Source organism: Emys orbicularis, chromosome 22 (assembly GCF_028017835.1).
Source record: "Emys orbicularis isolate rEmyOrb1 chromosome 22, rEmyOrb1.hap1, whole genome shotgun sequence".
Taxonomy (NCBI): domain Eukaryota; kingdom Metazoa; phylum Chordata; order Testudines; family Emydidae; genus Emys; species Emys orbicularis.
Genome location: NC_088704.1, coordinates 6,327,204 through 6,393,191, shown reverse-complemented (window position 1 = coordinate 6,393,191; position 65,988 = coordinate 6,327,204). Strand labels below are relative to the sequence as shown.

The 65,988-nt window shown below is 61.9% G+C and overlaps 2 protein-coding genes across 2 annotated transcripts in view; both read left to right on the top strand.

The window, feature by feature from the left end:
- Positions 1–6,086: 6,086 nt before the first annotated feature.
- On the top strand, positions 6,087–34,453 carry LOC135893490 (anoctamin-7-like). The gene is made up of 23 exons (XM_065421320.1): positions 6,087–6,218; positions 8,661–8,760; positions 9,724–9,908; positions 10,989–11,096; positions 11,364–11,500; positions 13,685–13,742; positions 14,370–14,480; positions 15,151–15,316; positions 15,977–16,067; positions 17,207–17,303; positions 17,667–17,810; positions 19,044–19,181; positions 20,201–20,299; positions 21,215–21,317; positions 22,409–22,520; positions 24,699–24,753; positions 25,359–25,456; positions 25,919–26,055; positions 26,460–26,665; positions 28,778–28,923; positions 29,459–29,549; positions 30,752–30,911; positions 34,422–34,453. The coding sequence occupies exons 1-23, from the start codon at positions 6,087–6,089 to the stop codon at positions 34,451–34,453; spliced, it is 2,706 nt and encodes a 901-aa protein (XP_065277392.1).
- Positions 34,454–54,860: 20,407 nt separating this feature from the next.
- Positions 54,861–65,988, top strand: part of ARHGEF19 (Rho guanine nucleotide exchange factor 19) — a 19,526-nt gene continuing 8,398 nt past the window's right edge. The window contains exons 1-7 of the mRNA XM_065421386.1: positions 54,861–55,506; positions 59,896–60,288; positions 60,960–61,056; positions 61,935–62,011; positions 62,520–62,770; positions 65,133–65,293; positions 65,757–65,909. Coding sequence (XP_065277458.1) covers positions 54,882–55,506; positions 59,896–60,288; positions 60,960–61,056; positions 61,935–62,011; positions 62,520–62,770; positions 65,133–65,293; positions 65,757–65,909 — 1,757 coding nt within the window. The 5' untranslated portion in view covers positions 54,861–54,881. The remainder of the gene's footprint in view (positions 55,507–59,895; positions 60,289–60,959; positions 61,057–61,934; positions 62,012–62,519; positions 62,771–65,132; positions 65,294–65,756; positions 65,910–65,988) is intronic.

Below are 65,988 nucleotides of genomic sequence, written 5' to 3'. Positions count from 1 at the left end.
GCCTGTGAGGGAGGAGAGGTGACGTTAAGGGGGCAGAGTTAAGGTGACATCTGCTGCTCTTGCAACAACGCTGTTTGGCTGCAGAGTTCACCAACACCATGAGTGCTTGGGCAAAGGTGGTAAAGTCCCCCAGGCTCTGAGCGAGGGCTCGGAAATAGCAGATAAGGCTGGGGGAAGCATTTGGAAGTTACCGGAAATTGTTCAAAGCCCTAGACCTCACCTGAGGCTAGGGAATAAAACAGACTCTGCCTCTACCCCAAGCTGCTTTAGAGAGACGGCTTCCCAGCTGAAGAGAGGTGGCTTTTCAGAGAGGGAAATGCACACTGGTTTCCAGTCCCAAATCTTAGAAACCTCATGTGATTAACCTCAAAATATTCACCCACCCCACCCCTCCGGCTAAGGATCATGCGTGTGGCACTCCAGAGAAGAATGATTGTGGGGGAGGGGGGCCACAAAAATCTGGCTTGGAATGGAAAGCAAGTTACAACTTTAACTGTGGAATTGTGTGTGTGTGTGTGTGTGTGTGTGTGTGTGTGTGTGTCTCAGACGCCTGTGGGGGAGGGAATGAGAGTGGTGTGGAATTGGGTTTAAATGCTCCCTTGAATCGGACCCAGAGTTCCCTTCCAGGATTGCTCCAAATACAGACACCAGATGGCCCGAGAAGCGGGGGCGGCTTTCGCGGAATACGTTGGGGATCACGATCTGCCGACTGTCACCCAAACTCGCAGATACGAGGCTGGCTCGTGCCAGGAAACATGCACTGTTCATTTCAGCTCCTGGCATCGGCGATGTCCAGGGGAACTGGAACAGTGTGTGTGTGTTTGGGGGGGGGGGGGTGAGAGCCACTGAACCAAACTGTAAACCCTGCATGTGATGGAGACCACTTCACGCCGGGGGGTGCGGCAGCTCCCCCAGTTCCAGTACCTATGGCGGTGTCTCATGTGCGCCTGCCCCTGCCTCGCCCCTCTGATCACGTCCCTCTCCCGGGCGCAGACTTTCTAGCTCCCGGCGGTGGGGTCCAACAGCCGGGGGCACTTCCAGGGGCGCTTTATTCAGCAAAGAGGATTTTAGGAGGTGAAGTGAGCTTGACAACCAACCCATCGGAGTCATGTCTAGACGGTCTCGTCTACAGGGAGTGAGGGGAAAAGCCACTTAGCTTAGATCTACTGAATCCACTGCATGGCTCCCCGGGGTTTTTATTTTAATATCCCTTGGAGGGCCCCATTGAACCCAGGTCTCCCGTGTGCAGGGCGCTGCACCGACACATGGTGAGACAGTCCCTGCCCCAAGGAGCTTACAGGCTAAATAGACAAGACAGACAAAGAGTGGGAGGGGAAACTGAGGCATGGAGCAGTGAAGTGATGTGGCCAAGCATTCAATGCCCTGCTCTGTAGGACTTCAGGCAAATCACTTCGGCCCTGACCCTCAAAGGTATTTAGGTGCCTAACTCCCTTTGGAATCCCTTTGTGGCTCTGCCCTTAGCTTCCCTGGGCCTCAGCTCCCCATCTGTATAGTGGGGATAACAGCCCTGCCCTGCCGCATGGGGGTGTGTGTGATATCCAATTAAGGTTGTGGGGGCTCAGATGCTCCGGTGCTGGGGGGCTGCTGAGGACCTACAGAATGGTCCTAATTGTACGGATGGGCCCAGAGAGATTGTCTCACAGGAAACTGAGCACTAACCACTAGGCCATCTTCCCTCTCCTTGGACTAGGGGGTTTGATTCCCCCTCTTGTTCCTTCAGCTTGGCTGTGGGGGGAAGGGGGCGCTCCACCCAGGGGGGATGAGGCAGAGCAGAGGAGTGGGGAGGCAGGTCGAACAGGCCAGTTTGAGGGGATGGGGAAAGCCCCAGAATGACCTTGCTGGGGAGTTTTTGCTCTGACGTCTGCCCCTCAGCCCCACCTCTGTACTCTGGGGTCACAGCCGCAGCCCCTTGGCGTGCAGCACTGCGCTAGGATCCACAGAGACAGATGCACCCTATGGAAACTGCACAGGCAGTAACGCCCCCTGCCCCTCCACCCTCCCCGCCAGCCCTCCACTCCCCACAGCAGCTGGCAGGAGAGAATCAGTGCAGGCCCAGGGCCTCTATCTAAGAGAGAAACATGAGCATCTTTCTCTGCGTGTCTCCACCGGCCTGGAGATCTACGCCGTCCTGTACCGGAGACGGGCTGGGGCCTGTCACAGCATGGAGAGCGGAGAATGGAGGCCGAGACCTTCATTGTGTCCTGGTTTTCTGGGACCATGATGAGAGGCAGACAAGGAAGATCCCTCGACCCAGGAGTCTTTGCTGGGAGTTGGAGCCAAGCTCAAGCCAACCTCTCTCTAAAGGTTGGGAGCACTCAAATCAGTGGCCGCCATCAAGCAGGTCTTTGATCTAAAGCCCATCACAAGCCTGGTTAAAGCCAATGTGTGCACTAAATACCCTTCTCTCAGGCAAAATAGGAGGAGCAATTAAATGCCCTGTTATGGAGTGATAGTTAGAAGTAATAGGAGGCTACTGTCCAAGGCACTGGTCTGCGTGGCAAAGCCTGAGCAGGGTTAAGCCATGTGATCTGAGGGGCTTCCCTGAGCCTGGTAAGAACGCAGTTGCTGGGGTATTGCTTGGCAAGCTGTTTGCGCGAGTAAGGTGAGAAATCTGGCAGACAGTAAGGGAAGCAGTCCTGAGTGTGGCCTGGAGAAGGAGCAGAGAAACAGCACTCCTTGAGCACAGAACCGATTGAGGGCTCAGACTTGGGGCTTTCCGAGCAAAGGTCCTGCCTGTGTCCAAGGGAGCAGGACTGTGTAAATAAACAGGATTTCACCAAAGCAATACCTGACCCGTATCGTCCATTTCTCCTGCTAACAGAAACAGCAAGGCCCTGGATGTTCGCTACCGTCCCCAGACTCCTGTTTTCTCAGACCCCTCTGTCCTGCCAGGTTCTGGCCAGCGCTGGTCGTAGCAGCCCCCTGGGCCCCCATTCCTCAAGAGAGACTCACGGAGCACACTGGAGAGATTTGGACGAGACACGTGGGGCCAGGCTGGCTTTGTAGTGAGACAGGGAGCCGGGGGCTCCTGGTTCTGTTCCCAGCTCTGCCACTGACTTGCTGTCTGAACGTGGGCGAGCCACTTCCCCTCTCCGTGCCTCAGTTTCCCCATATGTGAACAGGGGCTGATGCTCTGTGCTTCCCAGGGGGGCGGGCGGCTCTGGCCAATCGTGTGTAAAGGGCTTTCTCTGAGCACTGGAGGGGCTGATCCGTGGGCAGCAGGATCCGAACTGAACCCACGCTCCGGATCCGCCACGCTCCGGATCCATCCCTCCCCATTACTCTGTCCCTCCCTAGTCAGGCCTGGCTCTGCAGCGCTTTCCCTTGCAGCCACGCTTCCTCTGCCCCCAGTCTCAATAGAGGGGAAGCTGGACTGGCACAGGGCCACCCTCCCTCCAGCCCAGGGGCCTTTCCTCCAGCCTTGGTGGCCTCTGCCAGGCTGGGACGCTCCGGAGCTGAATTTGGATCCTGCCCATGTGCTGGCACCTGCCTGCCAGCTTGGCCCACCCACCACTCCTGCGGATCCTTCCCAGGTGTTGGGGCACCCCAGGGATCATTCCCAGGGGGAGGAGCTGGGCGTGCATCACAGGTGCTTTGCCCGCTGCGTGGCATCAGTGGGGAGCAGAGTAGCAGGAGGTGGCAGCTCGGGGGGTAGGTTGTTCACTGGTCCCGTATCTCGGCAGCCAGGGAAGCAGCAGTGATGAATACGGGTGACAGATCTGTCGGGTGTTGGACAGAGACGCAGGATGTGTCCCCAGTTAGCCGGCTGTGTGCGATCCCACCGAGGCCTGCAGCCCTGGAAACGCGACGTGCGCAGGAACAGCTGGCTCAGAGCTGCCATGGCTTTGACTGGGACCTTTGTGCTCTGGCTGTGATCACAGCGATCAAAATCAGAGCCCTGCCCCTCGCCTTTGGCTGATGGAGCCCAGACACTGCCAATGCACCCAACCTGCAGCCACCCCCACTGCCGTGCCAGTCCTGACCCCCCCCTGCTCTTCCAGTCCTGGACCCCTCGCCAGCTGTGCCAATGCACCTGAATCACAACCCAGAGCCCCACCTGCTGGTCCAGCCCGGGATCCCCACGCACAGCTCTGCCGATGCACCTCAATCTCGGCCTGCTCCTGAGGCCAAGCCAGACCAGGTGGAGGAGCCTTTTATCCAGACACTGCGGGATGTGGCCCGAGCGCGGCCACCTCATTCTTCAGTTGGGCCCAAAGCCAGCTCAACCTGGCCACCAAACTGAGATCGTCAGCCTGGGTCGCTCGCAGCCAGCGGGTCGCTGCAGATCTCTGTGTCTCCCGGCCGTGTGCCGCCCCGGAGCCTTCCATTGCCTCCCTGTCACGTGGGCACGTCAGCTCGTTTGCTGTCGAGCAGAGCCCGGGCCGGGTGCAAAGACTTGTGCGTGGTGCCAGGGCCCAGAAGCGAACCCTGGTTCATGTCTTCTCCTCAAGGTGCAGGGGAGCGTCGGCACAGGGGACCGAGAGCGCGGGAAGGGGAATAGATTCATTCATCCACTGTTGGGAGGCTAAAATTCCTCTGCTTCTCCCTCCCTGGGTTTAGAAGCAGCTGCTTCTGCTCTTGGTTTCAGAGGCTTCTCTCTCTCTCTCTCTCTGTTTTTCATGGAGGCGTCTTTAATATTTAATGTCTCTTTCCACTGGGGACTAGGACTTTGCGCAGTCTTGAGAGGCCAGAGATGCTCGCAAGAACGGTAACTGACGTCATTCCACTAATAGCATCCTCTGCAGAGAGCCCCATTCCACGCTGCTGTCTGACCGGGCTGGGCCCAAGCTTTGTAAGGGCCTGAGGATTACGGCCGCTGAGCCCCAAGGCGCAGGGGCCGGGATTCCGATGGAGGCTGCGTTTCTAAAACACCGGCTCACAGACGGCAGCTCTGACCTGCCGCAGGAGAGCCTGGAAGCACCAGTGACGTGGCTACGGCCGAAACCGAATCCGACGCGTCTCTTTTCCTTGCACAAAATGGCCAAAACCGTCAAGAAAGGGCAGAAACGCAGCAAAGTGAACTGGGGGGTTAAAATTCATTCCCTTGCTGCGGGGGAGGGGGGAATCTTATTTTTGGCTTCCCCTGGGCTTGTAGCTTAGTGGCTCTTCGGGCTAGTAACCAGCCCCCGGCTAGAGCGAGAGACACATAGCCGTGCAATTAGAGCACTGGCCTGGGAATCAGGAGGTCAGAGTTCAATTCCTGCCATGAATGTGGGTGCCCGCTCTGTGCCTCGGTTTCCCCATCTGTGAAGCGGGGAGGATTCTGCCTCCCGGGGAGAGGGGTTGTGCGGCTTGATTCATCAAGCGTGTGCAGCGCTTTGGGATCCTGTGCGGACGGGGGGACGACGCTGTTCCAAGCTGGTGCTGTTGTAGCACCAAGTAGTTGCGCGCAGCTCTAACCACGAGGTGCTGCTGCCTCCCACACGTAAAAGGGGGACAAGCCCTTAATCCTTTGGCTGTGTAATTCTCTCTTACATCAGCCCTTCCCGCCCTGCCGTGCAATTCACTGCCATTGACCCGCTGTGTCATGTGGGGCCCAGAGACACCTCAGCCCCACACCGGAGCAGGTCTGCATCCGCTGCTCTCTGCCTGGCATGGAAAAGCTGCATCCATCTACGCTCTCTCCTGCACGCATCTCCCAGGACTCCAGTCTCCTCCTCCAGCAGCAGCGCCTACATCCTGCACTGATTGGAGCTCTATAATTACCAGCTACTGCCAGGCGGCGGCTGCTGCTGCTGGACCCAGTTCCCCTGGCAGCTCCGTCGCGGGGGCGTGCACAGAGGGCGGGGGGGGGGGGGGATCCCATCGCAGCTGCTGGTTCACTAGGAATTACGATGCTGCCATCACCTCTCACCCACCTCCAGGCGCAGGGATGCTTTGAACAGGGGCTCCTGAAGTAGAGTCCGCACGGCCCCCCCACGCTGCTCAGTGCAGCCCTGGGGCTGGAGCCCAGGCCCCCGATGGCTCCCCTTTAGGGGTAGCAATCGCTGCTGGGTCCTATCGCTCTGGTCCCCCGGGGGGCCATGGCAGCAGGGTCCTGAGGTTGGCATCGCAGACTCAGCACCATGATCTGGAAGAAGGGGTCGGAGGCAGGCGCTCAGGACACCAGCCTGCTCATCGCCCTGGACAAGAGCCGCTCCCGCCTGTCCAGCGGCTCCTCCGGCACGGTCTACAACGGGGTGCCCTACGCTGGCTTCGTGAGTACGAGGGGGCACACGGGGGGAGCGGCTACCAGGGGCCGGCCGGGCTGCTGCAGAGAGAGGGGTCTGGGGTCTGCTCTTCCTGAGGCCCAGCGAATGCCGCAGACGTCAAGGGTGGGAGAGCAGAATCGGGCCCGGGCGTTCCTGGAGCTCAGCCACCCCGGCCTTGCCCTGGCAGCGTGGCTCGTGGTGGCGATTGGGGGTGTTTGCCAGGCTAGGGGGCTGGTTGTGATTGGGGGAGGGGTATTCTCAGGTGTTCCACGGCAGGGAGAGGTGGGCAGTGCAGTTGGTTTCGTCCGTGTTTTAAAAAATCTTGCCTGCGCTCGTGAGAAAAACACCTGGTATCCGATGCCCACGCAGCCCAGCCCCCACGCCCCCCGGCGGAACACGGTCAGGTGTGGAGAAAACCGGGTGGATTTGCTTTGTGAAAATCCCCTGCTACTCCGGCTCTGTGCCCCCAACCCACCGCTCTGCCAACATCCCGCCGTCCCAGTCTGCAGCCCCGCCCCACCCCACCCACCCCAAGCTCTCCCAGTGCCAGGCGCCACTGGCCAAAGCGTGTATCGTTTCCTGGCCGGAGCCCAACGCTGGCGAAAGACTAAGCTGAGACCGACAAACCCCAAGGAGCCTCTGCTCCAGCTAAAGACTGGGAGCTCCAACAGAATCAGCTCGCGCCCCGCAGTGCCCATCTGGAGGGCAGCGAAACGGCCCCGCCCGTTTTCCAGCCTCGCCTGGCCGGGACTCCCACGCCGCCGGCCTCCCCCCCCACTGCAGTGCAGCAGCTGAGTCAGCTGTGGGGGCAGCCCCCAGGCTACCAGACGGGCTTCCCCGGGGCATCTGCCACCCTGGCATCAGTCCCATCCTCCCTGCTTTGCCACAGCTGGAAATGCTGCTTTTCCAGCGGGTTCTATTCCAGCCCTCCCGTCGTCCCCCCAAGTCCCCCTTTCCAGGGGCGACGCCCTTGGTGGTGCTGAGTTCTAGGGGGTGGGGTGGAGGGAGTTCGTCCATTTCACAAACTGCGGCTCTTCCCATGTCCCCGACCTCTGGGACCCGCCTTCATGAGAGAATCCCGTCAGGAGTGCGGGGGGCAGAGGGGAGCTGCCCAACCCCCCGTAATCCAACCCTCCCCTTCCCCTCCGTCATTCCAGACGCAGAGGCCCAGCCCGGCCGCTGGCCTGGTGCAGGTGGGTTTCTAGTCCCAGCTCGGGCCCCTCTCTAGGCCAGCGGTTCTCAGCCCCATCAGCACCAGCTGCAGCCCGGGTCCCATCCTCAGGGCGTACAGGTCGTGTCTGTGTTGGGTGGCTGCAGCCCACAATGGTTAATAGGCCAAGAACCGCGGCTCTGAGTCTAGGCCGAGTCTGCTGCTGCTCTGGGCGAGGCCTGTGCAAAGCTCCCACGGTCAGTTACTGGGGCCGTTTCAGCCACTGGCCTGGCTTAACGGGCAGGAGTGGGGGTTAGAGGAGGAGAGAGCTGGGGGGGTCCTTGCAGCTCGTTCTGGGTCTGGTTTCTCCTGGAGCTAATGGAGTCGGGGGGGGCTCAGAACAGGCCCAGAGCGGTAAGTGAGGCGAAGGTTTGGCCTTCAGGATAGCTGGTGTTCTGTAGCGCATCTGCAGAACCGTGGCCGCGGGGAGTCGGGGGCTGGGATAGCTGGGGGCTGCAGGTCAGGACTGAGGGGCACCAGCAGGGCTGTGGGGGGGGGGTGAGCCCAGGGCTGGGATAGCAGGGGGCTGCGGGTCGGGGCTGTGGGGGGGGGGTGAGGGGTGAGCCCAGGGCTGGGATAGTGGGGGGCTGCAGGTCAGGGCTGTGGGGGGGGGGCTGAGGGGTGAGCCCAGGGCTGGGATAGCTGGGGGCTGCGGGTCGGGACTGAGGGGCACCGGCAGGGCTGTGGGGGAGCCTAGGGCTGGGATAGCTGGGGGCTGCGGGTCGGGACTGAGGGGCACCGGCAGGGCTGTGGGGGAGCCCAGGGCTGGGATAGCTGGGGGCTGCGGGTCGGGACTGAGGACCACCGGCAGGGCTATGGGTGGGGGGGAGAGGGGTGAGCCCAGGGCTGGGATAGTGGGGGTCTGCGGGTCAGGACTGAGGGGCACTGGCAGGGCTGTGGGGGAGCCCAGGGCTGGAATAGCGGGGGGCTGCAGGTCAGGATTGAGGGGCACTTGCAGGGCTGTGTGTGTGTGAGCCCAGGGCTGGGATAGTGGGGGGCTGCGGGTTGGGACTGAGGGGCACCGGCAGGGCTGTGGGGTGAAGCAGCCCATCTGGCTCTAGGTTCCTCTTCTCAGTTTCCTGAGCACTGAAACGTTCCCCAGCTCCCCCACACGGACAAAACGAATCTGAGCTTGGGCACGGGGCCGAAGCTGGCCCGGGGCGCGGGAGCCGCATGGTTCTTCTCTGATCCCATCACTCCTCCCCTGCCCCTCTGTCTCGTTTGTTTCCTGGCCGCAGGATGAAGAGGAAGAGGACGATCCCGTCGACGTGCACGGTGACGAAGGCTACAGCCCCAACCTCAGGGGCAACTACTTCCGAGATGGGCAAACCAAGATCGGTGAGCGCCCCCTTGCCCTGGCCTGTACCTCGGCAGCTCCCCGGGCCCCCTGTCTGGGAGGAGCGCTCGCTGCCAGCCCAGGCTCTCCGAATAGCCCCGCAGGCATGGACCCACGCAGGGCCCTCTCTGGCTGTGTGAGCCGGGCCCGGTGCAGCCCAGGACGGGGACCCGGGTGTCTCTAAGCCATCCTACGTCATTGCCCTCTGCAGTCTGCCCTAGAGCAGCCTTGGAGCTCTTTTGCATTGTGCCAACTGCCAATGGGCCTCCCGGGCTGTTCTGGGGGCTGGGCACAGAGATGCTCGTTGCCCCAGACAGAGGCACAAAGAGCAAGTGACTCTCCCAAGGACACCCAGGGGGTCAGTAGCGGAGCCAAGAAGTGACCCTCCATCTCCTGCATCCCAGCCCCATGACCCTCCTTGCTCTGCGAACATATGCTCCCTAAATCTCTTTTCCTCGGCAGCATCATGTGGCAGAGGGTTCCATTGGCTAACGGACATTGTCTAGAGCAGTCATGAAATGACCCAAAGCCCCTTGCTCGGCTCTGTTAATGATGCTCCCTCCCTCCCCAGTGCCCTGCTCACACCTGTGGGCTGCGGCTGCAGGGGCTTCCTGTTCGCCAGCTTACACAGCCTGCGGGCGTCCTGCTGCAGTGCCCGAGGCCACGCCCGCTGCAGTGCCCGGGGAATCTCCGCTGAGGCTAGCGGTGAGGCGCCCCAGCTGGTGGGCTGCATGTGCCAGAGCGGGGCTGATGTTCCCTCCAGCAGGGGGCGGTGGTGGCGTGTGTGGCCCCCCACCCACACTCTAGGGGCCCTAGGACTGCTGTCCCCCCCGTCTCCCTGTGCGTGGTCTGGGTGCTTTATTATCCCGGTGAGTTTCTCTGCTGCTCCCTGGCCCTGCGAGAGGCTCCCAGCCCCTGGACCGCTGCAGGGCCGGACCGCAGCCCCCTCCCCTTTGCCCCCGCAGACTTTGTGCTGGTCTGGGAGGAGAAGAGGCGCCCCCCGAAGAAGAGGAGGGGGAAGCTGGCTTCCCACGAGGGCAGCAGGGAGGCAGCCCCTGAGGCCAGAGACGACCGGCCACGCGGGCACCACGAGCACTGGAAGAGGAAGTTCCTCAACAACCTGAGAAATGCCGGGCTGCTGATGGAGAAGGTGAGAGGAGAGACTTATACCGTGGGCCCCTGCCATGTGCCTCCCCCCTCTGGTCCCGCCGCATCCCTCCTCCCTCCTGGGCCCCGGGCCCCAGGTCCCCGCCATGTCCCTCCCCCCAGGCCCCTGCCACGTCGGGTTGCCAACTTTCTAATCACACAAAACCCAACATCCTTGCCCCTTCTCCGAGGCCCCACCCATGCCCCACCCCTTCTCCAAGGCCCCGCCCCCTCTCGCCATCCCCCCTCCCTCCATCGCTTGCTCTCTCCCATCGTCATTCACTTTCACCGGGCTGGGGCAGGGGGTTGGGGTGCGGGGGGGGGAGTTGAGGACTCTGGCTGGGGGTGCAGGCTTTGGGCTGGGGATGAGGGGTTTGGGGTGCAGGAGGGGGCTCTGGGCTGGGGCAGGGGGTTGGGGTGCAGGCTGTGGGAGGGAGTTTGGGTGCGGGAGGGGGCTGCAGGGTTCATCGTGGTTCCCAGCCAATGGGAGCTGCAGAGCCAGCACTAGGGGCGGGGACAGCACGCGGAGCCTCCCTGGCCGCCCATGTGCCTAGGAGCCGCAGGGACCTGGGAGCCTGCCTTAGCCCCGGGCCCCTGCTGCGCCGCTGACTGGAGTCACCAGGGTCCCTTTGTGGCTGGGCGTTCCGCCTGGCAACTCAAGGCCCCTGGCATGTCCCTCCACCTACGGGCCCCAGGCCCCCGCCATGGCCCTCCCCTCTCCAGGCCTGATCCCCCGCAGTGTCCCCCCCTCCGAGCCCCAGCCCCCCACTCCATCCCTCCCCCACTGGGTCCAGGCCCCTGCTGCATCCCATCCCCCCCAGGCCCTCCACCACGTCCCTCCCGGCTCCAGCCAGGCCTGGCTGCGGCTGATTGGGGTGACGGTGCATTGGGAGGATCTCGAGGCCTTGCTGGCCCCAGGACGCAGCAGTCAGGGAGAAGGCGGCTGTCCCCTGCCTGACCCCAGGGCTGTGTGTCCCATCCCTGCCCTATAGGCCCTGGCCTGGAGCTGCCCCTGGACGCTGGCACATGGCAGCTCTGCCCCCCTGGGGGCTCCGTGTTCAGCCCCCTCCTGCTTCCCCCCCAGGAGGAGACACTGAGCGAGCGGAAGACCATCCACTACCTGAAGCTGAGCGCCCCGTGGGACGTGCTGGTGTACTACGCCGAGGAGCTGTGCATGCGAGCACCCCTGCAGGTCTGTGTGCCCCGGTGGGGCGGGGTCTCTCCCTCCAGGCCCCCCATTGCCCTTTGCTGGGGGAGGGTGCCTCCCACCCAGCTCTGCCAGCCCCCCTCAACCCCGACCCGCCAGCCCCCTGCTAGCCCAGCCCCCCCAGCTCTGCTAGGCCCCCCTGTGTGTAGGAAGTAGTGGGGGGACTGACCCCATCTCCGCCCGGAGGCAACTGTCGGTCTGGGAGGTTCCCCTGACCGCCCCCTGCCCTGACGCTCTCTCTGCCGACCGCAGGCCCAGCCCAACCCGGACCGGAACAGCTCCGCCGAGGTCCTGCAGTGGCTCTGCATCCCCAACGCCCTGCAGCAGCACGTCCCCAACAAGCCCGCCGACTATTACACCTGCGCCTTCCGCAGGTCCAAGCTGGACAAGTGAGTCTGGGCGGGGGAGGGGAGGGGGCAGCCGGAACCCCCCCTGATGCCCGCGAGTTCCTGTCCAGCAATGCGGTGCGGGTAACTCGCCAGGCACCTGCTGGTGGGTGAATGTGGTGTTCATACAATCGATAGCTTCCCCCACAACTGCTCTGCCGGTGCCCCTCAATCCCGACCCGCAGCCCCCCTGCGCCAGACTGATACCATTGTATAGTTATGTGCCGAGCCACATGGGCTCTTTCCTGCCCATCGGCCCCACCCCCGGTGCTGCCCCCCAGCTATGCTGATGCACCTGAGCCCTGACCCCCAGGCCTGCTCTGAGCGCTGACTGTCTGTCGTGCCGCAGTGGGATGGCGAGAACAATCCATCTCTGGTGCCCATCTCAGTGGAAGAGATTTTCCAGCCCTTGATGCAGCTGGGTTTGGAGTCAAGTAACCCAGGGGGTGGGCAGATCCCAGCCTGAATTTCAATGGGGGGGGGGGGCACGGGGGAAGGGGAAAGAGGGTGGAAGCATTGCCAGGAAATTAACTCCAGCTCTCCCCTCCTGGGCTGGTTGTGCAGGGAAGCCGCCAGAGAGGCTTTTAACCAGCTGACGATGCCACTCGGGCAGGCGACTGGAAGGGCTTTCAGAGGCAGCGGCTGCCCCGTGCAGCCGTTGCCCACCACTCAGCACGTGCTGGCCTGGTCCTGCCGTCTCATGCCCAGCTGCTCCCCTTGAGGCTCCTTTCCCTGCTGTGTGTCACCCTTCGGGCTACCTGGGAGGGTCAGGAGTGGACCGTCCCGTCGGGGGCTGGGTGACTCACAGGTTCTTGGCCCCGGGCCCATTACCACAGTATCTGAGCAGTTCCCTGTCTTGACTGGGTTCAGCCTCGTCCCCTGGGAGCCTGGCCGGAGTTGGCAGCCCTGTCAGGCCAGGAGCCCAGAGACACTGAGGGACATGCCCAGGATCACACAGGGAGTCTGTGGCAGAGCAGGGATTTGAACCCAGGCCTCCCGAGTCCCAGGCTGCCGCCCTGACCCCTGGGCCACCCTTCCTGCTACTCATGGCACCTCCCGCCCTCGGGAACGTGCTCAGATACCCGGTGACGGGCCTGGAATAAACCCCTGCACGGATGAGACCGGGCGTTGCCGCGTGACCCTCTCGAGGGCACTGGAGCAAGGCCAACACCTCGCAGGGCCCCCTGAGTTCATGGCTCCCAGCTCAGCCCTGGCGCTGCTGGAGGCGTTGCTAATTTCTAATCTCTGAAAACCGAACACCCCTGCCCCGCCCCTTCCCCGAGGCCCTGCCCCTGCCCCACCTCTTCCTTTGAGCCCCCCCCATAGTGTGCCCCCCCGTCACTCGCTCTCCACCCCTGCCCCCATTGCTCGCTCCCCCTCCCCTGGGACTCAACTGCTGTCTGCAGAGCCGGGCTGGGAGGAGCTGAGGCGGAGCCTGCCCAATCGGGGCACAGCGGAGCAGGGAGGGGGGTCCCTGGAGTGAGGGGCTGGGGAAATGGGGGCACAGGGGGGCACAGCAGGGGTCAGTCCCCAGGGCAAGGGGCTGGAGTAGGGAAATGGGGGCACAGCAGGGTGGGGAGGGGGTCCCTGGAGTGAGGGGCTGCGGAAATGGGGGCACAGCGGGGCGGGGAGAGGGGGTCCCTGGAGTGAGGGGCTGGGGAAATCGGGGCACGGCGGGATGGGGAGGGGGGTCCCTGGAGTGAGGGGCTGGGGAAATCGGGGCACGGCAGGGGTCAGTCCCCAGGGCAAGGGGCTGGAGTAGGGAAATCGGGGCACAGCGGGGTGGGGTGGGGGGTCCCTGGAGTGAAGGGCTGCGGAAATGGGGGCACAGCGGGGTGTGTGGGGCAGAGAGGTTAACACCCCCCCACCCCGGACGGTGCTGGTACCTGCTTTGAAGCCAGTTCTTGCTCCTCCAGGCTCCAGCAGCAGCTGCTGCTCTTCCCACCCCCCAGTGGCAGAGGCTGGTTACTGCAGGTAACTGGACTTTGAGTGCCCAGTCAGCTGTGCTGACCGGACGCTGCCAGTTTCCCTTTTCAACTGGACGTTCCCGTCGAAAACCGGACGCCTGGCAGGCCTAGGCGGCGGGGACCCCAGGCCCAGGGACCAAGCCCGCCAGGCAGCACCGTCCTTGCTCTCCCCTCCCCTGGCCCGACCGCAGCGGGGCTGTTTGTTGTTTATCCCCCACAGGTTCCTGGGCAGCGACTCCCGGGACTCCTACTTCAGCAACACGCAGAGACATCGCATCGTAAGTAGGGTGGGGGGAGCCTGGGGACCTCAGGGGCCTGGCCCCCTCCCAGCACTGCTCTGCCCCAGCCGTGCTCTGCCCGGGTCCGTAATTAACCCCGTTGCCCTAGAGGCAGCTCCACGGACCCATCACGTGGCGGGAGGCCAGATCGAAATCCCCCAGCTCTCTAATGGGCTGATTTAACCCCCCAGATCCAGCCTCCCTGTGTGGAAACCCCAACTCAGATTCCCCCTTCATGGCTTCGGGCCCAGCTCTGTGCTTCAGCCTCCGCGGGCCCCACAGCTGGTGGGAAACGCTAGAACCAGCGATGTGTGTTCAAATCCAATCTCAGGCTCCAGGGCACGGCTGATTGCCTGGGGAAGGGTCAGGAAGGCTCCCTCTGCCCTGCAACTAGCACGGGCCAAGGGGAATGTGGGGGCATCAGAGCCACGGGCAGCTCCTGCCCTGGGGGCTGGGCCAGATAGGTCAATGAAAAGGCTCCCGTTAGTGTCCCAAGGCTCTGGTGCAAGGTCCAGGGGTGTGAGCTCCACAGGGCTGCGCCCAGCTGGGGCTTGCTGGGTTCCTGCTCCGCGCGAATCCCGGCGAGGATGGACTTTGCTGACGGCGCCGCACCCCTCGGGTCGGCAGGTCTATGAGATCCTGGCTCGCACCGTCTACGGGAAGCGGAAACGCGCCGAGATCGGGATCAACTGGCTGTTGAACGAGCGGGTGTACGCCGCTGCCTTCCCGCTGCATGAGGTAGGGTTCGTCCGGTGGGCTGCTGTCCCTCCGGAGCTGGGATGGGGTGGGGGGGCCTGGGAGAGAGATGTCCTTCCGGAGCTGGGATGGGGGGAGGGCCTGGGAGAGAGACATCTCTCCGGAGCTGGGATATGGGGGGGCCTGGGAGAGAGACGTTCCTCTGGAGCTGGGATGGGGGGGGGGCCTGGGAGAGAGACGTTCCTCTGGAGCTGGGATGGGGTGGGGGGGCCTGGGAGAGAGATGTCCTTCCGGAGCTGGGATGGGGGGAGGGCCTGGGAGAGAGACATCTCTCCGGAGCTGGGATATGGGGGGGCCTGGGAGAGAGACGTTCCTCTGGAGCTGGGATGGGGGGGGGGCCTGGGAGAGAGACGTTCCTCTGGAGCTGGGATGGGGGGGGGCCTGGGAGAGAGACATCTCTCCGGAACTGGGATATGGGGGGCCTGGGAGAGAAAAGTCCCTCCGGAGCTGGGATATGGGGGGTACTGGGGGGCAGCTGCTGGTTCTGCAGGTCCTGGTTGGTCACAGCAGCCATTCAGCTGGCACTAGGCGGGGGTCCCAGACAGCCGTTGGCAGCCCTGCCCCTGGGCACCGCAGAGACCCTGCCCCATCCGCGGTCGCCCCTTGCTGTGCAGGTGGCCGACCCGTCTCCCTCTCTGTTGCCTTGACCCAGGGCCCCTTCGAGACGCCTGAGTCTGAGGTCCCCGATGAAGCCCTGAACCCTCGCCAAGTCCTCTACCGCTTCTGGGCCCAGTGGGGCTGCTGGTACCGGTACCAGCCACTGGATCACATCCGCCAGTACTTCGGGGAGAAGATTGCCATCTACTTCGCCTGGCTGGGTGAGAGCCCACCTCCTCCCTTCTGTCCGCCTCTGCCCAACCGTCCCCTGGCGCCCCCGGTGCAGTGTCCCGGGGGCCAGCTTGGGGCTGGGATGGGGATCCAGGGGATTCTTCCTGGAGCCTGCTGGACACACAGAGCCCCAGGGGCTCACCCAGCCTGTGCTGCCTGGTGGCACCGCCCAGGGCTCTCCGTGTCCTGGCCGGCAGAGGCAGACTCCCAGCACCCTGACTGGTACGGAAAGGGCCGTGGGGCAGGACCATGTGGGCAGGTCTCCTGGTTCTTTCCCTTGGTGCTGCCGCTAAGTGCCAGCAGTGCCATGTGGATGCTGCCCTGGTGCCCTGTGCTCCTGCTTCACAGGGGCGTGGGTGGGCGTGGCGTGGAAGAGGGCGAGTGAGGTGCCATGGGAAGGTCTGCGAGTGCCTTAGTCCTGCCCCCAGCCTGCCAGGTGGGGCGGGATCATTGTCCGCATTTTACAGCTGAGGAAACTGAGGCATGGACGAGGGAGGGACTTGCCCCAAGTCACACGGGGCATCAGCCCCAGGGGTAGAACCCAGGAGTCTTGGTGCCCCACCCTTGATGGAGAGGGGAGGGAGGGGGTCTCCTGTGCCTGGTGTCGCCCTCCTCCAGGGGCTGGTCTCACGTGCCCGTCCCCTCTGCAGGCTTCTACACAGCCTGGCTGCTCCCTGCTGCGGCCGTGGGCACTGTGGTCTTCCTCGCAGGCCTGGTTGCCATGGGAACCAACACGCCAGCGTGAGTCTGTGGGGCTGGGGTTGGGAGCATGTGTGGGGGGGACACGTGGTGTGTGTGAGGAAGACAGCTGCCATCCTGCCCTTCCCTCCCCCCCCAGAGGCCCCCCCCCCCACTGACATCCAGCCCTCAGACGCAGGAATTCACAGGCTACCTCCAGCCGCCCTTACTGCAGTGTGCGGCCTGGAAGCTGCGAAGGCCCCGTGCTGCCTTCTTGCAGGGCCTGTGCGGGGAGGGGGGGCTATAGGGGCTACTCCAGCAGCTCCCATCACTCTCCGCTCCCAGGCCTAGCAAAAGCCCCAGGGTCACCGCTGCCAGAAGAAAGGAGGGAGGGGGCGACACAGGGAGGTGCTTTGATATGTGGTGACTAGATAGAAGGGTGGGTGGGAGAGGGGATTATAGGTTGTTGGATGGCGGGTGGGGAGATGATAGGTAGTTGAGCAGATGGATGACTGGATGGGTGGGTGTGTGGAGGGATGGACAGGTGGGTGGATGGAGGGATGGACGGCTGGGTGGATGGAGGGTTGGACGGGTGTGGGTGTGTGAATGGCTGGAGGGGTGGGTGGATAGATGGGTGGGTGGGCTGAGGGATGGATGGGTAGAGGGATGGATGGGTGGATGGACGAGTGTGTGTGTGAATGGCTGGCTGGATAGATAGACGGATGGATGGACAGATGGATGGACGGGTGTGGGTGTGTGAATGGCTGGAGGGGTGGGTGGGTGGATAGATAGATGGATGGAGGGATGGATGGGTGGATGGATGATGGACGGGTGGATGGACGGGTGTGTGTGTGTGAATGGCTGGCTGGATAGATAGATGGGTGGGTGGGTGGATGGATGATGGACGGGTGGATGGACGGGTGTGTGTGTGAATGGCTGGATGGATAGATGGATGGGTGGGTGGATGATGGATGGGTGGGTGGATGGATGGACAGATGGATGGACGGGTGGCTCTCTGGGATGAAGCAGACACATGCATGTGCTGGTATGTGTACATGTGTGTGCACATGTGGCGGTGCGTGTGAGGACCTGTGCATGTGTGTGCGTGTATGCAGTGGGTGTGGGGTTGGTGAAGTGCTAGCCCTGTGTTTCTCCTGAGGAGCCGTGCCCCGCTAACCCAGCCCTGTGCTCGCTCCCCCCAGGCAGGAGATCTGCGAGAGCGGAGGCCAGTTCCTCATGTGTCCGCTCTGCGACACGTGTGAGACCTGGAACATCTCGGAGATCTGCCCCATGGCTAAGGTAAGGGAAGGCTGCTTGGGGGCCGATGCAGGCAGGGCCCAGACCCTGCTGCCCACGGGGGCCCGGCTCGATGCAGTGAGAAATCCCCACGTTTGGGGTTTTCCCTGCACAGACGCCCACAAAGCCTTGGAGCTCCCCCTGCTGGTGCTGCTCAGAGCTGTGCTGGGGGGGAGTGGGGGAGCTCTGACTGTAGGGGAGCCCCTGGCTACTCCAGTCCCAGCATCTCCCAGTAGGGGGCGCTGTAGGGAGCAATGCTAGAGGTGTGAGATGGAGGCGGTGAAGATGTAAATGCCTGTGCAGGGGAAAAGGGCTTCTGTGTCTGGTGAAGAGGCCGTGTGGCCCCTCTGCTCTGTGCCCCTGCAGGTCGGGTACCTGTTTGATCACCCCGGGACCGTTTTCTTCAGCGTCTTCATGTCCTTCTGGGCCGTGACCTTCCTGGAGTACTGGAAGAGGAAAAGCGCCACGCTGGCTCACCACTGGGACTGCATGGACTTCCAAGAGGAGGAGGTGGGTTCCCATGACCGTCCATCCACCGCGGCTGGCTCTGCCCATCTGCCGTAGGCCACCTCGCTGGCCAGGATGGGTGCAGGTGTGCGTGTCGGGGATCCTTCCCTCTCCTCCCTGAGGCCAGAGGGGGCTGTGGCCAGATACATGCCTCCCCCTGCAGGGAACGAGACCTCCTGCCCCAAAGCACAGGCACAGACAAGAGGAGTTTAAGGAGACTCTCTCTTCAGGCCTCCAACCATTAACTGGTGCCAATCCCGGACACGGGAGCAGGGCCGAGCGCAGCGATGCACCGACTCCCCCAGCGGTGGCACTGGGTTGGCAGGTGGCACCATTCGTGGCGCCTGAACCTGTATCCCCCTCAATAGCCCACCAAGGGCCCCCACCCTTCTCCTCCCCAGCTGTCCCCTCTCTTGGGTGGAGACCCGCGTCTCTCTCCCTGCTGCCCGGGGTATTTCCAGGCTGTGAAGCCCCCCGCTTATGCTGTGCTATTGCCCAGAAAAGCAGGCTGGCGGGTGGCCAGTGTTGGCACTTTGCTTTCTCTCCAGAGGCTGCAAACGGCGCATTGCCGGCAGTTATACGGCGCCACCCAGCTCTCCCTCAGGAAGCACATGGATTCGTACGGCAAAAGCATTGCTGAGAAAATGTATTAACCAATAAAGGAACCTGCACACGTGCTAAACAGCTGAGCAGAGCTCACCCCACTCGAACCAGGGCTCTGGCTGGTGATCAGGCCTTCAGCCCCACCCAGGGGGTTCTCCTGGGCTCCCAATTTCCACGCCGCTTGTGCTCAGATCTAGCATCCCCCGAGTGTGAGTCCCCCCTTTAGCCTCTCTGGGTCTCTGCGATGCGCAGGGCGATGCGCCGAAAGGAGAGCTTGCAGAGTAGGTGCCGCCCCCTAGAGATTTCCTGGGGAAACGACTTCAGCGTGTCTGGCCCCTTGTTTTTACAGTGTTCTCTGAAGCACGTGAGCTTCCCAGCCTTTGCATCAGCCCCGTTTCCCCCGAAAAGCAGTCACTTGCCCTCCCACAATAGGACACGAACACCGGCGGTCGTAACGCTGGGAACTCCCACGATACTTACACTTAACTCAGCAAGGTTTGTCCAGGGGGTTGCAGGGTCTGGGCACGCCCGCGGATGCCCAGCTGTCCAGCAGAGCCTGTAGGGGGAACCACACCAGTCATGCCAGGCGACCGGGGGCTAAACCCCCCTCTGGCTCCGTTTCCCCTCCTGCAGGAGCGGCCCAGGCCCGAGTTCGCTGCCATGGCCCCGCGGATGGAGCAGAACCCCATCACGGGGCTGAAGGAGCCATACTTCCCCAAGCGGGACCGCCTCTCTCGCGTCCTGACGGGCTCCATGGCCATTGTCATCATGGTAAGGAGGAGGGCGTGGCCTGGGCTGACATCCCCTGCCCGGGAGAGGTGGAGACATGCCCGGGCGGGACACTGCCCTGTTCTTTGAACCATCTGGCTGGGGATCAAACTCGTAGGCCCCGGAGCAGGGCGAGGAAAGTGCCGATGGCAATTCCCGTCCCCAGTCTTTTTCCCTCCTCTCCTGCTAGCAGGAGCTCAGACTTCTGGCTCTGAACGTGCTCTGCTGCCTCCTAGCCGGGCCTTGTCCCAGGCCAGCCTTCCTCTCTGGCTGGGACTGAGACCCAGCAAACTCATCTCATGCCAGCCAGCGCAATGGCCACCACGTGGTGGTAGTGAATTTAATCCCCACTGGCCTGGGGCAGCTTAGGCACGCAGAGCTCCCTATCCCGCCCCGATCCCCCCCAGCGTAGCGTGCAGTGACCCCGGCGGAGCTGGGAAGCATGGGCGCGTTGCGAGGGAGGCCCCACAGTTTGGGCTTTGATCGTTAACAGGTGTGGCAAAGAGAATGGCGGTGATTAGAATGGACAGCGCCTGGGTCTGGTGTCACTTCCAGCTTCCCCCAGCAGGGGTCACTCTCCAGATGCCCTGCATTAAAGGAGCCCCTGGCGCAGGTGGGAAGGATGGACTGCCCGTCTCCACGGGACGTCTGTCCTCCTTCAGCTGCCTCGGATGGGCTCCTTCCGCCAGGAGTGTGGCAAAGGGGCCTGGCGGAGTGTCAGGGTGTCCCCCAAAGCTGGGCCGAGACCCACATGGGGGTGCTAACACCTCCCCCGTGTTTGACACCAGCCCCGGGCCCCCGAAACCCCACACTTCTCCCAGCCTCACGACAGAATCGAGCCCAGGGCAGGCCGGGGCTGGGCGTTGGCAGTTCGGGAGGCTCAGAGCCTGCACCTCGCTGGCACGGTGGAGCAGTCCAGCTGGGGGCGCTCCCTGCTCCGCCTGCCGTCCGCTCCCCAAGTTCAGCGCCAGGCCACCCACCTCCCGCTGCTTATGCCTGGGCTTCCCCTTGCCCCCTTCCAGCTGTGCGTGGTGATGATCTTCCTGGTCTCCGTGATCATGTACCGGGGCATCGTCAGCGTGGTGATGTATCACACGGGCAACGCCATTCTCATGACCCAGGTGAGTCCTGTGCCCTGCGGGGACTCAGAGCTCCCCCCTCCCGGACAGCCCTGGGGTCCGGCTGTGCTTGGGGTGACGGACCCTGCTTGGACCCCGCGCTGTCAGTCAGCTGCTGGGCACCTGGCTAGGGAGGGCATGTTGGCTGACGGCAGCTCCTACGGCTGTGAATGGTGGGGCTCTGGCCAGCTCTGTGCAGCCGCTGGAGAGGAGCCCACCCAGAAGGTCTACGCCAGGGCTCAGCTGGGCTATGGGGCTGGTGCACTGCACTGGGACTCAGGAGACCCGGTTCTATTCCCGGCTCTGCCTTGGGGCAGGTGACTGCCCCGCTCTTTGCCTCAGTTTCCCCATCTATAAAATGGGACTTGTGACCCTGACCTGCTTTGGGAGCTGGCGCTGGCTAGGAGCCAGGGGTGAGACTCAGGAAGCTCCCAGCGGAAGGGAAGCCCGTTGTGACAAACTGGGACTGTTCTTACTGTGGTCTATGAATGCTGACAGGGGAGGTTGGCTAGGACGGTCTGCATTGGGGGATGGGAGACTGGCCGAGGGAGAATACCTGAGCATGTAACATGAGAACCCAGGGAGGGGTTAGCGGCCAGGTGACACCTTTGCCCGGGGAAACTGAACAAAGGCTGGGGAGAGAGTTCAGAGCTGGCTGGTGACATGGCTGGGAGGCAGACGGGGCTCTGACCTCCCAAGGGGGCTGTGGTGCCCTGGGACCCCAAGATGGACCTAACTGAGGGGGTCCTGTTGTCTGTGCCTGCAAGACCTGTCTTGGACTGCATTCCTGTCGTCTAAATAAACCTTCTGCTTTACTGGCTGGCTGAGAGTCATGGTGAATCGCAGGAAGCCGGGGGTGCAGGGCCTTGTGTCCCCCCACACTCCGTGACACCTGTTACTTGCCTCGCTGTTTTACAGGCTGGGAACATAGCGAACATCAGCAGCAGCCTGGTGAACCTGGCGCTGATCCTCCTCATGAGCCAGGTCTACACCTCCCTGGCGGAGAAGCTCACCAGGTGGGGTGAGTAGGAGAAGCCATTGGCAGTGCCGCCCGGCTGGAACTCCCCCCGGGCTGCTCCCACTGTCCTGCAGAGACCTCAGCCTAGGCCCAGCCCCGGAGGCGTGTGCGGGGGAGCGTGGCTACTCTGGTTTCTGGGGCTGGATGGTGCCACCTCAAGCGAGCTCTGGGGGGCACCCTACACCTCTGCAAAGGTCTGGCACATCCTGGCCTTGGCCACCTTCTGGGTGGTGGGGGCAGCGGCGGGGCTCAGGGAAGGGCTGTATCACAGATCCGAGCTCTGCTGAAATAAATATGGTTTCTCCATCCCAGGCCGATTCAGCTACAGAGACCTCGGCCCGTCCCCTGTGTGGGAGGAGGGGGCTGGCTCTGCGGGACCCAGGTGGGCACTCCCACCGGGATAAGCCCCGCACCGAGGTCACTAGTGGGCATATGCAATTTGTGATTGGCTGATGCGCTTTCCACTGGTCTGTGCAGGGCTTTGCTTGGGACCGAACGTTCCTGCGACTGCCTGTACAGCCAGGCCAGCTGAGAGCCCCTGTCATTACGGGCCCTGCTGGAGAGAGAACCTCATGCAATAGGCCTTCGAGTCCCCCAGCCACTGACTGTGTAACAGCCCTTCCACCATCGGTCGCCAAGGGGGATTGAACCTGCGGCATTCAGCGCCAAAAGCGCCTTTCCCACTTGAGCTAAAGGAGCAACTCCATAAGCTAGCAGCAGTAGTAGACGCTTACCCTCTTACATGGACCAGTCACTACAGTGGGACAAACACCCTGGCTCCTGAACTGTGGGTTCCATGTGGACGTGTATTGGTCCTGTGCCCGTCTCAGCCCTGATGGCAGAGCTGTGACCAGAAACCGTTGCAGAAATCCTGAAAGGGTCTGGGCCCGGGTCTATCAGCAGGAGGTGCCGGTGTGAGCTGGGGATGGCTCAGATGTGGAGTGAGGGGTGGGGGAGTCCTCAGTGGCAGAGGAAGTGACGCTCCCTCCCGTAGCCTCATGCCTGCTGGCCTGGGGAGCTGACTGGCTACCGAGGCCTCTGGGCAGTGCCCGTGTGTGACTTGCTGACGCTGTTCCCTTGTGTCCCCTCCGCAGAGATGCACCGGACCCAGACTCTGCACGAGGACGCCTTCACCTTCAAAGTCTTCATCTTCCAGTTTGTCAACTTCTACTCCTCCCCCTTCTACGTGGCCTTCTTCAAAGGCAGGTGCGAGACGGCGTGCTGCTCCCGGCTCTGTGTGCAAGGGGTCCGGGTGACGGGGAATCACGTGAGGCAGGCTGGTCCGGGGCCTCCCTGAGGCAGGGAGGGAGGGGAACGGTGTAGAAGGGAACCGGCTCCGTGGGCAGAGCTGGAGGCTGCAGCCACTCGAGAGACGTTCTGTCCCTGGGCCATGCTGCGTTCCACTGCACTGCCAAGAATGACACCAGTAAATGTGCCCAGCGTGTGTGGCACCGTGCACATGGTGCATGCACACTCGCGTGAGCTGTAAGCGTATCACATGATGGCACATGCGCCTGTACACGGCACATGCATGACCTATATGGCAGCGTGTGCTATGCATGGCACACGTTAGCATGCTGGGTGGCTGTATGGTATGTTGTGCTACCCCTAATTCTGTGTCTTCCAAACACCGTTCTGACCTGGCCATGGAGATAGGTCCTGGGGAGGGGTGGCTGGCTCTTGACACCCCTTCCTAGGGAGGGGAATCCCCTCCCTTGGAGCCACCTGCCAACCCCCAGTTCAATCACATCCTGTGTAGGGAGGGACTGGAGCCAAGGTGCTCAGTGATCAGCCAGGGAGGAATGATTTGGTTGCTCTGGGAGGACAAAAAAGGCAGATGTGACTCATCTGTGGAACATCTGGCTGCTCCAGTCATGCCCGGGATCCCTGTGCCATGTGTCTGCCGATGCCCCTGCACAATGGATGCACTGTTCAGCTGTGGGCTTGGAGATTCCCCCCCAAAAACCACAGGCGGGCAAGGTTTATGAATACACCATTGAATCTATCGCCCCCTCTCGCCCCACGTGAAACGGCTCTGCCCTCTTCCGGTGGGTCCTCGCTGTGGTTGCCAGGATCCTCTGTTATTGTTAACACATCATAGATTACATTAGAAGCCCCCCCACACCTGAAAGAGATCAGATCCCCGAGGGGCTTTGCACAACCAGCCGGCTGGTTGGCTCAGAGACGCTGCCTCCCTGTTCTCCCAGACGCAGCTGAAATTCTTCCGAGCAGATGACTTAACGCCAAATTTATGTGGAAAAAATCCCAAACCTCCTGGGTGTCCTGATTTCCGTCTCCCGTCACTGGAGCGCAAGTGAGATCATTTTGGAGCTGGGAACTGGCAAACCAGAAGCCTGACCCACCCTGGATTCAAACCCCTGACCTTGAGCCTGGCCCCCACAAACAGGGGGAGGAGTGCAGGGATTAAATCTACCACCGGGGGAGCCCTTAGAGCCCACCACCGGGCTGAAGAACAGTCATGAATGACCCCCACAGGGAAAGCACGTGTGGCATGACAGAGGGTCCGGGTGAGGTTCCTTCTCCCGTCACTGGCAGGACCGTGCTGCAGGGAAGGGGTTGGGCTGCAGTTGCTGCTTCCGAGAGGAGACTGGGACGGGCACCCCCCCAGATCTGGGGGCTCCGTGATGCTTGTTGGCATGCTGGGGGCGGGGGAGTCTGTGCTGGAAGCGAAGAGCTGCTGCTGCTGCTGCATGACCCCCTTTCTGGAGCCCCCACGTGCCTTCGGTCCTGCAGGGCGGGAGCACTGGCGGGCCCTGCCACGGCCCATTCCTTGGTGGGTGGATCCAGGCTGGGTCTGAGGGAGACCCCCTGCGGCGACAGGAGGCAGCGCAGGCCGGGTGGGTCAGCCTGAGGGTCAGAGAGAACCGCAGGGTCTGGCTGTGTCCAGCAGCCTCCCCGGAGAATCGCCCTGACCTCATCCCAGCCTGTGTCTGCTGCGGAGATGCTGCACACACGGCCCTGCCTGAGCTCGGCACCTCCAGCTAGCGCGCCTGCCTGCAGCTATCTCACTGCCTGGCAGGGTCGGATCCCTGCACCCAGCGCACAGCCCTCCCGTGCCCCTTCTCCTTTCCGGGGAGGGGCAGCCGGTGCTGCGGGGGCTCTGTCTTTGGGACAGCCTGGGTGAGAGCAAGGAGATGCGGAGCCAGAAAGGGCCGTTGGGTCGCCCGAGGATGTCACCCTGAGCTGGGCATGTAGTTGTGCTTGGCTAATGGTTGGGCTGGCTCTGAAGCCCTGAGGAGACGGAGAGCCCGCCCCCCTCGGCAGTCTGTCCCAGTGGTTAGGCACTGTGAGAAATGAGCCAGTCGATGCCTGCCCTGCCGCAGATCAGAGAAACAACCGACCAGGCGTCTCCTGTCCCCGCAGGTTTGTGGGGTACCCCGGGCAGTACGGTACACTGCTCGGCCTGAGGAACGAGGAGGTGAGTCTCCGGGGTGGGGGACACCACAGGGAGCCTCTTGGAGCCCCAGCTACGGCCCAAGACCCCTGGGCGCTAGATGCTGTACAAACCCAGAACAAAGCGCCAGTCCCCCCTCCAAAGAGCTTTGATGGTTTGTCCTTTACCAGCCACACTCCCTGCTCCCTTGGGGTCCCATCACCCCGTCCTCAGCATGCCCAGCCCTTAGGAGACGCTCCTGTTATGTCCCACCACAACAGCCTTAGGGACCCTGCGGGGCTTCTCTGATGCTGCCAGGCAGACAATTCCGTCCGTGGCAGATCATTGCACCTGGCAGTGGCCGCTCTCAGGGATAGGATCCAGGCCGAGATGGACCCCGGGGTGGGGGCTCCCATGCTAGGAGTCTGCTGGGGCTGCCAGGGGAGAGGCCGTGCGATCCCAGCGCGGAGCTGGTCTGGCCTGTGCCGGGAGCGTGTGGGGCTGGACCTCCCGAGGCTCAGGTCTCTCTCCCCCAAGGCTGAGGCTGGCTGGGTCGTTCTGCACCGGGATGTACAGGCCGAGCCAGCTGCTGAGCTAACCCAGGCCAGGCCTGAGTGACCGTGTGCTCCTGTCTCTCCTGGCTCCCGCAGTGCGGCCCCGGGGGGTGCCTGATCGAACTGGCGCAGCAGCTGTTCATCATCATGGTGGGGAAACAGATCATCAGCAACGTCCAGGAGTTCGTCATCCCGTGAGTGCCCGGTGGAGCCTGGCGATGGGGGCAGCTTGGTGTTAGGAGGCCAGGAGCTACCGGGGTTGTGTCGGGGTACACCCCATCCCCTAGGGCTGGGAACCATCAGGGCCGCCCAGGCAGGAGCCAGAAGGCGGGGGGCAGGCCATGGCATTCGGTTACAGTCAGGTGGGAAAGGAGGGTCTAGGGGCTGAGCCGGACGGCTCAGAAATCCAGTACCGGTTTCTCCTCTTGCCAAGCCCGGGGCAGGCTGGGGGGCTCTTGGCACTGACCCACTGCTCTAGCAGATGGCAGGTTCCACCTGTGGTGGTTGCAGGGAAACCCTGGACAGCACCTGTGTGATACAAGACGTGGCTCTGTGCCTCCCTCCCTCTGGCTGATATAAAAGCAGCCCCCATCCTCCATGCACACCCTCCACGAACCAGCCCACGGATTCTCCCCTGTCCCCCTTCCCCTCTGCAGCAAGCTGAAGGCCTGGCGGCAGAAGCGCAAGCTGGCCAGGGTGCGGGGCGCGCAGATCAGCCAGGAGCCCCCGCGCTGGGAGGAGGACTACGAGCTGATCGAGTGCGAGGGGCTCTTTGAAGAGTACCTGGAGATGGGTGAGCGAGGGGCGCAGCCGGCCGGGTGAGGAGACACGCTGGCAGCTGGTGCCCAGCGACTCTGGCTCAGCCTGCGTGGAAATCCCAGACTGCAGGTCGCTGGAGCTTCAGCCTTAATGCAGGGAGCTGTATACCCAGCCCCACTGCTGGAGGGAGAGCCGCGGCCAGGCCTGGGAGGTGTTTGATTTGTAACTAAAAGCTATTCATCCTATAGAGAGCGCTTGCTGGGGGAGCGCCCAGCCGTTTGCAGCAGGGGGCGCTGTAGGGCACGGGGCAGAAGTGCTGGCTGTGGAGGGGAGCGCCCAGGTACTCCAGTCCCAGCCTCTTCATGGGCTCCTGCTGGCGATGGGGGAGCAGACCCTGGCTGAGCGGCCGCCTCACTCCTTGCTCCCTTGGGCTCGCAGTGCTGCAGTTCGGGTTCATCACGATCTTCGTGGCTGCCTTCCCGCTGGCCCCGCTCTTCGCCCTGCTCAATAACTGGGTGGAGATCCGCCTGGACGCCCAGAAGTTCGTGTGCGAGTACCGGCGCCCGGTGGCCTACCGCACCCAGGACATCGGGGTCTGGTTCCTCATCCTGGAGGTCCTGGCTCAGATCTCCGTCGTCATCAACGTGAGTGCAGAGCCGGCTCCTCGGAGGCCGTTCCCAGTCCAGGCACTGAGCAGCCCCCGTGGCCTGGAACAATCCAATGCCCTGTCCTCTCTCGACTCACCCTGCCCCTCCCGTGCCCTGCTGGCTCCCTGCCTCCATTCCCGCTGCCCCCCTGCTTGGAGCAGCCTCCTGCTGCTTCCCTGGCACCCTCTTACCTGCCTCTGCTGGCTGCCTGTCCCTGGGGTGCCCCCGGCCTGTCCCTGGCATGAGCTGCGTGGGGTGGGCGCCGTGCACACAGGGCCCTAAAGGAGCCGTGCCCCGGTGAAGGTGAGGGTGGATTGTGCCCTGTCTGCCTTGGGGATGGGCTTTGAAGACAGGAGATTGCCAGAGCAGGGTACCATGTGCCCCAGTTTTCCCTGCATCTGGTGCTTCTCCAGGGGCTGGGAGTCGGTGGTGCGCCCTGTGGCACCCATCCAGGCTCCCACATGTATCCCTATGGCGCCCAATCCCCCTCTCCGATCTCTGCCACCTGACACCCTCCATCTGGTCTTAGGTGACTTGAGAGAAACGTTCTTTGACAGGGTGACAAGCTGTGTGGATGGGGGAAGCGGTAGATGTGGTGTACCTCGACTTTAGTTAGGCTTTTGATACTGTCTCATGTGACCTTCTCTTAAACAAACTAGAGTAATATCGCCTGCTATAAGGTGGGGGCAGAACTGGTTGGGAAACCGTTCCCAGAGAGTCGTTATCAGTGGTTCACAGTCATGCTGGAAGGGCGTAACGAGTGGGGTCCCGCAGGGTTCGATTCTGTGTCCGGTTCTGTTCAATATCTTCATCAATGATTTAGAGAATGGCATAGAGAGTACACTTATAAAGTTTGCGGATGATACCAAGCAGGGAGGGGTTGCAAGAGCTTTGGAGGACAGGATTAAAATTCAAAATGATCTGGACAAACTGGAGAAATGGTCTGAAGTAAACAGGATGAAATTCAATAAGGACAAATGCAAAGTACTGCACTGAGGAAGGAACCATCAGTTGCACACATACACGATGGGAAATGCCTGCCTAGGAAGGAGTCCTGCGGAAAGGGATCTGGGGGTCATAGTGGATCACAAGCTAAATAGAAGTGGGTTGTAGCCCACGAAAGCTTATGCTCTAATAAATTTGTTAGTCTCTAAGGTGCCACAAGTACTCCTGTTATTTTTGCGGATACAGACTAACACGGCTGCTACTCTGAAAGCTAAATATGAGTCAGCAGTGTAACATGGGTGCAAGAAAAGCTAACATCATTCTGGGATGTATTAGCAAGAATACTGTAAGTAAGACACGAGAAGTAATTCTTCTGCTCTACTCTGCATTTATATGGCCTCAGCTGGAGTATTGTGTCCAATTCTGGGTGCCACGTTTCAGGAAAGATGTGGACAAATTGGAGAAAGTCCAGAGAAGAGCAACAAAAATAATTAAAGGTCTAGAAAACATGAGCTATGAGGGAAGATTGAAAAAACTGGGTTTGTTTAGTCTGGAGAAGAGAAGACTGAGAGGGGACATGATAACAGTTTTCAAGCACGTAAAAGGTTGTGACAAGAAGAAGGGTGATAAATTGTTCTCGTTAACCTCTGAGGATAGGACAAGAAGCAAGGGGCTGAAATTGCAGCAAGGGGGGCTTAGATCGGACATTAGGAAAACTCCCTGGCTCTCAGGGCAGTTATGCACTGGAACAAGTGACGGCGGGACGATGTGGAATCTCGGTCAGTGGCGGTTTTAAAGAGCAGGTTGGACAAACACCTGCCAGGCTGGTCCAGATGATACTTAGTCCTGCCTCAGGGCAGGGGACTGGACTAGACGGTCTCGCGAGGTCCCTTCCAGGCCTCTATCTCTATGTGGTCCCTGAAACACTGCACTGACTTGGCCACTCTCCTCCCCCTGCCAGCCATGTTCCTCTCCTCCATCGCTCCCAGCAGGGCAGCCCGTGGCCCGAGCCTCCAGCCCCTCCCCCCCCCCCCGCGGCAGCCCCGTGCACCCCACGGCGGGGAACCCTGGCTCAGCAGGGTGGCGCTGTTCTCACCCCCGGGGAGGGGAGATCGGGGGACGTCCCGGATGACTTGCCCTTGACCCTCGTCCTTGCGCACTCAGGCCTTCCTCATTGCCTTCACCTCGGACTTCCTGCCCCGGCTCCTCTACCAGTACGAGCACGACAGCCAGCTGCAGGGCTACGTCAACTTCACCCTGGCCTACTCCCCCCCGCGCTACCTGGCCACCGGCAACCACACCCTGTGCAGGTGCCAGGCAGGGGAGGTGGTGGGAGGGGCGACGGGGGAGGTGGTGGGAGGGAGGATGGGTCAGTGGAGAAAGGGGAGGGACCGCACAGGGGGCTGGGGAGAGGGCAAGGGGGAGGATGATGGGGAGCTGCAGTTAAGACCCTTCTCTCCCCAGCTGAGCAGAACCAAGCCCATTTTCCGAGGCTTCCCTGGGGTTGGGTCCGGAGCCGTTCACCACGGGGTCACGGTGGGGGCTTGTGTGAGATGAGGTTGGTGGGTCTCAGTCCAGTTCCCAAAGGGCAGCTGCCAGGAAGGCTCCACCCCCCTTGGCACCAGCTGGCCACTCACTGGCAGGTCATCAGGGACCCAGGGCTGACTGGGCCGTGGGGCCTGACCTCCCAGCTTGTCCCCCGGGGGGATCTAGTTTGGGGGGGTTGGAGTGTGGGAGCTGCCAGGGCAGTCAGTCAAGTACCTCTCCTCGCCCCACCCACCAAGGTGAGGCCCACAAGTGGGGGACTGAGCTAGCCCCCCCCTAAGCTGCTGCCCCTGTGCCCAGGTACAAAGCCTTCCGGGATGCCAATGGGAACTACACTCTCTTCTACTGGAAGCTGCTGGCTGTCCGCCTGGGCTTCATCATCGCTTTTGAGGTGAGCCTCGGTCGGCACCGTGCAGGCGTGGGCTCAGCGATCCTCCCACCGGCCCCCCTGTGCCGCGCGGAGCCCCTGCCAGCCGGGCTGGACCCAGGCCAGGCCGGGGAGCTGAGAGCGAGGGGGGAGGGGCTGGGCTGCCCCTTCTTCTCTGCTGTGTCCCTTTAGGGTCCTGGACCAAGCCCATCACCCTGGTTTATTTCTTTCCAAGTGGATCAGAAACCTCCGGGGGGGGTTGCATTGAAGGGCAGAGGAGCCAGTCTGGACACACAAACCTCACCCCGAGACCCCAGCTCGAACCAGACCTGAGCTGTGGATCCTTTCCAAGGACCTGCCCCATCCCAACTATTTGGCATCGTCACCTGACTTTCCGTCCTCCCCGCCTCCCTCCAGAGGCGCAGGGACCATGCCAGGGAGGCTGGCTGTACAGCACTTTCCTGACTGTCCATGACACACTCGGGCAACGAATCGGTGCTGCGTATCCAAGCCCAGCTGGAGCAGAGGCTCCAGGACTCTGGCGAGAGGCCCCGTTATTGTTATGTGTGTGACCGGAGCATTAGGAGCCCGACAGAGGCTCATGGACCCTGGCGGTTTGGTATGAAGCCCCCAACATCTGGGAATGCAGAGTTTTGGTTGGAGGGCAAACCTGGAGGGGTTGAAGGCGGCCAGACATCGACTGGGACTGATGCTGACCTGGGCTGGGCCAGGAGCTTGGGAATCAAAGGGAGGGGATGGGCGGTGCCCAGTGTGGCCTGAAAGGCAGTGCTGGGTCCAGGCCACATTCAGCACCCTGCCTACTGCTTAAAACAGTCTCAGTGACTAGGCCAGTGGCTTGCAGCGGCTGCCCTCTGTGGGGCTGGGTGGACAGCTCTGTAGGGCTGGGATCTGCGCAGTAGTACCCGAGACCCACACGGTTGTCAGTGTGTCTGTCCTCACGACTCCCTGATGCCCCACAAGGCTAAGTGCCAAGTTCGGGCCCTAACCACTGGGCCAGCCTTCCCCTCTGGCCATGACTAACAGGGTAGAGACAGCTGGGCCATTTTGAATGGAGCCTCTCTGAACCTCGTCCTTTCTTCTTGTTTTCCATGTGCCTTTATCCTCCCTGCCGCTCTCTTCGTCCGCCTGTCCCTGCTTCTCACTGTCTGTCCGTTTGTCCTTGCCTCTCCTCGCCGCTTTCCCCTCCGCTCCCCCCGCCCCATCAGCACGTCGTCTTTTTCTTCCTGCGCCTCATCGACTGGCTGGTGCCCGACGTCCCGGGGTCGCTGGAGCTGAAGATCAAGCGAGAGCGCTACTTAGCCAAGCAGGCACTGGCCGATAACCAGGAGGTGCTGCTGACGGTGAGTCACGACTCAGCTTCGCCAGGTCAGTGTGCGAGGAGCCGGCGGGCACGGGTCTGTCCTTGTCCCTCTGTGAAACAGATGCGGGCTAGCGAGCGACTGACAGGAGCCCCACGGAGTGGGAGGCCCTGGGCTGGAGAGGCTGGAGGGGGGACAGTTGAGGTCTGGCCCCATGGGTGGAATCGCTCTGCTTCTCGCTATGTCCTTGCCTCTGCCAGTTGTTCGCCACAGGCTCTCCGCGCTGGCACATCAGGGGAGACTCATTTTTGTTCTGCGGTGACTTAGCTAAGTGAGGAACTCGGAGCGTAGCGCGGACAAGTGTGTGAGATTCTGCACACACAGCTCTGCTGGTGCACTTCAGTGCCCATCTGTCCAGTCTGATCCCCCCCCAACTCCGCTGTTACCCCGCAATCCTCACCTGGATCCGCTGCCCCGCTCTTCCAGCCTAGGCCTCGTGAGCACCAGTGCCTGCTCTGCTCCACGCTGTGGGCAGGGGTTTGGGATACGGACAAACGTCTGCCAGGGTCAAGCAGAAGCCGCCAAGCCCGTATCACCTTTGGGACACCAGATCTCTGAGTGAAGTGGGCTCCTGCACTAGCCCGCCGGGCACCCGCTGACCCCTGGGATAGAGCCACTTCCTGTCACAAAGCGGGTGGGAGCTGACGGGTTGCTTCAGGACTCGGCAGTCAGGAATGGGTGGCCTCAGTGCGAGATCCTGCAAAGCGGGGACCTGCTGAGGGTGCGCGCTAGGCCTGCTGGTACCTCGAGGTCTGCGGGCCAGATACCTACCTGTGAACTTCAATTCATGGTTCAGTCCCTCCTGCAGGAGCCTCCTTTCCCAGGGTGATTTCTTGCCCCCAGTTGCTAGCTGAGGTTGCCATGTGAGCATTCTCACACCCATTCTTAAAGGGAAACGCCGCCATCCCGGTGCGCCCCTGTCGGCTGCCCCAGGAGAGAGGCCAAGGATCCAATGGGCCGTGGAGACTCAGCTCCCCTCTCAGCCCGAGCGAGCGCTGGAGTAGATCAGCTCTGGGGCATATCAGCAGGGCAAGTGCGGGGGGCTTCTGCTCTCAGCAGGGAGCAAGGGTGAGGGCAGCCCGGCACCCGGGCCTGTGCTCTGAGCTCCGAACTGAGCGTGCTGCTCTGACCCGCAGGACTCAAGTCCTGTCGTTCCCTGCTGCAATGGGCTCCACCTCCTGGTGTCTCTGCCCCTCTCTGCCACTAGGTTCTGCCGGCTGGCTCATTTCCATCACTTCCCCCCCCCCGACTCCAGAATCCTCTTCGGGCAAAACGAATTCCTGTCCTGGATTTCCCTGCACCTGTAACGGGGTGGGGGGCTTAGCCAGTGGGATCTGCAGTTAGGTCAGGCCAGGTGACTAACCCGGACTGGATCTCTCTGCTCACCTGGAATGGGCTCTGGGGGCAGTCCGGGCTAGGATCCAGCACCCCGTAAGACAGACTCTGGGAACAGCTCCTGCCGCTGTTTCTCGATAGTTGTTGCTTGCTGTGTTGTGTTGTGGTGTTTGTGCAATACACACCCAGGGCGCTCGCCTTTCCCTGGCCCATCCCCACACGCTCCTGGTGGGCCCCGACCCCAGCATTCGCCTGCTGGGTCACTGTGGGCAGAGCGGGCATGGCAGTGTTGCCATCTGAATGCTAAAGGGGGCTGTGTGCCAGAGAGGCAAACTGCCCCCCCTCCCTTCTCCCAGAGCCCCCCCACAGGGGGTTGCTCCTCTCTCTTCATTCCCATTTCGGTCTGATTATTGGGGTATTGCTGCTGCCCCCGAACGAACAGGACGAGGCGTGAGAAATGTGGAGAAGCGGGTCCGTCCCTGGGGGGCCGTTTGAGACACATGGGGTGGGAGTTTCCAGAGCGCTTCGCATTGCAGTGGCCGTGCCGAGGGCTGCTGACCGTTGCACCACGTTCTGCTTTCCCCTGGGGTCAGCGGGCGCAGCCCATCGAGCCGAGGGCACGAGCTGTCTCCGTGGGGCTGGGGAAGGCTGGTGGAGTTACACTGGGAGCGAATTTGGCTCACATGGCAACCTCAGCTAGCAACTGGGGGCAAGAAATCACCCTGGGAAAGGAGGCTCCTGCAGGAGGGACTGAAAGCAGGACAGGCGGCTCCTTGGTGTAGGCCAGGGGGTCTCAACCTTTTTCTTTCTGAGCCCCTCCCCCCCCCAACATGTTATAAAAACTCCAGGGCCTGGCGAGGGAGGGGAGAACTCGGGGCTCTGGGCTGGGGGGAGGGGGACTCGGGCATAGGTGTAGTTTGATTTCTATTTTGGGTGGGCAGGCGCCAGCGGGGGTCGAGCCAGCTCTGCACAGCGGGGCCCGGGGAGGGAGCGACACCTCCACCCCCTGGCTTACCTCAGCAGGCCGCCCGCCTGTCTGGGCTGTGGGGGGACAGCCAAAAAATGTAACTCAACGGGGGGACTCGGCTCAAAAAGTTTGAAAACAGCTTAGGGTGCAGGGAGGGGGTAGCTAGGGGCTGGGTGCGGGCAGGGGGTAGCTCAGGGTGCAGGGAGGGGGTAGCACAGGGGGTAGCTAGGGGCTGTGTGCCCAGAGGGCTCCCCTGCGGTCCCTGTTCCCCGAGGGCTCTGCCAGCCATGGAGCCGGGTCCCCCACACAGGCGGCTCTGACCAGCTGCGGGAGCAAAGCGGGCAGGGAGCTGAGGAGCAGCTTCAACCCCCTACAGCAGCAGCAGCCGAGGGACGCCGCACGCCTGCCTGCCCCATGGCACCGCCAGAGCAGCAGCTTCCCGCACTGACTCCGGCTTCCCACCTCCGACCGGGCCAGTGGGCGGGAAGAGAAGGAGGTTGGGGTGGGGGTGGAGCTGTCCGGGGGTTGCCCTGCTCTTCCACTGTAGTTTCGGGGGGGGCAACACCCCTATGTACCCTCAACTCTGCCCATGGGCTCAGGGCTTCAGCCCCGTGGGGGGCCCTGGGGATCGGGGCTTCAACCCCACAGCTCCTGGCTTCAGCCCCATGGGAGGTGCTGGGGCTTGAGCTCTGGGTTTTATCCGTGGGGCCCTGCGGCCCCCTGAAAGGGTTCACGGGCCCTGTGTTGAGAACCACTGGTGTATGAGACGCTTTCATAGAGCTGAGCTCTTCGTGTGTGAGCTGTGGAACTCACTGCCACAGGGGAGCTGGAGGCCAGAGAGAAACGGGCGCTTGGGTGTATCACTGCAGCATTCGCGGTTTCACATCACCTGGAGGAAGAGTGCAGCGCTGCAGTGGGGAAATGCCACCCCCACCCAGACACAGCCCCGGTTAGCGCCTTCAGACCACCCTGGTCTGTGTCCCACTGCGGAGCTGGAACGAGGCGCCAGCACCAATGTTTTACCCTCTCCCCCACTTGCAGGATTTTATTACCCCCTTCCCCCCGCTCTAGCCACCCCCTATAGTTACAGTGCTACTGTGTGGGCCCAATCCTGCAACACAAGGGGCCTCCCCACCCCTCGCTTGCAGGATCGGGCCTGGAGCCAATACCATTGGTTGAATTCTAACCCTGCCGTTCCCTCTCCACCCTGCGCAGCAAGCAGCCTTTCATCCAGCAGCATGAGCTAGCGGCGCCGGCTGGAAGCAGCCCCCGCGGGCTTGGCAGATGGGAAGGCAGAGCTGGCTGGGGCCGGGCCCCCTCCACACTCGATCAGGTGACTTGCCACTGGCAGGGCGGGAAGGGGCCAAACCGGAGCTGTCCAGAGGGGCCAGCAAAGCAGCAACGCCCCACAGACGACCTTCGACCTCCAGCGTGCCGGGGCGAGGCTCATCGGACCCAGAGACGTGTGCCTGGCCTGGGTGTAGGTAATGAGGCAGCTGGCGTGTGAGAAGTATCCCGAGCCCGGAGGAGGAAGCTGGCGCTGGCTGCCGCTGCGCTCCTGGCTGAGTCGGCCCAGCGGGCCCCTCGCTCGCCCCCAGCCTGCGAACGCTTTGCTGCCTCCAAGACGGGCAGTGATGGGTCCAAGGCTGCTCACGCTCCAAGGCAATCGGCAGTGGGGGCCCCATGCGTCCGGCTGACTCTGGCCCATGCCGCGGGACCCTCCTAATCGCTCTGAGTGGGGCTGGCTGTCAGGTCAAGGTCACCCCGTTCAGAGGCGAGCGGCCCCGGGGCACAGAGCAGCAGCTGGAAGGGTGCACTGAGAAATGCACTGCAAATGTGGCAACGCAAACACCCCAGGGAGGAGCAGCGCGGCCCCCCTGTTGTGCATCCCCCCGCATGCACACGGTTGGTCTGAGCCCCAGTGGGCCCATCGCCCAAGGTGCTGGTGCAATTTACGGCTCCTGTCACGGCCGCGCGGAGATACCAGTGGGGACAGAGACCCTGTGCCGGCTTTTCCCTTCCTCCCAAGGCTCTCGGTGGAATCAGTCTGTCAGCCCCAGCTCACGTCCCTTCTGGGCCAAGATCGTCCAGAGCGGGCTGGGCTGGCCTCTCTGGGGGCTGTGGCTGCAAGGGGTGTGAGGCGGGCAGGAGAGGCAGGGGGCAACAAATAGACGCCAGCAGCCAGTGCTACACCCAGGCCTCTGTGTCTGTCACGTTCTGTCCCCATGTCAGAACCAGGCTGTCGATTTCTCACACTTAGAATGTTTGTGGATTGACCCCACCCCAGCGATAGTGATGAGCTCAGGTCCTTCCCAAACTGGGCTACGCAGACCTTTCCCTTTGCATAGGGCAGGGGTCCCCAACGCGGTGCCCGCGGGCGCCATGGCATCCATGTGCGCCCACCTACTGGCTGCCGGAAAAGCAGCTGCCGAAATGCCGCCGAGAAGCAGCAACGTCAAGAAGCGCTACCGCCGAAATTTGGCATTTTGGCAGCGATGCCTCTTGACGTTGCCACTTCACGGCGGCATTTCGGCGGCTGCTTGTCCGGCGGCCACGGTCCTCGGCGGCTAGTCATCCGGCGCCCGCCCCACGGAAAAGGTTGGGGACCACTGGCATAGGGCACTGGCTCAGTTCACAACAGGGGACACAATTAGTCAGACCCCCAAGGAGCACATGCCTTGTTATAACTAACGAGCACAAAGCTCCATAAAGGCCAAAGGTTTTCAAGCCCTGAGGTAGCCCACTGACACGTAATCATGCAGCTGCACTAACGAGATGAATGGGAAACGGAGCACCTCAGAAGCCCTGAATCAGGAGCCCAAAGAATCTGAAATGGGGTGACTTCAATCAGATGTTTTAGACCCATCCTTTCTGTAACGACTGGGCTGCATATCCGTATTCAGTCCCTTTCTGGGGCCAGCTAAGGTTTGTCCCCGTCCATTATCCATGCCCGGTGTCCACAACCAAACTGCCAATCGTTAACATGGATCATTTCTTAACAATCCCTATATATCCGTACAGCCGAACTATCTAGGTACCGCCTGGTTACCAAACTGCCAGATTCCAAGACCCCCTGATTGCAAAAGGGGGCTTGCAGAAACCAGAGCTCACGACCTGGGGTTACGTTCTCAGGCTGGAAGCACATTAGCTAAAAGCCCGGCTTTAGCATGACTAAAATCCAGCCTTTCCCACGGAGACAGGCAAAGCCTAAAGCCCCCAATTATTTGTGTTCGCCAACCATGTTTCAATCTAATAGCCTGACAAAGCTACTACCACTATACCCCACATGTCTCGACACTTAGAGCAAGTTACGTTTGTGCATGGGACGGGGTGATAGGTCAACGCAGGGCTGGGCGGGGGGGAGCCAGGGCCACGCACTCCCCTGCCCGTTAGGCCAATTGCACCTGGCTCCAAGCTGCAGCCACCAATGACATGCAGCTGTTCCAGGCCAGACCCGCAGAGGGGCAGGGAGGGGATCATTTCAAGGCTATAGAAAAGCTTCTACCATGGTTTGAATGTCCTCCATGTGCATGCTCACTCCCAAGGGGAGCCATTGAATGAGGACGTTCCCTGCCCCGCTCACCTGCAGTCCCACTAGGCACCAATGGGGGGTGCTGCAGGGTCAAGTCAGACAATGCGTTGGCGTGCCAAGCTCTGCGGCCTCTTCCAAGTCCTTCGTACGTAATGCTAGCGACTCCGCTGAGCCTGGCCTGCCTGGAGCATGTGCCCCAGGCCACGTAGAGCTCCTTGTCATGCTGTATGTGCGGGGAGGGGGGGAATAAAACCTGGAATGACCTGACGGCAGCTGGTGTGGTTGTGTGTTGGGGGTCGGGTGAGCAATTTGCTTGTCCAGGAGGCCTGGATCTCCATTTTTACTGAGTGGAGCCAGCCCTGCTCTACTGCTGGAAGATGCTTAAGTCAAACACCAGTGACTGGGCGAGGGTTGCCAACTTTCTAATCACAGAAAACTGACCACCCCTTCGCCGAGGCCCCGCCCTTGCTCATGCCATCCCCTGCTCGCTCTCCCCCAACCTCACTCACTCGCTCATTTTCACCTGGCTGGGGCAGGGGGTTGGGGTGCGGGAGGGGGTGAGGGCTCTGGCTGGTGGTGCAGGCTCTGGGGTGGGGCCGGGGATGAGGGGGTTGGGGTGCAGGAGGGGGCTCTGGGCTAGGGGATGGGGAGTTTGGAGTATGGGATGGGGCCAGAAATGAGGGGTTCAGGATGTGGGCTGGGGGCTCTGGGCTGTGGCAAGGGGCTGGGGTGTGGGCTCTGGTAGGGAGTTTGCATGCGGGAGGGGGCTCAGGGCTGAGGCAGGGGGTTGGAGTGCAGGAGGGGGGTTGGGGTGCAGTCTCCAGACAATGCTAACCTCAGGTGGCTCCTGGGAAACGGTGACATGTTCCTCCGGCTCCTAGGTGGAGGGATGGCCAGGGGGCTCTGCGTGCCGCCCCTGCAGCTTCCATTGGCCATGGTTCCTAGCCAATGGGAGCTGCGGAGCCGGTGCTCGGGCAGCGTGGTGCACTCCCAGTCAGTAACCCCCGTGGCCCAGAAGGTGCCGCCCTGGCAGAGGCCTGGCGTGGTGCTATCCTGTAACCAGCTCAGCACACTGGCATTGCGCAGTGTGGACGGTTTCTCGAAGCCCACCTGTGTTTAGCCAATCCGCCCTCCCCCCGGCACTCTGGGCGCGAGGCCCTCCTGGCGGGCATTGCTCCATGGGCTGCTCTGGGCGGCTGCGCCCTCTCCCCTGCTGACGTGGGATGGGCCCTCGGCCTGGATTTCCCCACGATTGCTGGGTTCTGGAAAAGAAAGACAAACCCACTGCTCCGTCACTGAGCTCGGCTGTTGGGGTTCGAGCTGGACCCAGACAAAAGCAATACAGTATGCACCAGCCCCGTGGGCCACGTCCGCAGAGTTACACGCCCAGCCCTGTTTGCCAAACGGGAGGGAAGCGAGCCCGGCGAGGGGGCGAACGAATGTCCTTTGCAAGAGGCTGTTTGAGCCAACACGGGCCCATGTACATCGTCACCTAGGGGAGTGTGGTGTTGAAGACGTGGCAATCAGAGTATTTATAACTAACGTCGTTAAACATTCGGGTACGAAGTCCACTCCCCAGAGTCATCCCCAGGTTTCACAAATAAGTCTTAAAAGTCTGTTCTTAGGCTTAGAAAAATCAGAGCCTAAGCTTGGGTCCAGCAAAGTGTTTCAACACAGGAGTTGTCCTATTGACTTCAATGGCACCACAGGCATACTTCAGTGATTCACTGGATCAGGACCTAAGCAGTGGATATTGGTGAAAGTTGGTTTCCCACTCAGTCAGTCCCAAAAAACGGTGCCAGGCCCCTTGCTGGCCCCCCAGGTGGCCCTGGACCCCACGTCCCCCTGAAGCACGCCCCCCCCCAAAGCATGGGGCCCAGGGCGGTTGTCCTGGTCCCTCCGATGGACCGGACGGCTCTGCTTGGACCTCTTCTGGACACCACCAAAAATGAGACAAACCTGGTGCCCAGGGGTGGCACGTGCGGATTGCAGTCACCGCTGGGGGCGGCGCTGGGGGCCCTGGCGTTAGGAAGCACCTGAGCGCGGTTTCCCTGCAGCAGGAGAAGCTGAGCCCCGAGGCCAGACTCCGGCGCGATCACTGGGAGGTGACGGACCTGAGCCCCACGGGCTCGGACTCTAGACGCAGCCCTGGGGGGTGGGGTCCCAGTGCCCCCCTGCGCTGCTGCCACCGACCTGCGCGGTCTGACCCCCCGCCCCGGACTAAGACTCAGTTACCCAGCTCCCCGCCGGCTGGGAGAGAAACTGAGCGATGGGGGGGGGGGGGGGCTAAGGGGGCCGCCTGACGCTCTGCCGTGGCCCCTTCGTGCTCCAGCCCTGCGTGGCCGGGCCCTGACTCCGGCCCGTGGGCGGCACCGGCCTCCCCGCGGCTCCCAGCCCAGCAGGCCGCTTCCCAGGGGCATCCCCGCTGCCCGGAGCGCCTCCGATCGCCACCACGTAGGGTCCTGGTGGCTGCTCCCTTCCACCTCCTTGAGCCTGGACAGGCCCCTCCGGCCTTCGGCCCCTGGCTTCGGACAGGCCCGGGGGACGCTGCGTGGGCAGAGGGGCACCCGCGTCGGGAGCACCGTGCGGCGGGGCACCCAGCAGGTCCCACCCGGGACACTGACTTAGCTCAGTGTCTCGCACGAGCCACCTCCGCTAGGCAGAGCCGGGCAGCAGCGGGGCGGGTGCGCCGACTCGCGTGGAGCCGACGCGCGGGACTTTGGCGCTTTGCCGGGCGGCCGGGTGGAGGGGCCCTCGCTGGGAAGGGTCGGGCTCGGGCTTGCGGGGAAAGCGGCCCCTGCGGGAACCTGAACAAACCCGCGATCAAGGAGGCTAATTAGGGCCCCGCGCCCGAGCCGGGCTCGCAGCCCCTGGAATTCAGCGCCCGCAGCGGGGGGCGGGACAGCGGCCGCCCCCTGACATTTACGGCCCCGCAGGGAAGAAGGCGGCGAAGGGAGGAAGTTCGCTGGCTCGTCGGAGCTGAAACGACCCACTGCGGTAATCGCGGCTTCTCCGCGGCCCTGGAGGAGCCCGGCCGGGAATCCCGCCTGGAGAGCGGAGCAGTGCCCAGGCACCGCCGGTCCCGGTGCCAACCCCGGAGCCAGGGCCAAAGGCCTGTTCACAGCGCCCGCGGGTGGGACACTCCGGCAGCCCCGTCACATCCCCGCTTAGCGCAGGGCCTTGACGCGCGGTGCCCTCATGTCAGGGCAGCGCCCCCCGGCCCTGGGCCACCCCCCGGCCTCGTCTCCCGATGCCCGCAGGTCCCCGGGCCCCATCGCATCACGGTGCCAAACCGCCCCGCTGTGCCCCGAGCAGCGCCCCCCATGTCCCGCTCTGGGGCCGGGGCACCTCTAGCCATGGGCTTCCGCCCCTCCCGGGCAGCGGGGCTGCGTGATGCTGCCCCGGCCCCACAGCCCGCCAGCGACCCTGGTCTCTTCAGTGCCCAAAGGGGGCAGGTGTAGCCCTTGGCTTTTCCAGCGCCCTGGGAAGGGGGCACCGCGGGAGAGGGGGTGAGGTGCCCAGGCAGCGGCTCCGAGGGGAAAGCTCCACCCTGGATCCCTCACACCGGCTCCTCCGGGCGGTCCCTGGAGCTCGCCCAGCCCAGGGCTGCCGTTCCCGGGAGGAGCCCAATGCAGGAGCCGCAAGGGTGCATCTGAGCTGGAGAGCATCCGGCCCCGAGCCACGGGCCTCCTGCTAGCTCCAGCCCTGGTGTCCTGTTCGCCTCCAGCGGGGCTGGGCCCCCAGGAGATGGGCCTCACCGGAGGCTAATACAACCCAGCCAGCATCTCCCGGTCCAGGCTGACCCTATTCCCGCCCCGCTCTGCTAACGACTCCTGCGCTGACCCCAGAACTTTCCCGCGGGCCTGGGGCCGTTGGCACCCGCTGCTGCGGGAAGAGAAGCCCCGAACCCCGGGCCCCGGCCCAACGAGCGCCCCTTGCTAGCAGGGCCTGGGCCCGGAGCCGCTGGGAGCTCCTCCCCGCCCCCAGCAGGGTGGTAGAGCTGGGCCAGGACTCGGGCCTCCCCCGGAGCACCCTGGCTCGGCAGCTCTCCTGGCCTGGCGCTGCCCGAGCCCGCTGCCGCTTAGCTTTAGCGAGCTGCCCCTACCCCGCCGTGGGGCGAGCGCCGGGCTGCCCGTGGGAACGCGCTGCTCAGAGCCAGCTCCGGATGCAGGGCCTGGCTGTACACCCAGCGCATGATCTTTTTCGCGGGTGTCCCTGGGCTCCCAATCCCGCTCTCCGCAGTCCCGGGGGTGGCAGAGAACCCGGCAGCGCAGCTCTGAGCCGGGACCTGCGGGGACGGGGCTGGCAGGGCGCACACAAGCCTCGGCAAACAGGCCCCCGCTGAGCATCGTCCGTGGGCCGCGGGGGCTGCGGGACGTGACCGGCCACGCAGCGCCATCGATGAGCTCATGTTTGCGCGGCGCTGTGCTGATCCCGCAGGGTGGCTCTGCAGGACCCAAAGAGACATGAGCCCTGGAGTCCCCCTCCCGCCCCCCATGGCTCTGGCCTTGCTGCTCCCAGCTCATCCCTGCAGGGCTCCAGGAGCGCCCCCCCTGGGGCCCGGTGGGCAGCACATGTGCTGGCTGGGAGCCCGGGCCGAGCCTGCTGCTCCCCCTGTTTCATGTTCTGAAAATATCCTGATGCCACTAGATAAATCCCTGGCACGGCCCCCCCGGGAACACTAACGGGGGGCTAGGATAGAAGGCTATCAAATCATGACTGGTTTGGAGAAAGTGGGGGTCACCCAATGAAATGACTAGGCAGCAGGTATAAAACAAACACAGGGAAGTACTTGTTCACACAACACTCAGTCAACTGGTGGAACTCCTTGCTGGGGGATGTTGTGAAGGCCAAAAGTATAACTGGGTTCAAAAAAGAACTAGAGAAATTCCTGGAGGATAGGTCCATCAATGGCTATTAGCCAAGAGGGGTCGCAACTCCATGCTCTGGGTGTCCCTAAGCCTCTGACTGCCAGAAGTTGGGCCTGGACGACAGGGGATGGATCACTCAATAATTGTCCTGTTCTGTTCATTCCCTCTGAAGCACCTGGCATTGGTCACTGTCAGCAGACAGGATACTGGGCTAGATGGACCATTGGTCTGACCCAGTCTGGCAGTTCTTATGTGCCCTGCGCAATGGCGGTGGCCACCCAGCTGTCCCCACAGTGAGATCCCGGTCTCTGCAGCGTCTCACCTCGCCGTACCCTGCTGGACGAGGGCCATTCCCTGTCCAAAGTCCAGTGACTGACCACAGCAGAACCACCTCCCCGAGCACAAGAGACCATCCCAGCTGAGCCTGCCAGACCCAGCTCACCCACCGCCCCGGGCTGAATTCAGAGATCCCGGCCTGGAGCTCCCCTGGAAGCCCAGGGCCAGAAATCTCCTTTGTAGCAGCACCCCACCCCCACTCCCGGCCCAATCATGGAGAAGCGCCTCTCCCTCTCCCCAGGCCGGTGCTGCCTTCATCTCTGTCCTGGGGCCCATGTTAACCCTGCTCGGCTATTCCAGAGTGGGTGGCAGGGAGGAGATTTCAGGAGCACGTCCGTGTTCTGGCTTGGGGGCAGGACCTCGCCTCTTGGCTCGCCAGCCAGGCCTGAGCGAGCCCTGGAAGCAGAGGGGCCTTTACCTCTGCGCTCCAGGAATAACAGTCGGGTGGCAACTTGAACCACAAGGAGGCCACGCTCCTCTTTGGCATTTGCCATGATGATGACAAATAACTCCCTTAGCTGGCACTAATAGGCTGGTATCCTTCCTTGTCTCAGAAATAGCTTGTTACTGTAGCGCCTGGAGAACTTGGCTGAGATCCAGGGCCCTGATGTGCCAGCTGCTGCACAGGTAACCCACACACCTCCTGGGTGTGGTGTCTGTCCCAGCAAGTGGCACCCAGACCACTTAGAGAGATTAATGAGTCTGCTCTACACCCTTAGCTAACAGCCGGTTGGCTATTCCACATGCTATAGAAGCTCATGCACTGAGGTCCCAGGTTTGATTCCGCCTACCAACGACTGGAGTCTGTGGGCGTTACACACAGACAGAGTGAGAGCCAGTCCCTGCCCCAGAGCCCTTACAATCTAACTAGCCACGGCAGAATATCACTGCCACTAAATAGCTGGAACTAAGGCCGGCCCAGATCCACAGAGAGATTTAGACACCTATTTCTCATTGACTTCAATGGGAGTTAGGCCCCTAAATACCTTTGAGGATCTGGGCCCAGGGAATAGAATAGAACGAAGATCTCCTGAGTCCCAATCCAGTGCTTTATCCACAGACCAGTTCTCTCACAAGCCTCTCCTGTGAACTAGCCACTAGCGAGAGGGCCGTCAGACTCCCAACCAGTGGGGAATAGCCAGGCTGCCCCCCAACGGGCCCCGTACACAGCTGACAGGGGAGTTGAGCCTCTCTGCCCAGATCTACCCCCAGCAGTTGGTGCCAGGTGTGGTTTTGTGGCCTGGGAACTCATTTCGTGGCCAGTCTGTCACAGGAGGCTGTGGGACCACGCAGTGCCCTGCCAGGGGAGCCGTGGCACCATCAGGGGGCACAGTGACCCACTTTGCAGGGCACAGGGCCACGTCTCCATGCCACACAGGGCAGGTTGTGGGCTGCGCCTATGGGGACGTGGCCCCGGGGATGCCAGTTGCGCACACACAGCCCGGTTTGTTGGCAGCCTCTTGTATTCCCTGGCTGGGCTCTGGGAGGGGCTGGCTATCTCCAGTGGGGCCAGGCTATAAGAAATTTGTGGGCTGGGATTTTGGCGGGGGGAAACCGCAATCTTAACACGCCGCAGCGGGTGCTGCACACTTGAGCGGTGTGGCAACCCTGCGCGTGACCAGGTCGCACCGCCACACACTCAAATTCGGCCCAGCCACCCTTGCCTTGGGAAGCCAACTGGGCCACACAGCGTCTCTTCTGCCTCTGGGGGGGGGGGGGGTGTCACCAGGCTGCAGCTCAGGCGTTCTTATACCAGCCGACGAAAGGCGGGAGAGTGAAACGACCAAGAAAAGACGGCTGACTTTGTAAGTAGTGACTGTTCAGTTTGGACACCGATCTTTTACTGCCCTTTTGCGTGTTCTGCATTAAAAGTGGTGCAGTTATTTTTTGCTGCGTTTTGTGACACGTAACGCAAGGTGTGGAAAACGCTCCGTTGCAAGCGATGACTTGCCAGACAGCGATAGAGGGACTCATTTGAATCCCACAAATGCGCTAGGAAATTATTTGCATGGTTTCCCACCCCCTCTGTGTGTTTGAACAGATGCTGGGAATCCATCTGGAAAGCAGGGATCCAGTAGCAAGCCCTTGCGAGTTTGTTTGTGTGTTTGTGTATGGTACGTGAACTGACCGCATCAAACCCACAATTTAAACAAACCCCGGCCACAACTTCTGAACCCCCCAAATCGCTACTTCCTCACAGCGTTCCCCTGGGGAATCCTAGAGGGCCTCCTCACTCAGTTACTCTGTGATTTCAAGGGCATCTATTAAAGGGAACAAAGGCTTTCCCCGAGGTTCCCATTGTGGTGTATTGAAAACGGTGTCAAAATTACAGGCTGTCACTTAAAATCCTATGTTTTTTTCCTAGCCCACCTTGCAGGCCAGGGGGCTCTGAAGGGAAGCCTGCAATCTGGTTTTAGAAGTCAGTCTGCAGAGAGCCAGCCTAAAGGAAGGTGGGGTGAATTGTGCCTCTCTTAGGGAGCAGCCTGCTTTGTCTCTCTCTGGTTTGGGGTTCTTGTGCGTTAGCAATCTGGATTATAGGAAATAAAGCGAAGTGACATCGAACCCTTCCAGCTAGAGTGTTTTAATGTTTTTATCTAACTTCTCTGTGTGCTGTGAATGTAACACCATGGCCCACTGGAGAGCCGCAGAGCTCCAGAGTGAGTACCCAGCCGGTCAGGGTTGTTTGATGAGGGGCTCACACACCTCCCCTCCAGTCCAGGTGCTGTGTTGGGAACCTGCCCCCTGTCCCTGCTACTGCCCATGGAGCTCACCCAGGCTTGGGCTTAAACACCCCTCTCTGTGTCTGCACCAGGTGCTGTGAGGGGAGGGGTTTCAATGACGTGTTAATTACAACGTGTCAGTGCACACAGTTCATGTTCCTGGTGCAGCCCCAGCGCTGGGGAGATGGGAAAGGCCTGGTTTCCAGGCGCTTGGGGGGGGGGGGGGGAAGGGGTTGGCACGGGTAGTGGTGGGGATTGCAGGAGTGGTATTTGGCGGGTGGGTGTTTAATTCGCACTCCCACGTGTAAACACAAGAAGGACTCTGGAGTCAGACTCCGTTCAGTGCAGGAGGGGCAGGGAAGAGACCAGGGGCCTGGCTCTGAGTCAGTCCCCCTCCGGATTCGGAAGGGCCCATCACCACGGGATCGGGGCTGTCTGTTGCGACCGCTCCATAACGTTGTTGCGGGTGACACCCCCACACTTTGCGCAGTGGAATGTTTTTTTCTCAGGGAACCAACCTGCCCGGCGAAAGCACCTCCGCCCGTGGTGGCCCTGTTGGCCCCAGGATATTCGAGAGACCAGGCGGATGAGGCAGGATCTTTTCTATTCGCCTGCTCCCCAGGCAGTGAAATAGTTAACCCTGGTGCCGTTCACGCTGGCATCAGTAGGGCGCGAGTTACCACCCAGAGTCAGTTCACATCTCTCGGATGTGGCTGGCTTCCAGGACCGGCACTTGCATATTTCGGAAGTTTTCTTTGCCCCCAGCAGGGCTCCAAAGTTATTTCTCCCAACGGCAACCCCCGGTTCTTATCTAGCGCTTTGCCAAGGCGGGCGGGAGCATCATCCCCCTATTGCGGGGGGAGGGGGGGACTGAGGCACGGGGGGGAAGTGACCTGTCTAAGGTCACCCAGCAGGCTAATGACAGAGCTGGGGCTAAAACCCGGGATCGACCCCCGGCCCTGGGGACTGCCCGGCTGTCTGCTGCCCGCTCTGGCTACCCGGGGGCAGGCTGCCGGCTCTCCCCCTCTTGCCTTGCCGGGCCCTCTCCAGAGCCTGCCCGGAGCACAGGGCAGCTATTGTGCCGCTCGCCCGCTCCCGCCCCACCGCTGGCACCGTTCCCGGCTTCGTCTGCCTCCTACCTCGCTACCGGCCAAACCTGTTTGCTTTGCTGCGAAGACATGTCCCCCGGGGAGCTGGGAGGGCGCGGCGGGGAGTGGAGAAGCCAGCGGGCAAGTCAGCGCAGCCCCGCGCTCCGCCGGTCCCTCCTCCTCCGCCGGGCTCCATCGCCCGCGCAGCGAGGGACTCAGACGCACACGCCAGCGGTGGCCCCAGGCTACCCAGAACCAGCCCCGGCGCAGGCGGCTCCAGCAGGTGCCGGAGATGAAGCGAATAAATCTCTCGGCTCAGGGGGAGATTCGGGGCGGCTCCAGGCTGGCGCAGGGCCGCTGAGGAGCCCTCTGCTCCCGGCGTCTCTTGTAGGCCGGGGCCGCTCGGGGGGCTGGCCCGGGGAGCCCGGGGGAACAGCGGCGGTGGGCTGAGGATGGACCCCGGGGCTGCGGTGACAGCTGAGGCCGGGAGCCGGCGCGCAGATGAGGTACCGCTTCGGGCCAGTCCCTTCTCCTCCCCCCGCGCCCCCAGCCGAGAGATGTGACCCCGGGTGGGGCGGGCGCCGGGACCGGGGGGCAGGTCTCCGTCCTTTGCTTCGGATGCCACGTGCGGCCAGTGGGCGGGTGGCGAGCGCTAGCCCCACCGAGAGGGGACGTGGGGCCGGACCGCGGGCTCCTAACAGCGCAGGGCAGCAGGAGGGGAGGGGTCCCGGGCTGGGGGCACAGACGGGAAAGGGCAGCCCCTGGGCTCAGGGAGAGGAGAGCGAAGGGGGAGCCGCGGGCCGGGCCGGGCGGATCCAATCGGCTCCCACTCGCCTCTCCGGCACGCCCCGGGTCCGCAGCCCTGCCCCCGGGGCGAGCCGGGAACGGGGCCCGGACCAGCTGACCCCAGAGCAGCGCTCCCCTCCCGGTCGGTGCTGATCCGGGCAGCCGCGGGAGCCATTAGCGACCCCCCAGGCCCGTTTCTGAGTCGGGGCTGAGCGGAGCTGGTGGGGTGGCCTCGCTAACCTCCCGCCTTCACTTTCAAACGGATACGGGCCACTTGCCGTCCTGAGCTCCCGCGCGGCTTCGCTGCGTGCCGGGGACAGCTGTGCTGTTCCACCCCAGAGGCAGCTGCATGTGAGGGACGGACCCCTCTCGCCTCGCAGGCTCTTCTTCCCAGCTCGCCGCCCTCCCTTACAACGGTCTGACTTGGTGGCAGCCCGCCCGGGACCCGGGCCAGGCTGAGCTCTTGGCAGCAGCTGGGGGAGGGGACAATGTGGCTCCTGTATCTAAGGGTACATCTAGCCTGCAATTAATCCCCCGTGGCTGGCTCGTGTCAGCTGCCTCGGGCTGCAGGGGAGACGCTGGGGCTCAGGCCGGAGCCAGAGCTCTGGGTCCCCGCCAGGTTCCACCCTTCAAATGAGGCGATTTGGGGCAGCCCCCCAGGGAGAGTCTGGAGCCCAGGGAGCCCTCCCCCAGCGTATAGACATGAGGCATCCAGGTCAGTGGAGGAGCTGGTGGGACCCAGGAGTTCTAGTCCTGGGCCAGTGGTTGGCATCGAACCCCTATAAGAACCCGGCCATGCTGGGCCAGATCACTGTATGCCCAGGGCGCAGCTGGATCTTCCCCCCAGCGCCAGCGCGGGTGGCAGAACTTGGCAGGTCGGAAGCGCAGTGTTGCTCCCTGATTCCACTTCAGGGGAACCCGCAACTCCATTCCAGGATTTCCCTGTGTCCCACATAATGCTGCCTGCACTAAAGCCAGCTGGGGAGTGATCCTGTGCCCAGCTGGAATATATTTTGCTTCCAATCCTCTCCCGGGAGAGAAGAAGAACCCGGGCTGGAGTTGTGTGGCCGATGGAAGAACAGGAATAGGTTGAGAGCCTTAATTCCAAGACTGGGCCCCGTGGGCACCTTAGTTCTGGGGAAGTCGCCCGCTATGCCCCTCTCCTCTGTTAAATAACAGGGATCTCAGGTTGCCCAGCGCTGCCTCGTACCCTTCTGGAACAGGGAGAACTGCTAAACTTAGCCCTCTGAAAACTGGGAAATACGGAGTTAAGGACACCCCACTCCCTCATTCACCTTAACTCTGCCCCCTGGAGCTGGCAACAGCAGCAGGGAATAGCTCAATAGGGGTGGTGCCATCAGAAGCCCTAAGGAAGGACTGGGAGAAGGCGGTTGTGTTGGGTTCCACTGATTTGAATCCCAGCATTTATTTGCATGCAGCTGCCCTGCACGGTTTGGTGCAGCGGAACAGGGGAGGGATTGGCTGGCAGGGAGCGCACATACCGGCAGAGTTCCCCTAGAGACGCAACAGTAGAACCGAGCCCACGAACCCTGCAGGACAACGCCGAGCTCCTTCCGCTTGCTGCTGCAAAACCCTACTTCAGGTCAGAAACCCTCAAAGGCCAGGCTGACGGGCCGGGAACCTTCTGCAAGTCTGCCCCGAGCCCCAGGGCAGGGCGCACCAGGGTTTCCATTTTAACACGGTGGAAAAGGTCTTCGGAAATGCTGCCTGTGGGGCTAGAGGATTGTTTTTGGAATGCTTAGTTTGTGCCCTGCTTAATTCAAGCAGTTCTGTAGTCCTATTGTTTTATGTTCAATAGCTTGGGGGCGAGTGAGGTTTGCTAGGACTGTTTTAATAAGGGCTGGGTAAGGAACATTTTCCCAGTGTCTGACATTTCCTTTAGACCCCTTTTCCCAAGGAACAGACCTTTGAGGGGTGTAACTGACAGGGGGCACCCCTTGGTTTGTGTAGATTGGTGTCAAAAGTTGGATTTTTGCTTTCTGCATTGATTTCTCATGGGAAAAATAACTTGCTGTTGGACTGAAGCCAGAATCCTGGCACCACATTAGTCAAGGTAGGCACTGTGCCAGTCTTGACAACAGGGCTTTCTGTGACGGGTGCATTTCCTGGTGCACGGCGACCCCTTTGATCAGGCTGCCGCCGAGAGTTGCAGCTACTTGCTTTTCTTTGATCACACTCAGTCCCATTGTTCAGGAAACCCGGGATTACATTATGGGAATGATACTGCAAGCTACTGTCTCTCATCTTCCCTTGAGTTTAACGCTCTGCTCCTTGACAATGCTGCTGCCATAAAACCGGAGTCTGTCTACGGATTTTCAGAGCATTTTGGAACATCAGCTCTTAACCTGGAAGCTTTGCTCTGAGGGCAAAACTCTGAACAGGAGCCTCTGCAGAATGCAGCCAATGTGCCCGACACCCATTCGTGAAAAGCTGGACATCAGCTAACAAAGCGTGGATGGGTCTCAGGTTTAATGACCCCAGCACGGCAGCGTGCTCTGACAGCTGGCTTTCTGCAAGTCCCCTGCCTTGCATCAGATCAGAGCCCTGGTCTTTGCTCTGTTTGGTGCCATAGTTCCACACTTTACCCCGATTCACTTCTTCAATATCGCTTCCCCAAAGGGGCAGGAAGTGCCAGCACCGGCCGAGATCAGCCCTGAGCAGGCCTCAGAGTGGGGCGGGTCAGAGCCAGGGTTGGAGCCCATGTGTTAGAAGAGCTGTCACATTTGGGGAGTGTGTGATCTTTGTAGGGGGCTTGGACCTCAGGAACGCCTTACTCAGACAACCCCAAATTTGGACTACCCTCCCCTGAGCCCTGATGACGCAAACTGAGTCACCCCCCCTTCCTGCAGCACAGTGCCCCCTACCATGGTGTTGGGACACTGGCTCCGAGTCCTCGCTACTGAGTAACTTCCCGCAGCGCCCTGGCTTTTGGGTGGGGGACTCACCTCCAGGTACCAATCGCTGCCGAGTCTGGTGAGATCTGCCCCTGAGGATGGTGGGAGCTGGATAAAAAGCCTTTGCAAACTTCTGCCGTGTCGCTTGGCTCAGTCTCCCCTTCCCACCCCCTCGCTGTGCCCAGCTCCGGCTTCTCTGGTGCTCCCTGAACTGCCTTCCTGATCCCTCTCTCCCCTCCTTTTCCCATCCCTCCCTCTCCTTCCCTGGGCTTTTCCCTCCTCTTCATTCTCCCCTGCTGCCTGTCCCCTTTTCACCTTCCCCTCTGACTCTCCCTCCTCTTCCAGCCCTGGCACAACCTGCCTGGCATTACATTTGGACCACACACCTGCCTCTGGGGCGGGCTCTGGCTGTGTGCCTGGGCCCAGCGCCACCACGAGAGTGCTGGGGAAGCAGGTGGTGTTCCACTGCCAAGGTCTTTACTGTTCAGCGCTTTGATCCGCACCTGGCCTCCGTTCCTGGCTGGGCAGTAAACTCTACTCCAGCCTTTACCTATGACTGTGGCAGGTGAAAAGTGCTCCAGCCAGCCAAGCCCAGCCCGGGGGCAGACAGGCAGCCGAGGCAGGGTTCTGGGATGAGCTTTTTGGTCTTAGCCCCAAGGCTGCACCAGTCCTGGCCTCCCCAGCCTCCTCATCCGCATCTTTTACGTTTCTCTAGCACCTTTCGTCACAGTGCCGCGGAAATGCAGCCAGGTCTGGGGTAGGGCACAGACAGCATGGTGCACAGCTTGGGGAAGGAGTCATTTTGGCCAAGGACATCTCGGCAAACCCCATGGCCTGTCCACTGCAGGGAGAGAGGACCTCGGTCTGGGGGTCTCTCCCGAAAGCTCCCCACACAGCAAACTGCCGTGAACTCCCTGTATCTCCAGGGCAGGCGGAAGGGCTGGGTCAGACATGCAGGTGTTGAAGGTCCGGGGCCAGGCACTGGTGAGTCCTAGTGAGTCACTCGCTACATCCTTGTGACCCCGTTGAAATGGGCGCTTGATCTTTGGAAGGGTTTGAACCACTGGGCTCTGTGCATGCTCCAGCGTTAACTGAATATGGAACCAAGTAGTGAAGGGGCTGGAGCTAAACATGGCCGGTTTCCACCTGTGGGCCATGCTCTGCAGAGGCTTTGGCTGGCTCAGGGCTGTCCCCGGCAGATGGGATCCCCTGTGTCACTGGACTGGCACGTCCTCCTTCATCCTGGCTCTCTGTGTGACGGGATATACCCGAGTGCATTGTGCCAGGGTCTCAGCTGCCTCCAGGCTCAGTTCCCAATGAGCTTGGCTGGGACAATAAACCCTTGCTAAGTCCCTGTGCTCCTGGACTGGGCGGCAGAGCCAAGGGATCCCCACTGCTGTCAGGGTTCCCTCCCCACTCTGAACTCTGGGGTACAGATGTGGGGACCCGCACGAAAGACCCCCTAAGATTATTTCTACCAGCTTCAGTTAAAAACTTCCTCAAGGCACAAATCCCTTCCTTGCCCTTGGACGGTCTTGCTGCCACCACCAAGTGAGTTAGACACTTGGAGTTCCTATTTCCCCAGAATATGCCCCCAAGCCTCTTCACCCCCTTTCCTGGGGAGGCTTGAGAGTAACCAAGGTGAGCACAGACCAGACCCTTGGGTTTTTAGGACACTGAAAACCAATCAGATTCTTAAAAACAGAACTTTATTATAAAGAAAAAGTAAAAGAAGCACCTCTGTAAAATCAGGATGGAAGGTAATTTACAGGATAATCAGATTCAAAACACAGAGGATTTCTCCTCTAGGCAAAACTTTAAAGTTACAAAAACCAGGGATAAACCTCCCTCTTAGCATAGGGACAATTCACAAGCTAAAACAAAAGATAATCTAACGCATTTTCTTCCCATTACTTACAATTTGTAATCTTAGAGGCTTAGTTCAGGTCTGGCTTTGGGAGATGTATTTTCCCTGCGCTGATTCCTCGCTGACCCGGAGAGAACAAAGGAACACAAAACAAAAACCTTCCCCCACAGATTTGAAAGTATCTTCTCCCCTTATTGGTCCTTTTGGTCAGGTGCCAACCGGGTTATCTGAGCTTCCTAACCCTTTACAAGGAAAGGAGGGATTTTATGCTACCCTTAGCTGTATGTTTATGACAGGAGCCCTGTAGCAACAGCCGTCTGCTTCCCGCCCAGCCCTTCCTCCACCCTGCCCTAGCAAGGTACAAAGCTGATTAGCCAGCACGATCGTGTGTGGACACAGCTCACCGCATTGGCAGTAACAGAGCCAGGAGTGGCCAGTTGTACTGACCGTGTGAACAGGCCTCGTGCTGAATTCTCTGCCGCCCACTCCCCGACTCCCACGCAGTCCCCGTGGTCATGGGGCGAGGGTTCTCGGCCAGTCCGTGACGGGTTTGACCTGGGCAGCCATGCGTCGGTTTCACCGTCCGAGCAGGGGGGAAGGTGACAAATCAAACAGCCGCCACGGGGAGCAGCCCTTTAGGTTTTCCAAGGTCCTTCGGTGTCGCCGAACGCAGGGCGAGCGCTGGTACCGTGAGCTCGCCCGGAGCAGTGTCCCCTTGTTCGTGCAGAGGAGTCACCGCTTCCCTCCTGAAAGTACCAGTGTCGTGTGTGAAGTGAGCCAGGGCACGGCACTGGCACCCCGGACACCTGGAATCTGGCCCTGGGGCTGCCCAGGACCTGCTGGGTTCCCTTGGACAAGTCGCGTCCCCGCTCCAGGCCTCAGTTTCCCTGGCCCCGGTTGTCCAGTTAGACTGTAAGTTCTGCGGGGTCTGTATTTGTACAGCCACAATGGGGGCCTGGTTTCGTCTGGGTTCTACTGTTGTACAAAGAATAAATCACGGCATCTTGCTCACTGAAAGTCCTAACGCCGGGGGGACCCGCCCCATTGACTGTAGCCAACTCAGACCCTGGCTGCTTTCAGAGCCCTAGGAAACGGGATCTAGTCTTAACCCACCCAGGGGCCATTCCTGGCAGAGCACAGCAGGGCAGCTCTGCCCCTCAGCTTGTTACTGCGCCAGGCACATCCTGCAGGATCCTTCATCAGTAGCTTGCAAAGCTCCCAGGCCAGCAGCGAGGTCGAGAACCCAGAGCTGGGAGCCCCGGTTGGCGCCATTGGCTCTAACCCAACTCTGTGGCCCCCGGTGCCATCAGGAACTGGGGGCCTGGCTAGCCTGGAAGGGGGCGGATGTTTCCTCGGGCTCCTGTTCCTCTGGGCCTTGCAGGGGGCTGGCACCACCATGGAGGGATGCTCCAGCTCTTAATGACAGGTTGCCCCCCAGGAGTTTTCAGGATTGGCTGGCCAGGGCTGGGGGCCTGGCTGGGATTGGCAGCACCCATGGACCCCCCCACCTCCGGAGGCCCTCAGCAAAGCCTCGAGGCACTATGCCGGCTCCAGCAGGAGTGGGAGGGTGCCTAGGCCCTGGGGAAGGCCCGCTGGCTTGGCTCCAGCTCCAGAAGCCTGCCCTGTTCCCTTACCCCCAAGCCCCCGGGGACAGTGGAGATCCAAGGGAGGGAAAGGGAGCGCCCAGCCGCTAAGGGGCGCTGTGTGGATTAAAGCGAGCCCCTGGAATCGCACGGGGAAGCAACCAGGGCAGCACCTGGCGTGCAGGGGCCCTGTACCAACAGGGGGCGCCTCACGGCCCTCCGGGGTCTGGTGCATTCTGCACTGGCTGCCCCCCCGCTCGGAGAACAGCCCAGCAAGAGCCGGCTCAGCCCGCGTAGCGATGGCGAGGTCCATGTCCCTAGCCAGCACGCCAATTCCTCTGGGCGCTCCCTGCTACCCACCAACACCACGTCCATCTCCCCTGGGTGGAGGGTCAGTCAGCTCCTCCTCTCCCCGGCTCCTGGCATGGCCAAGCAATGGGAGAGCAGGGCAGGCATGATTGAGGAGTGACCAGGGCTGCTGGCACTGCCCCCCCTGCAGCTTCATGACCACGAGGGGACCCTGCGAACACAGGAGAGACCTTGGGGAGGGGGAGACTTGGTCTGACGCTGCCCTCTGGGCCTGGCAGGGAAGGACCCGTGTGGGCAGCCCTGACAGAGAGCGCTGCACCCCAGCATTTCAAGGGAAGGTCGTGTCATTAGCCCCATTTTATGGATGGGAGAAACTGAGGCCCAGAGAAGGGAGGTGGCTGGCTCAGGAAGCGACTCCGGCTCTTCCGTCCCTGAGCCCCACGCACAGCTGTGTCCTGTCCTGCCCCGGGACTATGATCACAGCTGGGGAACGCCACTGGCTTCCATGGAGCTACCGTGAATGACACCCGGTGGGATCTGGCCCATTGGCTGAGTTACACCAGCTGAGGATCTGGCCTTATCCTACAGCCCCTCCTAGGGAGCAGCTCACGGGGAGACACGTCTGTGTTCCCTGAGCTTGGCCCCCTGAGCCAGCTGATCCTCTGCACTCCCCCCCCCCCCCCCCCCCGCACACAGCAGGAGAGCCCCAAACCCAAGCCAACTGCAGGAGTTTGTGGCTTGGGAGCCCCCCCGGGGGCCAGCACAGGGCTTGGAGCTGGCAGGGAGCGGGAGGCTCCCAGGTTCCCTGGGGGCGGGGGAGGAGTTTGGCAGAGTAGAGCCGGGCAGCTGCAAATGCTGGCAGGCGGTTTTGTTCCATAGCTGTTCGCCGGTTGGCAGGGCTCAGAGCCCCGCTCTGCCGGGCAGGGGTCTGTCTGGGCGGCAGCGAGGGTGGGACAGGACGAGGGGTGCAGCGGGGGAGGGGGGAGTCTCTGTACCGATTGCAGCCCGTGCCCCTGGGTCCCCCATTCTGGGCCCAGGCTCTCCCGAGAGAGGTCACCGTGATGGGGAACAGTGCCGGGGCACAGGCGGTGGGGGAGCGCGGACACGCCAGTCCCAGCCTCTCCCAGCAGGAGGTGCTGCGGGAAATGGGGCAAGAGCAGCAGGTCTCATGGGGGACCCGAGTGTCCTGCTCAAGCCCACATGGCCGAGGAGGGTCTCGAACCCAAGTCTGCTGCCTTGCAGGGCTACCGGGCACGTGCTGATACGTGCAGCGGACAGGCCGGGTCTTGGGAGCAGACAGGGAGTGGGGATGAAGGGTGACATCTGGAGACGGGTTCTGAGATCCACTTGCAGGACAGGCAGACGGGTGCCCTGTTCCCCTTCCCCTCGGGCTGGCCAGGCCCAGGCCAGCTGGGAGAACTGGGCGGTTTAATGGTTGCTGCAGACGCTACCCTCTAATGGGTGGTGGGAGACTGATCCCATTTGGAGACACCCCTCCCCCCACTGACCCGGTTAGCTCCCCAGCCGCTCCCAGCCAGACTTCGGGGGACATTTCAGGCCCTGGCGTCACCTCCCGCCTCGGAGGGGGACCTGGCCCGTGGCCTGCCCGTGCCTGACGCGGTCCCGTTGTTTCTCCCCTACAGGTCTAGGGCAGGCCGGCCCTCGGTGATGGAATACCGCCCCCGGCCGGACTTCCAGCCACACCTGAGGTCGCTGCCCTACCGAGCGGGGAGCCAGCAAATGGGGATCCTCACCGTGGGTGGGCCCCAGGCCCTGGGGGACAGGCCTTGCCGAGCGAGGCACCACGTGGCCGTCTGCAAGCAGGAGAGTTTGTCCTTCGTGGAGCTCCCCAACCTCCAGCCTCCTGGTCAGGGGGACTTTAGTCTCGTCCCGTGCTCCTCGGAGGGCCGGGGGCTCCTCAGCTCCCACAGCAGCCCCATGGACGGGTGGGGAAGCCTGCAGCTGAGCCCCGAAGGCTGGCCCCCCCGCCATCACAGCTACCCAGACTTCCACCCCAGCCTGGGCTGGATCCCGGACTCCGGGGTCCCCTTTGGAGGCGATGCTGCAGGCGGGGGCTCCGGGACTCGCCCAGGGGCGGCGGGGATCGCTGCCCCCCAGGGACAGCAGGTGGTGGGGAAGGCGGACAGCTGGCTTCACGGCACCACCTTCGAGCCGCCCTCGTCTCACAGCAACTCCTCTTTCCACGACGTCGTCGGGGGGCCCGCAAGCCCCCCGCTGCTGCCCGAGTCCCAGGGGCAAGGATCCCATGGGGTGGAGAAGGAGAAGCTGGCCTGTGAGTATTGCGTGCTGGGAAAAGGCTGGTCTCACGGGGGAGGCTGGACAGGAAGGGCAGGCAGAGGGGGTCTCGCCACATCTGGGGGGTGGGAGCCCTGCCCACCCTGGATGCCCCTTTGCGGGTACCACACAAGCTGGGGGTCTCTGAGAGGGGGCGTCTGGCAGGGCATGCTAGGGAGGAGGCATAGAGCTGAAGGCCAGAAGGGAACGTTTATGATCTTCCACTCTCCCCTCCAGCCATGCTCCTCCAGCGCAGGGGTGGGGCCTGTGGGGTTCGAACAGGAGCAGGGGTCTGGTCCCAGCTGTCCTGCAGTGGTGTACAAGCATGAGTGCCAACCTCAGGGTGTAGTATTAGGGCAGAACCCCCGATTGGTTGGGAGTTCAATATGTTGATTTCACCAACCAAGGATCAAGGGCAAACCCCTGTCACAGCCCTAACCATGGAGGCCCAGCCAGTCCCCGTGGGCGCTCTGATCTGTCTTGCCACCCAGTGAGTCTGCCTTTGTGATAGATGGTCCCTTACACCAAGGATCACAGCAATATTCAGATTACTTCCTGTCCCAAAGGATCGGTCGCTTACCCCAGGTCAACAGCACGTTAGAGCCGTTTGTAGCCAATCCTGTAATAAACGATCTGAAGATTTATTCTAGAGCAGCAGTTTTCAACCGTTTCCCATTTGCGGACCCCTAACACGTTTCGAATGGAGGTGCGGACCCCTTTGGGAATCGTAGACACGGTCTGCGGCCCCCTTTGGGTCTGCGGCCCATAGGCTGAAAAGCAAAGAAGCAAGCTCTGTGTGTCCCTCAGGGCTAACCCAGGCGAAGCGCTGGGGATCTTTTGCTTCTGCCTAGTAAACCTTGCCCTCCTCCCCCCCAAGTCCAGGCAGCATAAAGATGCAGTTCCTTCCATTTAGGGCTTTTCATTCCCTTCCCCTCTTCTGCTCTGAGCTGCAAACTCAGCTAATGGGAGGAATTCACCCGCATGCCTCATCTTCATGGGAGGGAGAGTAAACAACAAAGTCTTTTGTCTTCTTTAATGTTCCAGGCTAGTGCGCCTGGTGCGATGGGCCTTCCTTGCTGGGAAGACAACCCCTGCTGTGGGGGCCCAGCATTTCACACGACTCAGTGTCTCTCTCCTCTCTGGCCATTTACATGGTCCCAGAGGCTCACAAGGCAAACGCTCAAATATTGCCCTACAATACGGGCTGCAGGCGTTATACGTGAGACGAACGCCGGCAGCCATGCACCAGAAAGTCAGAATGCTAAACCCACTCGGATAACTCTAGTGCCTGTTTCCACAATCCCAATGCCCAGGTGAGCCAGGCGGCTTGCAGCTATGTAGTTATCCGTAGTCAGCGGAGGCAGGGGGACCGTGGCATGAGCTGGCACCCAGTCTGCCAGCGTCACACCAGCGTTGGAATTTACCCCCACCAGAGCCTGGATTTGGGACCCCGCCAGGGATGCCAGTTTTGGTTGGAAGTTTCATTGCATGACATAATCTTGAATTCCTGGGGACTCCAGGAGGGAACTGTAGCCCCTATGGGGCATGTGTGACGATGCGGTTCTGGTGGGACCCAACTGAGAGTGCCAATTCAGGACAAATTGCTAAAACAGGGCAGTTACAGCCCAAGGCTGGGGTTTCTCCACCTCTAAGGCAAACCAAACCAGCCAGACTAAGAGGACTTTGGTTTCACCCCACTGGCTAACCACAAGTCACACAAACAATTCCCTTAGACACTCAGGTTCCCAGTATCACCACCAGTGCCACTCGTTATGGGGACAAATGGTTATGAAAACCAATACCCCAATATACACAAAAAAGGTTCTCTCGATCCCAAAGGACCAAGCCCCAGACCCAGGTCAATATACAAATCAGATCTTTCCCACAAATCACGCTGTTGCCAATCCTTTAGAATCTAAAATCTAAAGGTTTATTCATAAAAGGAAAAAGATAGAGATGAGAGTTAGAATTGGTTAAATGGAATCAATTACATACAGAAATTGCAAAGTTCTTGGTTCAGGCTTGCAGCAGCGATGGAATAAACTGCAGGTTCAAATCAAGTCTCTGGAATACATCCCCCGCTGGGATGGGTCCTCAGTCCTTTGTTCAGAGCTTCCGTTTGTAGCAAAGTCCCTCCAGAGGTAAGAAGCAGGATTGAAGACAAGATGGAGATGAGGCATCAGCCTTTTTATAGTTTTTTCCAGGTGTAAGAACACCTCTTTGTTCTTACTGTGGAAAATTACAGCAAAATGGAGTCTGGAGTCACATGGGCAAGCTCCTGCATACTTTGCTGAGTTACAGGGCGTATTTGCCTTCTCTCCATGGGTCAATTGTATAGCTGATGGTCCTTAATGGGCCATCAAGCAGGCTAGGCAGAGCTAACACCAACTTGTCTGGGAGGTTTCCCAGAAGCATAGCATAAGTTTGAAATACAGACAGTACAGAGCCAATATTTATAACTTCAACTACAAAATTGATACACATATCTAGGCAGCATAATCATAACCAGCAAACCATAACCTTGTCTTAGACACCTCATTTGACCCCCTTTATACAAGATTTGGTGCCACTACAGGACTTTGGTTGCAACCATGTTCTATATGGTCCCAGATTATATCAATAACGTCACAGCATGTCATGTCAGTGATGGCAGGTGCTGAGGGGGTTTTTGAGAGGCTCCTGTGCTGAACCAGTCTCCAAACCTTTGGGCTGAGCTTAGAGTGGCCCCCTGTCCAGTTTCCCAGGGTCGGCCCTGGTTTGAGGTACCTGCCCCGGTAAATCTGTCAGGGTGCCCAGTCCCCACGGCCAGGCCAGTTTTACGGGCTCAGGATCATCCCAGATGCCCTGCTGTTCTGTACCCCAGAAGTGGCAACCCCAGCTCCTGTGTTCCATGCCACACCCGTGCCAGGAGAGCGCCGCAGCGTGGGCACGGCAACCCCCTGTCAGGAAACGACGGACCACGGAGCCCATCAGCCCCAAGAGAGCAGCAACTCACTGCGCCGGATGCTGCAAAGCATTCTGGGATAGCATTTCTGCAAAAATAGCAAGCCCTGCCGTGCTCCCAAGGGGCCCCGGAGGCATCGGCCAGGCCGTGTTTGCAGGGACCGGACAAGAGGAGCTCAGTGAGCTGCAGTCCAAGCACTAGCCGGCAATAGGTCATTTGGGGGGCACCAGCTCGCATATCCCCTTGTCCTGGTCACACGTGGCACTCTGCAATAGCCTCCCTTGGATAGTGCCCTCTGGGATCATAGGAAGGCAGTCGATCCTGGAAAATGCTGTTTGGTTATTTACTGTGCAGCGTCTGGTTTCTGACAGGCAGGACGGCCCAGTGGTTTTAGGGCCCTCGCCTGGGAGCCCCGGGGGTTCAGCTGGAACCCAGTTAGCAGTGCCATTGACGAGGCAGGAACCGGAATGAAATCCAGCTCCCTGGCCTGGCGCAGGGCTGCGCCGGGAGCAGCCTCCAGTGCCCTCTCCCCAGGCTGAGCTGGCTCCTGCGCGTGTGACAGGAGCAGAGGGCAGCACACTGTCTGCCATCTGCTCCCGCTGCCCGGGGGAACGAGGCTGCAGGCGAAATCCAGCCGGCTAAGTGCACATCACACAGTCCTGCCGTGCCAGGGTCCGAGGTCCGGCTCCTCAAAGGGCTTAGGTGCCTAACTCCCATGGGCCCAACTAATTCCATCTGGAGACACGTCTGCAAACAGTACCGTGCAGACACGAGCCCACGGCTTGGTTTGCTGGTGCAACTGCACGTTGGCTGCTCACGCTGCACCCAGAGAGAGGACGGCCTGGCGGCTGGGAGTCAGGAGGCCCAGATTCTATTTCAGGATCAGCCATTGGCTTCCTCTGTGCCTCAGTTTCCCCCTCTGGAGAACAGGGAATATCCCGTCTCACAATGGGGGTGGGGGAGGGGCAGCTGTGGGGCTTGATTCGCTGCGACCCCCTGGCCAGAAGCTGCTGTAAAGGTCAGGCGTTGTTGTGAAAACAGGTAGGGGCAGGCAGAGACGGGCTCAGCATTCTGGGGTCCCGGGGGTGGAAGGTTATGCACATGCCTTGTGTGTGTCGTGTCCCCTTCTGGTGATTAATCCACAGAGAGGATAATAGCCTTCTGCTGCTGCCAGCAGGTGGAGCTCCTCCTTCAGCTCGAGTGGCAGAGGTCTGTGCTAGCACTCCTGGGCTTAAGCCCTACTGATGCCCCGTGTGGCGGTAGCACCGAGGCTGGAAAAGCTCCCAGGGTGGCAGGCCCTGAGTTCCAGGGGATGGAGCAGCCCCATGAGCTGTCTTCCCGGGGCAGCTCCGCTCTGTTGGGACCAAGCAGCCCTGCTCCCACATGCCCCACTTCCCTGCTAGCTGGGGCCTAATCATCACCGTGGCTCCTCTCTCCTTCCAGGGAGGAAGATCAGGGTCTACTCCCCCGAGACTCTCAGCGACACGACCCCCAGCCTGGATGGAGACGCCATTTTCCCAGGGTCCCCAGTCCACGAGGATGGCAGGTGTGCGGGGGAGCTCGCGCTGCAGGGGATGGAGCCGCTGGACCTGAGGCCAGCTCCTGAGGGGCCTCCCCACGCGGTGCCCGAGACCCTGGACCTGGCGCTGCCCCCATGCTCGGCTGGCCGGAGTGCCAAGGGCTTGGCAGAGCAGGAGAGGCGGCGCTTCTCGGCCTCAGAGCTCATGAACAAGCTGCAGCTGTCTCAGCGCAGGGCGACCTTCTCCCTCAAGCTGGGCAAGTCTTTCTCCGCCAGGAGCGCTTCCAAGGAGAAAGGGGCTTGGGCGAGCCAGGAAGGTACTGGGATTCTCACACTGGGCTTACTGGTCAAACTGGTATGGTCGGCTTGGGGCCTCTTTCTTTCTTTCTTTCTTTCTTTCTTTCTTTCTTTCTTTCTTTCTTTCTGTTGACTCCAACGCCCTTTGCATCAGACGCTCAGTCCCGCTAGAGCGGCAGGTTAGCGGCTTTCACGCTATGGTATACAGGCCTGTGGTCCTTGGTTCCCATCCTGGGGGACCTCCCTCTCAGTCCACATTCAGTGGCGAGGTCTGGGAGTGGTGACGGTGGTCCACAAGGTCTCTCTCGTCGAGTGGTCCCCCTGAATGAAGATGGTGGAGAACCACATTCCTGGGAGGAGACGCGGGCGGAAGGGGCACATCTGTAATGCCAGCTCCCCCCCACCCCCCACCCATGTGCTTCTTCTCGGACTGGCAGGGAAAGCGTGAGAAGGGGGTGGAGTCGCCATGGCCGTGGTGAAGAGACGGGGTGGAATCCTGGACCGCTTTCCCTCTCTGCCCCCATCATCGCACAGGTGCATGATGGGATTCTCCCTCTTCCCCTGAGCTGTTAGGCCTGTTCGAGGCAGGTTATCAATGGACCAATGGAGGCAGGGGAGGAAGGGCGCCCTGACACAGATGCCAGCCCAGCTCCTCCCTGATCGGCTGTGAAGCTGCCATCCATCCTTGCAGGTAAACCGAATGGAAGGGAGCGGAGCCGCAGCAGCACAGGCAGCGATGGCCTCCCGTCCCCAGAGTCGCCCAGCGAGCCAGGGAACGTCTGTCCCAGGTAAGGCCAGTGGGGAGCGCCCATGACCCTAGGGGGATGTTCCCAGCCCACCAGAAGGCACAGGCAAGTGGGCAGGCCGCAGGGATCGGGACCGTTGAGAGAGGGGGGATGGAGGAAGGTGACGCCGAGTTCCTCGGAGCAGCTGGATTTCCCAGGGCATGGGCTGGCGGGGTCTGGGCTGCAAACCCAGCTATCGGTGAGTGCTGTGAACTAGACTCCAGAAACCCAGCGCCGCGAACTAAACTCAGTATCCCAATGGAGAAGGGGGTGAGCCCCCTGGCATCCGCCCCATGGGCCCGAGCCCGGCCCCACAGTGTGGGGAGTGTGTCCCCCATTTCACCCACTGCAGCCCCCAGGCATGTCTGAGCCAGGCTGGACGCCCAGGGGAGAGGCACACGAGAGGCGTTTCTCAGCCCCTCTGTTTTCTAATCGTTTTTGCTCTCTCCTTTTTATTGATTTTTGATTTTTTTAAGATCCTAAAATAACCAGTAAATGATCCACTCCGTGTTCACCTGGCGCTAACACCTGGCCAGACAGGCAGGCTCTGACGGCCCCACCCTCCTCGCAACATGCTGCTGGCCTTGCAAGGTGCAGGTCACCCCCCTGGGGCTGGTGTGAGGCCTGTCCCAGGTGCAGGCAATGGAGGAGCAGGGCCGTGTCCATAGGGCTGGGCGCCCGGCTGGGGCGGTGAATGTAGTGACGGCAGAGAGACCCTGGTCCCGCTGCCAGTCCTGATCGGCACTGGGGTGAGCGAGCTCAGGATCAGGCCCCATGGAGCGACTCAGCCCCCAGGCCCTGATCCTCCACCCTACAAGTCAGTGTGTGGGGGGGTGCAGACTCCAGCCCTCACCCCCCACCCGGTGTGTTCCCCTCTGTAGGAGCGAGGCGGAGCCGGGTGGGTGCCCGAGCGCTTTGGTCCAGCATGAGAGGCGGCAGTCGAGGTTCCTGCTGAACTGTAAGCAGCCAGCTCACCCCCCCCCCCCCCGGGGGATTTCCCCTCCGCCTTTAGGAGCCCACGTCCCAACCATGCCGAGCCCTTTAACACTGGGGCAGGGGTCGCATGGCCCCCCCCCCACAGTCAGCCAGTGCATCCCTATCCCTTGGCGTCTGCTGCCTGGTCCAGAGCCAGCGGGCAGCACAGGGCACAGACGCCAGAGAGATGTGCCTGCCTGAAATGGGCACAGAGGGAAGGAGCTGCTGGCCTGTGCCCCTGGCCTGGCTGGATGGCAGAGGGCAAAGCTGGCGCGGACCCTCCCCCCTGCCAGTCCCCTTCTCCCCACCCAGGCCAGTGCCCCTGCTCCTAGCCATAGTGCCAGCCACTGCCCCACCCAGGCCATGCCCGCCCGGGGTTACCCTAGGGCCCCACGAGGGGTGTCCCCTTCGCCCTGGGGATGGCGTCTCGTTCCCTGCAGAAGGGCCCCCTCGGCCCAGTGCCCGGACGCTGACCCCCCCGACCCCTGTAGCCGTCCTGTACCAGGAATACAGCGACGCCGCCATCGCCCGGGAGATCCAGCGGCAGCAGCTGGAGGACGGTCTGGCGGAGGAGGAGGAGGCCGCCCTGGCGCCGCCCAAGACCAACCTGTCGCCCAGCAGCTCGTTCCGCTCGCAGCGCTCGTCCCGCGGCTCCACCTTCTCGCTGTGGCAGGACATCCCGGACGTGCGGGGCAGCGGGCTGCTCGGCACCATCAGCCTCCAGGAGTGCAAGCTGCAGGAGGTGAGGGCCCGGCGCCCTGCTCGGAGCCTGGGCACCGGGACGCAAAGCGTTTCCCAGCGCTTGGCCAGCCATTGCCCACACAGAGCCAGGCCTGGCAGTTACTGGACATCGGCCCCGGCCCGGGACCCCAGGGCTGGCAGGACCCTCCTGGGCCGGCGGGTTCCTGCCATTGATTCCACTGTTCTTGGGCCCACATTGTCCATTAGCTTCAGTCGCTCTTCCCCCTCCCTACCCCCCCCCCCCCGATGCATTCACAGGGCCATCACCAGCACTGGGCTACCGGGGGGGCTGCGGGTCAGGGCTGAGGGGCACCGGCAGAGCTTGGGGAGGGGGGAGCCCAGGGCTGGGATAGCAGGGGCTGCGGGTCAGGGCTGAGGGGCACCGGCAGAGCTTGGGGAGGGGGGAGCCCAGGGCTGGGATAGCAGGGGCTGCGGGTCAGGGCTGAGGGGCACCGGCAGAGCTGGGGGATGGGGGAGCCCAGGGCTGGGATAGCAGGGGCTGCGGGTCGGGGCTGAGGGGCACCGGGAGCTGGGGGAGGGGGGAGCCCAGGGCTGGGATAACAGGGGCTGCAGGTCAGGGCTGAGGGGCACCGGCAGAGCTGGGGGGGGAGCCCAGGGCTGGGATTGCAGGGGCTGCGGGTCAGGGCTGAGGGGCACCGGCAGAGCTTGGGGAGGGGGGAGCCCAGGGCTGGGATAGCAGGGGCTGCGGGTCGGGGCTGAGGGGCACCGGGAGCTGGGGGAGGGGGGAGCCCAGGGCTGGGATAGCAGGGGCTGCGGGTCGGGGCTGAGGGGCACCGGGAGCTGGGGGAGGGGGGAGCCCAGGGCTGGGATAGCAGGGGCTGCGGGTTGGGAGTGAGGGGCACCGGGAGCTGGGGGATGGGGGAGCCCAGGGCTGGGATAGCAGGGGCTGCGGGTCAGGGCTGAGGGGCACCGGCAGAGCTGGGGGAGGGGGGAGCCCAGGGCTGGGATAGCAGGGGCTGCGGGTCAGGGCTGAGGGGCACCGGCAGAGCTGGGGGAGGGGGGAGCCCAGGGCTGGGATAGCAGGGGCTGCGGGTCAGGGCTGAGGGGCACCGGCAGAGCTGGGGGAGGGGGGAGCCCAGGGCTGGGATAGCAGGGGCTGCGGGTCAGGGCTGAGGGGCACCGGGAGCTGGGGGAGGGGGGAGCCCAGGGCTGGGATAGCAGGGGGCTGCGGGTCAGGGCTGAGGGGCACCGGGAGCTGGGGGAGGGGGGAGCCCAGGGCTGGGATAGCAGGGGCTGCGGGTCAGGGCTGAGGGGCACCGGCAGAGCTGGGGGAGGGGGGAGCCCAGGGCTGGGATATCAGGGGCTGCGGGTCGGGGCTGAGGGGCACCGGCAGGGCTGGGGGAGGGGGGAGCCCAGGGCTGGGATAGCAGGGGCTGCAGGTCAGGGCTGAGGGGCACCGGGAGCTGGGGAATGGATGAGGGTGGCAGACCCAGCAAAGCAGTAGAAAAGCTGATGGGAATCGTGCCCCTTGGGAGAGCTGCAGGCCCAGGAGGTCGAGCTGCAGTGGGGATGCACAGGGCTCCGGCAGGGAGGCTGCTGGTCAGATCACGGGGATCACCAGGTTTGGGTTGGGGAGCGTGGGCAGCACCTGCCCGTGCTGGGCCCGGCTCTCGCCAGGGCTGCCAGGCCAGGCCTTTGGGGAGCCCCCCCAGTGCTGTGATTCAGGAAAGGCTGAGACGCCCCCAGGAGGGCGAGGGGGCAGGGGAGGGGCTCAGCCTCTGCCTCCTAACAGCTGATCTCCGCAGCGCCTGTTGCTCGCACTTCCGCTGGTGCTGCACGCCCCCGTCACAGAACCTGCGCCCCCTCTAGGGTGGCCAACTTTCTCCCCAGCCCACTGCTCCGCCTCTTCCCTGAGGCCCTGCCCCTTGCTCCACCTCTTTCTCTTGAGGCCCCCGCTCCTCTTTCTCCCCCCCACTGTGGCTCGCTGCTCTCTCCACCACCCTCCCCCTACCAGCTGAGCATGGCGCTAGGGGTGGAGGGGTGATTGGGGCAGGGTGGGGGAGGGAGAGCTGGGCTCCGGGATTGCGGGGGTGATTAGGGCAGGGTGGAGGAGGGAGAGCCGGGCTCCGGGATTGGTGGGATGAGGGGGGCAGGACGGGGGAGCCGCTGGTACCCCTCTCCACCGGAGCCATTCCTGAGTGCTCCGCTGCTCCTCCAGGCTCCAGCAGCTGATGTTGCTCTTCCCACCCCCCAGTGGGGAGGCTGGTTACTGCAGGTAACCGGACTTTTAGTGTCCGGTCAGCACTGCTGACTGGACACTGCCAGGTTCCCTTTTCGAGCAGACTTTCTGGTCAGAAACCAGACACCCGGCAACCCGCGCCCCCTCGCTCTCGCCCTGGCAGGCCAAGTTTGAGCTGATCACCTCGGAGGCCTCCTACATCCACAGCCTCTCCATCGCGGTGGAGCACTTCATGAACTCGCGGGAGCTGAACGAGTGCCTGGGAGCCCAGGAGAAGCAGTGGCTCTTCTCCAAGCTGCCCGAAGTGAAGGACGTCAGCGAAAGGTCAGCTCCTCCCAGGGGACGGGGCCATTTGACCTGCAAGGTGCTGCTGGGGAGGAGGGGGCGTGAGACAGGAGCGAGCAGAGGGGCCATTTCAGGTGACCTGGGAACCTGGCTCAGGCGCTTCTCCCTGCAGCTCTGCCCAGCGCCCTGGTCCAGGTGGGCCCAGGTTCTGGAGATGCTGCTGCTCAGTGCACCATAGGGTTGTGGTGCAGACTTGTGTTGCTCTTGGGTGTTCTCTTGTGGGTCTAACACCTTAATCCAGGGCTGGGCGGAGCTGAAGACCCTTCTCCAGACAGGAGGGAGACCATTCCCAGCGGTGCCTCGAGCGTCCCCGGGCATGACCAGGGCAGCGGCATGGTGCCCCCGCCCAGCGCTGGGAAAGGCCGGTGGTTTCCTCGGGGCCGGCTGGGCCGGGGTTTGCCTGCCCGCTAAGGCCCCGTCTCGCCCGCTGGCTCCCCGGCAGGTTCCTGCTGGAGCTGGAGGAGCGGCTGGAGGAGAACATCCTGCGCTTCGACATCTGCGACATCGTGCTGCGCCACTGCCCGGCCTTCCGCCGGGTCTACCTGCCCTACGTCACCAACCAGGCCTACCAGGAGCAGACCTACCAGCGCCTGCTGTGCGTGAGCCCCCCCCCGCCCGCTTCACAGCGCCACCCCTGGGGGGCCACACACAGATGGGAGAGCTGAGCGGGGAGC

Bases quoted from the DNA above. Each gene is read 5' to 3' on its own strand.
- LOC135893490 (XM_065421320.1), top strand. From the start codon at position 6,087: ATGATCTGGAAGAAGGGGTCGGAGGCAGGCGCTCAGGACACCAGCCTG. The intron at 17,304-17,666 runs GTAAGGGAAGGC...GTGCCCCTGCAG, and splicing joins AGATCTGCCCCATGGCTAAG to GTCGGGTACCTGTTTGATCA. The intron at 20,300-21,214 runs GTGAGTCCTGTG...GCTGTTTTACAG, and splicing joins ACGCCATTCTCATGACCCAG to GCTGGGAACATAGCGAACAT.